At 33.6% G+C, this 72,089-nt stretch overlaps 3 protein-coding genes across 15 annotated transcripts; 1 reads left to right on the forward strand and 2 right to left on the reverse strand.

Moving 5' to 3' along the window:
* The first annotated feature begins 22,492 nt into the window (after positions 1–22,492).
* LOC114184153 (protein DOG1-like 4) lies at positions 22,493–23,667 on the forward strand. Its single transcript, XM_028071412.1, has 2 exons — positions 22,493–22,910; positions 23,238–23,667. The coding sequence occupies exons 1-2, from the start codon at positions 22,533–22,535 to the stop codon at positions 23,502–23,504; spliced, it is 645 nt and encodes a 214-aa protein (XP_027927213.1). The 5' UTR covers positions 22,493–22,532; the 3' UTR covers positions 23,505–23,667.
* A 4,520-nt stretch (positions 23,668–28,187) lies between these two features.
* LOC114184659 lies at positions 28,188–30,230 on the reverse strand. Its single transcript, XM_028071974.1, has 5 exons — positions 30,183–30,230; positions 29,997–30,101; positions 28,665–29,265; positions 28,462–28,602; positions 28,188–28,369 (listed from the first exon to the last, which is right to left on the reverse strand). The coding sequence occupies exons 1-5, from the start codon at positions 30,228–30,230 to the stop codon at positions 28,188–28,190; spliced, it is 1,077 nt and encodes a 358-aa protein (XP_027927775.1).
* An 11,008-nt stretch (positions 30,231–41,238) lies between these two features.
* On the reverse strand, positions 41,239–48,566 carry LOC114185213 (protein KTI12 homolog). Of its 13 annotated transcripts, XM_028072816.1 has the most exons (6): positions 48,057–48,565; positions 46,914–47,072; positions 45,068–45,117; positions 44,518–44,652; positions 42,960–43,067; positions 41,239–42,323 (listed from the first exon to the last, which is right to left on the reverse strand). In XM_028072816.1, the coding sequence occupies exon 6, from the start codon at positions 42,268–42,270 to the stop codon at positions 41,362–41,364; it is 909 nt and encodes a 302-aa protein (XP_027928617.1). In that variant the 5' UTR covers positions 42,271–42,323; positions 42,960–43,067; positions 44,518–44,652; positions 45,068–45,117; positions 46,914–47,072; positions 48,057–48,565; the 3' UTR covers positions 41,239–41,361. The 13 variants fall into 13 exon arrangements, with proteins under 13 accessions (XP_027928617.1, XP_027928619.1, XP_027928615.1 ...); XM_028072818.1 differs by lacking the exon at positions 44,518–44,652 and having other exon boundaries at positions 46,914–47,059; XM_028072814.1 differs by lacking the exon at positions 44,518–44,652.
* Positions 48,567–72,089: the final 23,523 nt, after the last annotated feature.

The following is a 72,089-nucleotide window of genomic DNA, read 5'->3' on the forward strand; positions in this document are numbered from 1 at the left end:
ATCTACCGTAAAGTTGTTTCAAAATGTCAATATAATTATTCTATATGGTGCTAAAATCATAAAATAAGATTGTTTAAATGTATAGACTAAGATTTTGATAGATATGGTAAAATGTGAGTATTATAGTAAATATTGCTAGTTGTTATCTTTAAAATAAATATTGCTCGATGATAATTAATTTTAGGCACCGATGCTCGAAGACAATTCCGAGACGCGACGCTCGATGATAATTAATTCCGGGCCCCGATGCTCGAAGACAATTGTGAGACACGGCACTCGATGATAATTAATTTTGGGCCCTGATGTTCGAAGGCAATTCTGAGACGCGACGCTCGATGATAATTAATTCCGAGCCCCAATGCTCGAAGGCAATTGTGATACGCGACGCTCGATGATAATTAATTCCGGGCCTCGATGCTCGAAAGCAATTGCGAGACGCGACACTCGATGATAACTAATTCCGAGCCCCGATGCTCAAAGGTAATTTCGAGACGCGACGCTCGATGATAATTAATTTCGGGCCCTAATGCTTGAAGGCAATTTCGAGACACGACGCTCGATGATAATTAATTTCGGGACCCGATGCTCGTAGGCAATTCCGAGACTCGTACTCGATGATAATTAATTATGGGCCCTAATGCTCAAAGGCAATTCTTATATGTGACGCTCGATGATAATTTATTCTGGGCCTCGATGCTCGAAGGCAATTCTGAGACGGGACGCTCGATGATAATTAATTTTGGACCCCGATGCTCGAAGGCAATTTCGAGACGCGACACTCGATGATAATTAATTTTGGGCCCTGGTGCCCGATTCGTAACAAAACATATTATGATTTATGCAAGTAAATGAGAAGATCAATTCTATACTAGAGAGTGCGCAAGTAAGTGAGAATATGCGAAACTGAGAACTCAGAGTTTTTTTGAGGATGTGTTGATTTGCAGGTGTTGAGAAATTATAGTTAACTGTAAAACACTAAGAGCTCGGTGTTTTAACGACAATGTGTTAATTGCAGATGTTGGAAAATTATAATATGCAACACTGAGAGCTCGGTGTTTTAACGATGATTTGTTAATTGTAGGTGTTGGAAAATTATAATATGTAACACTGAGAGCTCGGTTCATGAACGAGTAATTAATTACTTTGGAGTTTTATAATGTGTTTGTAGGATTAAGAGCTCGGGAGTTTTATAATGTGTTTGCAGGATTAAGAGCTCGGTTCATGACCGAGTGAAGATAAATAATCAACCAGTGGCAATAAAGATAAATAATCAGCAAAATGGTGGCAAGCAAAGAGTTAGATCGTGAGAGAAATATGGGAAACTATGGTCAAAAAGAAGATGGAGAGAGTGAGAAGTTGGTTGAAGGTTGACGTTGCATGTAGAACATGTCGCAAGGGTAGGTAGAATGCAATGATGGATCGTGGGAAGTGGTGAATGACGGTTGATTTGACAACTTTTGAGTTCCTCATTTCGAGAAGAGGAAACTCAAAAAGTTGGAGAGCTATGTACCCGTCCAGAAATAGCGTGTCGATATATTACCAATGATAGGGTCGATATATTACCGATGATAGGGTGATGATGAACAAACAACAAAGATATGAAGTGGCTTTGACATCAAGCCGACGCTTGATCAAGGATAAGCAGAGGTGTAGAGTTATGTCGCCAGAGAACAGACGTTTGAGCAACGATGAGCAGAGGTGTAGAGTTGTATTGCCACAGATCCGATGTCAGTAAGGATAACAAACCAACCTCCTTGTAGGAAGGTAAGATTAAGGAGATAATGCTAACGAATATTATGTAATTATTTTAGTTGAGAAGATATTTAAGGAAGATATTCTAGTTATTATTCAGGGAAATCTTTCTAGTTATTATTTAGGGAAATCTTATAGTTGGATCTTTTAGTTATTATTTGGGTTGGTTGATGAGATATTATGGTTAAGATTTAGGAAGATATTGGTGGTTATCTTTAAGATTATTATGTATTATGTATATCTACAATATTTGTAACTAATTTCTCTATTATAAATAAGAATGTTACTCCCCTGGTCAAGGGACAAATATTTTTGACCTAAGCAAGTCTTAAGCTAGGGTTAAAAGTATTTCTTTCTTTTTTTTTTGGTTAAGATGTATCTTGCACTTTTCTTGACCAAAACAAAATTAATAAGACATAGATGAAGATTGATAAAATCAAACCATTCTTACGAGAAAAATAAGAATATAAGATAAAATTGTAGATGAAGAAAGGATTAAAAAGATCCTGAATTAAGACACATATAGCGTTGTCCTTAGAGAGGACCCACCCCACTAGCGCTTAGTTGGTTGGAGCATCGTGCTACTAACGTGTTCTAAAATAAAACTAATGATAGAGAAAAGAATAAAAGAAAGAATAGAGAATAAGAGAATGATGGACAACCTTTTTGTGTGTCTTGTTATTAATAAAAGTTCTATTTATAGATACAAAATGTAACTGATAAAAGATACAGATTAAATAGAAATATATGAATAGATGATACAAATATTTAACCTCATAAAAAGTAATTAATTATATAAGTAATTGTACCATTATTTCATAATAACAGGAATATTATTAATAACTAGTGAACACAGCGTAGTGCATGTATGTTCACTTTTTTTAATTAAAAAATATATAAATAATTTTTTATTCATTTTGTAGATAATTTTTTTTATTAAAGACACTTATTTAAAAATGATTAATTTAAAGGAAATTTTGAATGGATGAAATAGCTAAATCTAATAAAGTGGTTACTCGTAAAACAATTATTTTAATTTTAAAAAGCGGTTATTTATTAAAGGGTAAAATTAGAAATAGAAATATGGACACCAAAATGAGATATCCCTCTATATAGGTATAGATATAGGTATAAATAATAAAGTGTCTTGAATTTTATGCTAGCTATTAACATGTTGTAAATGAAATTCTTAGATTCATCTAAAGAAGTGTTTATATTAACATTACTTAAGTATTATATGGTTAACACATTGGGCAGAAAAGACAAAGTTAAACCCTATATAAGAGTAAAGACCCATAACCCCATTGTCTTAAGGTTTTGGGTTAAAAGTGGTGTCAAATATCTTATTTGTGTAAGACCAATGTCATATATGCATAGAACCACAATCTCACAATGACTATGACCACCAATGTCATATATATATATATATATATATATATATATATATATATATATATAAAAGTGGTGTCAAATATCTTATTTGTGTAAGACCAATGTCATATATATATATATATATATATATATATATATATATATATATATATATATATATGACATTGGTGGTCATAGTCATTGTGAGATTGTGGTTCTATACATATATGACATTGGTCTTACACAAATAAGATATTTGACACCACTTTTAACCCAAAACCTTATATATATATATATATATATGACATTGGTGGTCATAGTCATTGTGAGATTGTGGTTCTATGCATATATGACATTGGTCTTATACAAATAAGATATTTGACACCACTTTTAACCCAAAACCTTAAGACAATGGGGTTATGGGTCTTTACTCTTATATAGGGTTTAACTTTGTCTTTTCTACCCAATGTGTTAACCATATAATACTTAAGTAATGTTAATATAAACACTTCTTTAGATGAATCTAAGAATTTCATTTACAACATGTTAACAACTAGCATAAAATTCAAGACACTTTATTATTTATACCTATATCTATACCTATATAGAGGGATATCTCATTTTGGTGTCCATATTTCTATTTCTAATTTTACCCTTTATATATATATATATATATATATATATATATATATATATATATATATATATATATATATATATAACCACAATCTCTCAATGATTATGACCATCCCATATGAAGAAATATATAAACCCAAAAAGAAATATCAACATGAAGTGAATATGGAACTTTCAATTCAATCTCTAATAAATTTTTGTGGTCTAACGTGTTAGAAGTGGCCTTTAAAGCCTAACTCAACCTTACAAAATCGGCTTGTAAGGTGAGGATTGCACCCACTTATATATATTATGAATTGACTTGATCTCTAGTCGATGTGAGACTTCCAACACACCCCCTCACGTCACTTATATATTATGAATTGACCTTATCTCTAGTCGATGTGTGACTTCCAACATAATGAGTCCAAGATATTTTAAATTTCTTTAATTGAGTCCCTACAGTTAAATGTTTCGGTATACTTTGTGGTGTACTAATTATCTTGCACTGCCACCATCCTTAAATGTGGGCACATAATATTTGTTACAAGATATCATGTTGACAAGATCATTTCCAAATATTTATTGCATTTAACGAAAATGGTTTTTAAATTTAAATAATATTAAAATTTTCAAAATTCAAAAAATAAATTATAAAAGTATTTAATATATAACTATAAAACTATATGAAATTATAAAATTACAAAAAATCAAAATTATAAAATTTTCAATTTTCAATTTGATAATTGTTTTTTTCATAATTTCACAATTGCATAATTTAATAATTATATAATTATATAATTTTATAGTTTTATAATTATATATTTTTATATTTTATAATTTCGTAATTATTAAATTATATATTTTTATAATTTTGTAATTTATTATTTTTTGTAATCAATATTTTTAGTTTTTTAACTTTTTTAACTTTTAATTTTATAATTTTTTATTTCATAATTTTATAACTATATTTTATATTTCGTGATTTTATTTTATTTTTATTTTTTATTCTATAATTTTAATTAATATTAAAATAATTTTCGTAAAATACAGTAGATACATATTTGGAGAAAGATTTATTAGGAACTTAAACTATAATTAAACCTACAAAAATTATTATCATTCAACTCTTAAAAGATATATAATAAAATAATATGTGTGATATGATGTTTCTTGAATACTTTATTTATCGTGATCGTGTCAATCTCTTTGTACCATTAAAATTAAAAACAAAGATTATAAAGTTTCTTGGCATTCAATGATTAAGACCTAACATTTGTTAAAACTAAATATAAGGTTCAAGAAAGAAATTTTATAATTAACTTTCTATATATAAAAAAGAATTACATGTTTAGTGACACGAAGACATATTTTATAATTAACTTTCTATATTTTAAAAAAATTAAATATGTTTTTGTCCCTTAATTTTTAGTGAATTTTGGAATTAGTCTATTTTAAAATTGTGGACCAATTTAGTCCTTCATCTTTAGAAATACGTGAATTTAGTCATTTTAATCAAATTTTGTTAGATTTATTTGATGTTTCGTACGTATTTTAGGATTGTATTTGAGTTGTTTATACTGTTTGACACATTTTTGCTTCAATGTTAAGTCACTATACTATTATGAAACGTGCTTGAAAAATCAAATAAACTTAACAAAATTTGATTAAAAGAATTAAATTCATGTATTTCAAAGAATGAAAGACTAAATTGGTCTAAAGTTTCGAAATTGACCAATTTCAAAATTTACTGAAAATTAAGAGATAAAAATACAAGTTTAGTGACACGAAGTATTGTTAAAATGAACTTATTATTTATTACCAATTTAAAAAAAAAATATCATTAAACTAGCATAACTTTAATTTTAAACTAGTTCAACAATGCAATTCAATAATAGTTTAAATTATTTTTTATTAATTTGAGTATATATTCAAAATTTATTGTTTTCTATATTAAATCATCTGAAAAAGAAATGAAGAAAAAAATGTTTGATCTAGCTTTTATTTTTTGTTGTTATACACTATAGTTTTGAATTTGAATTAGTTAATAGTGATATTATAATCATTCATTATAAAACTAGAGTCATAATTTAATAGTTGTAGAATAGATTAATTGTTCTCATTTTATCAAAGTAATAAATACTAATAGCCTATAAAAAACAAAAAATAATTTAATGAGATATAATTATTGACAATATATGTATGTATTCTATTTTCAACCACCTCTTAAAAAATATTGAATATTATCATGATTAATCTTTAATAAAAATACACCTAATATATTTAAAACATCTATTTCACTAAAATATCCGTATCAATTTTAAATAAAACATTTTTAATATATTTTTGTTAAATTACTCTTTTAGTCCTTCTATTTGTCAACAAATTTCAGTTTGGTCCTCAAGTTTTTTGTTGTCTCAATTTGATTCAATTTGGTCTTTACCGTTAGTTTGACTAGATGGTGTTAAAGTCAACGCCACGTGTCAATTTTTGGTTTTTTTTTAATTTTTTTAATCTTTTTAAGATAGGTTTTGGGTTTTCTTTAATTCCTTCTCTCACATGCACTTTCAAGATAGGTTTTGGGTTTTCTTTAATTCCCTTTCTCAAGTGCACTTTCAAGATAAGTTTTGAGTTTTCTTTAATTCCTTCTCTTAGTAGCCTTCTTTGATGACAAAAATGACTTTAGTTCTTACCAAACTACCCTTTTTGTACCAGAACCTAAAAAGTAAAGGCATAATGGTAATAGCCAAACTAAGACCACAATATGCTATGCTAATTGACTACACAAGCTCTAATCAATTATGAAATTTAATGTAGTTCTAGACCAATCATTCATCCTTTCAAGGCTGGCACATGTTTATTTTAGTTCTCTTAAGATTTTCCAAAAGGTGCCATGTCAATTGGAATTGAAAATGAAAAAGTTAACCCTGAATCAACTCTAGTTAACCATTTAGCGAAAAGTCAACTCTGCACCTTTTCATGCACTTTTTGTTGATTCAGCTTCACTAATGGCTTTCTCTGAACCTTTGAATGCTTGCCTTGATCTTTACCTCTGCATTAAACTTAAGAAATCTCACAATGGATGTTGGTCACACTAAACTCTTCCTAAAAGCTTTCTAAAACTAGACTACAACTAGACCAACTCTACTTCTAAGCCTTTGTACCTAACTAAGACTAACTAATAACCTATTTTTGAATCTATCAAATCTATTAAACTAGACCACATTAATCAATACTTCTAAGGATCAAACTAAAAATATGCTAGAAACACCTAATTAAGCTACTTTTATAAAACTATCCTAAAAAGCTAACTAAACTAATTCTTAGCTAATAACTCCTAATTAACACCTTAATCCTACCTAGAACAATGCAATTAGCTAAGAAAAACTCTAAAGATAAGGGACTTATCAAAGACAAAGGATGGATGAGAACAACTGCTTGTTACATGTTAGTTCGAGATGACTTGTTCAGAATAGGCTATAGTCAACCGTTGCTAAAATGTGTAACTTCAAAACAAGCTGAATACATAATAGGGAGTTATATAAAGGTATTTGCAGACACCACTCCCGAGCAAGAACCACATCAGTGCGAGTACTAAGGGTCAGGTATTTCTGGCCGACTATTGAAGCAGATTGTGCCACACACGTTAATAAGTGTATACCTTGGTAGAAGCACAACAACATCATTCACAATAGACAGGAGGAGCTACATCATATCTTCTCCTTGTAGCCCTTTACAAAGTAGAGGATGCATATTATTAAACCTTTTATTCTAGGCCAAGGCCAAGTCAAATTCTTGCTAGTCGACATCGACTACTTCACTAAGTTGATAGAGGTAGAGCCCTTAGCGACGATCACGACTTAGCAGGTACAAAGGTTTTTTGAAGAAACATAGTATGCCGATACAAAGTACCACATACTATTAAATATCAAAGTCTAGTCGAGTTCTATACCAACCTCGACAACAAGCACACCACAAGCTCAGTAGAACACCCTTGATCAAATAGGCAAGTTGAAGCCACTAACAAGGTTGTACTAGTAAAGTTGAAAAAGAGATTAGACTCGGCCAAAGGTAGGTGGCCGGAAGATCTACTAGAGATTTTGTAGGCAAACAGGTGCACTCCCTAGTCTTCAACCAAAGAAACACCTTTCAACCTAGTATATGTTACATGTTATTGAAAAGCAGGAGAGAGCTCAGATCTGTGAGGTGGCTACCATGTCGGTCTTGGTTGAACTTATCTATTTAGTTCCCTACTAGCTACTGTGTCAATATTGATTGAACTCATTGCAAAGTATCACCCGCCTACCTTGTCCACCTCAAATGAGCAGAAATATCTAAGAAATATTCAAGTGATAACTTAAAAAGACAAGTCTATAATTATGTTGAAATACAAAATATACTCTACCTCGTACATGTGAGCCTAGGCATTCACAACTTGGAAAAAATTACAACTTATAAAACGTAAGAGACGAGTACTAAACGAAGGCAACTTTCAATAGAAGAACCCATAATAGGAAACCATTATAAAAATATGCCTGCATATTTATCTCGGGTCCAAAAAAAAAATTTACACTAACAATTATCCTAAGTGTCATCATTAGGGTTAATCATCTCTTCCTCAACATGATCAAGGTTGGCAATAGAGAAGACGTCACTTTAGCAGTTTCCTTCGATCCATCATCGGCCTTGACTCCAACATTGATATCTTTAGTCATGGTCAAATTAACATCTGCCTTGGTGCTTTTATATCATCATCATCCATCATTCAACCTTCAAAGATATCCTTGTTGACGCCAACGTACATGTCCTTACGTAAAACTTGCTTATAAAGGAACTGGGCTTGCCTTAGTGCTTTGATGAATCCATTAGTGTGCTAAAAAAAGGATGAACTGTTGATACCAAAACAAATCAGCCTCTACTTCCTCATGGGCTTTCTTCTCGTTGGCCAATGCCTTCCCCATTCCTTCGTTCTTCTTTTTCAACTTCTTCTCCGAATCAAGGCACCTAGTCTTCTAGGTTTTTAGCCTTTCTAAGCTTTCATATATCTCTCCTTCTAGAGTCTTCTTCTCTTTAGCCCAAGAATTTTTGTCAGCCTCATACTTCTTCTTCAAATTGGCACTCTCATTGGCCATTTTTGCCTTGTGCTAATCGACGATCTCTTTCTTCAGTAGACTGGTGATTCCTTGACCATACAAAAGTGTAAAACTATGAAGCTCCAAAAAGGAATTCATAAGGGTGTCCATGTCATTCTTTTCCACCAGCTTCATCACATGCTCACTTAGAGATACCTGAACACTTTTGTGCATGTTAAGTTTCGCACTATCCAACCCATCAAGGTCACTGGTCTTACCTTTAGAATTACTAGCCTAGGTGTCGAACTCAACGCTCAAACTCTTACTGTCCTTCCATGTATCCTTCCCCTTAATATGTAGGATCTTCTTCGCAAAATTCTGATGTCGATGAGTGTCCACCATAGGGCCCACCAAGATGGGTATCGTGTTGGCCGCCTTTCTCTTCTTGGCATCAACCTCCATCTTGTTGTTCAGATTGAAGAACACATCATTCATCAATGTGTTGCGCCAACTTAACTTTGTGTTGTGCCATGTAACCTGTAAATACCAAAAAATCTTCAGATTAACCCAAAAATACCCAAGTTACACAAATTTTAAAACTTACTAAGTAGGTTTGTAATTGGTTGCGAAGACAAATAAACGCTATTCTTGGTAGGAAGTTTCGAAGGATATCTTCCAGGATACTTAAGATCCTTTTATCCAAATTGGATATAATGTCCTTTGGCCATTCCTTATATCTAAAGGGCTCATTAGTCCAATAGAAGGTGAACTTCGACCCGTTATTTTCATCATACAAATGTGACTGTCCAATAAGGTTTACTACCACCCTAAAAAAATCTATTCTTAAACTTCTTGAACTACTAAGAATATGCACCAAGTAAGTATGTACCCGAGTTACTCACCAAGGACAACCATGTGGTGGGAGTCCTAGGACGAGTGGGATAAAAATGAAGAAAACACTCAAGTGAAGGTGACAAGTATAGAGCTTGGCATATCAACCTAAATGCTTGGTGACAACCCCAACTATTTGGATAAAATTACCTCGGCTCAACATTAAGAATAAAAAGAATACCCATAGTGAACTCGTCAAAAGGAAGTTGGATGTGAAGTTGAATACAAAAACTTGTACATATAGAAGAAATCCTCCTCATACCCTCTCAATCATGACAAGGGATGATAAAACTACTCGTGTCTATGGGTATTTGTGGTGGATAGTTGGTACCCGTGGGTAGCGGGTAACTAGTATTTTAATACCCATTTATATAAGGTTTGAGTAGAGGTATCATACTACCTATACCCACGATTATCCATTACTTGCAAAAAATTAAAATGAAAATTTAATTTACATTTTATTGAGTTAAATTTGATTAAAGGTAAAATTTAATTTATATTTTATTATGTTAAATTTAATTAAAATTAAAATTTATATTATATATATATTGTAATTTTATTTTAAAAATTTATAAAATGTATTTTTTTTAAATATTTGGTAGGTAACATTGCGATTTTTTTTTGTGGGTCGAGTAATGGGCATGCACTATCCGTACCCAATCTGTTGTCATCCCTAGCCTTGACACACATTGTCTATAGCACATACCCTGCTAAAAGACATGGTATGCTCTACCTTTTCACTCTCAAATACATATATACTTTGAACCCCATAATTCAACAATTTCGACCACTTTAACTTTGAAAAATACTTCCTAACTAAATGGTCCACCCACTCATAGCCTTTCCTCAAAGGCAAGTTATCCTCGACAATCTCCTCTAAGTCCTCTAAGTTATCAATAATCACCTCCTGGATTACCCCTCGAGCCCTTGATGATGATGTGGTGGAAGATGACTAAGCCCGACTATTATCACTATTTGAACCTTAATAAGAACTCATATTCAAACCATTGTAAGACATACCTTGTTAATAGTCAAGTCTAAGATAACCTTCAACATGCTTAATTAAGGCAAATAACCTCCCACTTATAGTGAATTTTAGTAAATCTTCACCTTCTAACCTCCCCATCTTCAACCCTTAAATTGATATAGATCCAATGACCAAAGGTTACAACTTTCCACCTCCCTAGCATTGCTTCGTTTCTTGTGCAACCTGACAATTGTTCAACCATCACATCTAATCAGACCTAACACTCCATCATTCAAACCTCTTTGTCATTTTACTCCTCGAGACTAGGGGCCACTACACCTATAGGACAAGACCAAAGAAATACAAATTTTCTTTACAAATGATGGCACCATATACCTACACCATAACGACATCATAAAGACTTAGGTATATACATATCGAGCTTGGGGACTAGTGTACCCAACATGTTTGAGTACATCTCAACCACCCATGCCTAGATGTACTTGGCCCTTATGGTATGATCTTTCATGACAGCTTGGCCGACTACATATTGACCAACCAAGATCGAAATATGAAAAGTGTTGACAAAATTGACTTATTATAAGACCATGATTGAGGTATAATTAACAGATCAATTAACCAAATACTAATCAAGGTAATTAGCTACATGGATCAAGCTCATGCAGGTAAAAGCCCATGAACAATAATTTAAATAACACAGTAAATGAGGTACATTTATTACGTTCGTTAAGTAATATGATGCACTTGGCTGACTTAAGCATCACAACGTCTTCTGTTGGCTTAACCTCCATTAGACTAGGAGAGGCTGAGTAACCTTGAAAAGGATGAGTACTCATGCATAAGTGTGAATGATAAACTCTTAGTCGTATCAAGTTTGTACAAAAATTGATTCCCCTCACTAATGCAGTATAGTGTGAAAACCAAATATCAATCCAAAAGGGACATTTAAGTTGAGTGTTTATAAGTGAAAATGGAGGAAATCTTCTTACTTTTAAACTCACTAATATCTGACATTATGCAATGAAAATGATGCATGAAACCTATTCTAAGATAACAAATGATGCATGGAAATGAATTAAAAATGAATAAAACCTATCTACCAATGATGTATACTATGAAAGCCAAAATGCTTAAAACAATGCACAAATAGTCATGATGCAAACTGGTGTAAAATTGCCTCAAAGAAACTATATGAAAACAAGGTGTTTATGGAAATGCCTAAGTGACTACAAACATGAGTTATGCACTGCAATTAATTCACACACAATATAAACAATTAAAATGACTCTAAAGTGATCTGACTTGAATTATAGGAAACATAACTCATAAATCAAAACATAAAATAGTGAAACTAAGTTTACAAAGCTTCCTCTTTTTGAAAGTGCAAGGCAACATTTATTTTGCTCACTCATTCCATGAAATCATGAGTTCAACCTCTTTATCAACTCGTTTTAAAGTGAATTGAATAAAGGAACTGGAACGAAAACATTTCGTAAAGTGTGGAGTGAGAATCAAACAAAATAAAACCTAGAGGAATGTGTATGTGGATTGTATTAAAGGTAAACAAACAAAACACACTGATATATATGGTCTGTTTGATGTAAATTCTCTCAATAAAGAGAAGTACTTCATCACCTTTATTGATGTTTTTTTACGTTATGGATATGTTTATCTTCTGCATGAGAAATCTCAAGTAGTAAATGCCTTGGATGTTTATATAGATAAAGTGGAAAGACAATTAGAGAAAAAGGTGAAAATGATAAGGTTGTATAGAGGTGGTGAATATTATGGAAGATATGATGAAAGTAGACAATACCATGGTCTGTTTGCTAGGTTTCTTGAAAAATGTGGTATTTGTGCTTAATACACAATGCCAGACACACCACAACAGACTGGTGCGTGAGAAAGGTGTAACCAAACCTTAATAGATATGGTTAAGAGTATGTTAAGTAATTCATGTTTACCTATATTGTTATGTATGTATACTTTAAAAATTGTCATGTATTTGTTGAACAAGATTCCCAATAAAGTTGTCAAAAGACTTCTTTTTGAGTTATGGACAAATAGGAAACATAGTTTGAGACACCTGCATGTTTGGGGGTTATCAAGCAAAAGTAAGAATTTACAATCCGCTAGGAAAGAAACATGATGGAAAGAAACCAATGGATATTTCATTAATTATTCAGAAAATGAACAAAAGGGTATATTTTTACCATCGTACCCATAGTACAAGAATAGTTGAATTTGGAAATGGTTGGTTCATTGAAAATGGTGAAACCAGTGGGAGTGAAGATTCATGAAATGTGGAAATTAAGGAAGTTAGAGTGTAATTTATTGTAGTTAGTACCTCTTCTTTAAGAGTTATTGTTCCCTATGTTGTAGAACCACACAACAATTAAGAAGAACAACAAATTAATGATCCTAAGGTTAACAATGATTCAGTAATAGAATAACCACAAGAAATAGTATCAAGAAGATATCACAAAGAAAGAAAGTCTGCTATTTTGAATGATTATGTGGTTTATCTATAAGATTTAGAAAATGACTTAAATATTGATAATGACCTAGTTTCATTTTTAGAAGCCATTAATGGTGATAATTTTGCTAAGTGGTTAGATGCTATGAATGAGGAACTTAAATCAATGGCACAAAATGATGTATAGGACCTTGTGGAATTTCCAGAAGGATGTAAGAGAGTTGGGTGTAGATGGGTCTTTAAGACTAAGCGTGACTCTCATGGCAATATCGAACGTTACAAGGCCTAACTTGTTGCCAAATGTTTTACTCAAAAAGATGTTGTTGACTATAAAGAAACTTTTTTGCCTGTTTGTAAGAAAGATTCTTTTAAAATTATCATGGTATTAATAGCTCATTATGATTTTGAGTTACATGAAATGAATTTTTATATCGACCAAATGGTGGGGTTCATTGAAGAAGGAAACATGGTGTCTAAACTTAAGAAATCAATATAAGGACTTAAGTAAGTTTCTTGGTAATGGTATCTTAAGTTCAATGATACCATAATGTCCTTTGGATTTAAGGAAAATACTATTGATCCGTGTGTGTGTGTATGTATGTATGTATGTGTATGTATGTATGTATATATATATATATATATATATATATATATATATATATATATATATATATATATATATATATATATATATGAAAGTTAGTGGGAACAAATTTATACTTTTAATTTTGTATGTTGACGATATCTTACTTGTGACTAATGATCTTTGTCTATTAAGTGAGATTAAGAGGTTTCTCTAATAAGTTTGAAATGAAAGATATGAGTGAGGCATATACTATGTGATAGGAATGGAATATTACATGATAGATAACAAGGACTGGTAGGTTTGTCTCAGAAAGTGTTAGAGAGATTCAGAATGGATAAATGTTCAACATTTCACGTTCCAATACAGAAAGGAGACAAGTGTACTCACCTGCAATGTTCAAAGAATGATTTGGAACGGAAATAGATGAAAGATATCCCTCATACATTTGTTGTTGTGAGTTTGGTGTATGCTCAAACATGTACGATGTCAAATATTAGCTTTGCAATTGACATGTTTGGTAGATACCAGAGTAATCAAGAATTAGAGCATTGGAAAGCTGCAAAGAAAGTTTTAAGATACCTACAAGGAACAAAGAATCACATTTTTACTTATAAGAAATCTGATCACCTCTATAGGTTTAGACTTTGTCAACTACATGGATACAAAAATGTCTACATTTGGCTATGTGTATCTTTTAGCCGAAGGAGCGATTTCATGGAAAAGTGTGAAGTAATTTGTCATTGTTATATCAACCATAGAGGCTAAATTTCTGAAATGCTTTGAGGCCATGGTTTAGGCTAATGGGTTGCGAAACTTTATTTCAGGACTTAGAGTAGTCAACAATATTGTCACTGTTGGAAATTTTTTGTGATAATTTTGCAAATTCTTTTTCTAAGAACAACATGTATTCCAAAGGTGCTAAACATATCAAATTGAAATACTTTGCCATTAAAAAAAAAATTAAAAAATGTAGAGACATTTTAGCATATTAGCTATGATTTTTTGATTATTGACCCTTTAATAAAAAAGTTACAACCAAAATTATTTACTAGCCATGTAAAGTATATGAACATTATTTCATTATGTCTACTAATAAATATTAATGTTGATTGTTAATGTCTACTAATAAATATTAAATGTAAAATTTTATTGATGTTTATGTAATTAGACCTCATTCCCCTGACATTACTAAATATTTTCTAATCTACATTATAAATGACGAGAAACGAATAAGTTACTAATGTGCATGATCTTGTCTATATTTCAATAATGTATCACTACTATTTTTTTTTTTCCATTTAGGGAACACATCAATCATGAAAACAAGTAAAATCATTTTAATTGATGTAAACGATTGTCCCTATACTGTTACATTTTTAAAATCATTTACTCCTATTAACTAAAGTTTGTATGTTTTAAACATTTTAAAAGTTTTTCATCCTATAATTTACTAAAATTTCAAAAATATTCTTAATTTTCTTATCCTGTATAAATGTATCATTTTTCCTGTAACTTTTCTGAAACATTGTTTTATTTTTTTAATTTCTAAAAATTTTAAACAATATCCAAATTACAAAATTTAAAGACTGCTACAGGATTAAAATAATCAACTATCCCTTCCTCTTTGCTATTTTAAACATTTGCTTTTAGAGTCTAAACTACACAACAATATTTACCCGTGTCAACAAAATTATTTTAAATCATATAATTATAAAATAAAATTATATATTTACTTTTACAAAATTAAATTAATTTTAAAAAAATCATATTAACAGGAAAATATCAATATCAGTTCAAAAGAAATATCCCGACATATACATATCCATAATTGTGATCTCAACAAAAACCAACCACACTTTCAAATTTTAAATACTACGCTATAATGAAGATACAAAACATCAAATTTAAATTATGTAATCTACCAAACAAGCAAGGATATGATCTAATATCATCGAAGAGAAAATTCCATCATTTATAATAGGACACTCAAAATAGGACATGGAGATACAAATATAAAGTTACCTAAAGTATATATTCACACCATTAGTTTGTTCTTGCAGTACAAGTGCAACAAAACAACTAAACTAATTGAAATGACCATTTGTTTTAAGTATCTACAGATGATGCAAAAAAGTTATATTTATAAACTCACATTCTACCCAATATATTAAATATGACCTTTGTATGTTGAATATAAAATATGTTACATAATAAATTTTGACAAAAGTTATAAAAATACTATTGTGCTTCTTTTTTTAACTGAATATAATATAATCTTTTTATTTTGAACTTAAAAAATGGAACATAAGAAACATTGAACAAAATTATAGAAATACTATTGTGCATTTTTTTTACCGGAATATTCATCCAACCAACTTAAATCAATTAGATAACCAATAAATTCATATTATATAGAGAGAGAATTATTAGCATAAAAATATTTTTTGTAAAAATATGATTTTAAGTTTTGAAACTATTAGACCAATGGATAGTAAGTAACTTATTGCAATTCATATATTTCTATCGCATACCCTCAGGCCTACAGGTAATAAAAAAATGGTTTAATTAATCGCAAGGTACCCAGTTTGGTACTAGAGTGTCAAATTGGTACCCGCTTTTAAAAAAGTATCAATTGCGTACCCAAATACGTTTATGTGCATCAATTGGGTCCAATAATTTAGACGTCGTTACTGTGGTTAACGTTGACTGATTTAAGTTGGTCTGAGAAGCAAGAAAATAATACGTGGCCATCAGACAATTAGTGACGTGGATATTGTTGGTGGGAGAAGTAATTTAACGTTATGGTAAAAATTAAGTGTAGAAGGCAAATAATTAAAAACGAATTTTGGTAAAGTTACTGGTGTAGTTCGAAGAACAAAAGAGGGGAGAAGACGAGACCGGCGAATCGATTCACGCTTGCTTTCACTGGCAATCAGTACATGATCGGAAGCATCCTTGACAGCGACGTGGGTTTAGCGGTGGAAGAAAGGTATGTGTTCCTGCCATTCAGTAGACGAACCACTGGCGCAGGCATTCACTGCCATTTAGGGTTTTTAGTTTTGTCTGACATTGTGGTAATTTTTGGGGTTTTGTTCAATGTATTTATTGTTTTGTGTGCTTTTATTCTTGTGTTGTTGTTATTTGTATTGCGGTGCCGGTGTTGGTCCCCCACTTTCAGATTTCTTTATTCATTTGGTCCCCCATTACATGTGACGGTGACGGTGACGGTGTTGCGTTGACTGTGTGGTCCCCCTTTGTTCATTTTGTCTCTGTCTTTGTGTGTTGGATGGTATGGTTTGTAATTTCTTTTTGATTGTTTGGGCATTTTCATATGTGACAGGGATATATAGATAGGAATATAGTACTTCATATGGAAGAAAATTTTGAAGTTGTTTTTCACCATGGGGGAAGGTTTGTTAACAATGGGTCACTGAAATACGTTGGAGAGAGTAATATTTTGTCATGTGACCCAGACAGATGGAGTTACTTTGAGATTATGTCCATTTTGAGGGAAATGGGATACGTCAATGTGAAAGAATTGTGGTATTCAGTAGGTGGAGGTGTTGTATTGGATGGAAGGCTGGAATTACTGAGCGATGATAGAGGTGCATGTCACATGGTGAACATCGCCACACTAAATGGTCAAGTGCACCTATATGTGGTGCACTTCGTCTGTGAGCCTGTAGTAGTACATATGATAGAGGGTGGGACTGAGACAGAAGTTCGTGTGGATGGTGCAGTTGAGGGTGAGGTTGATGTGGAAACTCGGGGTGATGAAGAACCTGCTGTGGTGGGTGGGGTTGAGGTGGAAGCTGCAGGTGAAGGTGAGGGTGATATGGAGGCTGCAGTTGATGTAGAACATGTTGGGGTGGAAGTTGGTGAAGCTCCTGCAGATAAGGGTGAGGGTGAAGTGGAGGTTGAGCATGATGACCAACCTGCTGAAGTTGGTGGTGCAACTGAGAATGAGGGTGAAGTGGAGGTTGAGCATGATGAAGAACCTGCTGAAGTGGGTGGTGCAACTGAGAATGAGGGTGAAGTGGAGGTTGAGCATGATGAAGAACATGCTGTGGAGAGTGAGGAAACAGACTATGAGGGTGATGATGATTATGAAGTGAGGAGTTGGACTGATTCTGAAGAGGAAGTAATGGGTGAGGATGAGTTATTTGATGTTAGAATTGAAACCGAGGAATTGGAGGACGATTTGTTTGATGTTACTATTGAAGGAGGAAGTGACCCAAAGGGTGAAAATGTGTTTGACAGGGGGTTGTCTGATAAGGAATGGGAGTCCGAGACTTTAGATAGTTGTGGAAATAGTGATGCAAGTGATGATGATAGAGATAGGTATGGTAACTTTGGGATATTCTCCATGCCCAAAAGTATGGAAGACTATAATTGGGAAGTTGGGACGTACTTTATTGATAAGGAAGAATTCACTGACGCTATTAGAACTTATGGTGTCCAAAGTGGGAGAAAGTTAAAAATTTTTAGAAATGACAAAAGGAGAATTTGTGTGAAGTGTTTGGGTGCCAAGGGTAAATGCAAGTGGTATGCATATTGTGCTTATAAAGCACCACAAAGTACATGGCAGTTAAGGAGAATTATCAACAATCACACATGTAGTAGGGAATTCAATGTGCGTTTGATGACTTCAAAGTGGTTATGTGGAAGGCTGGAAAAATCACTCAAAAAGAACCCAAATATGAAGTTGACTGATTTGAAAAACAAAATTGGGAGAAAATGGAACATTGGTGTTTCAAGATCAATGGCCTTTAGGGCTAAGAGTATGGCATACAAGAACATTGATGGGTCATTCAAAGAACAATATAAACGTGTTTATGACTATGCACATGAGTTGTTAAGGTCAAATCCAGGTTCCACTGTCAAAGTCCATGTTGATGAGAATGAGGGCAACCCAATTTTCAAACGACTATATGTATGCCTCAAGGCTTGTAAAGATAGCTTCTTCTGTTGTAGGCCTATTATTGGTGTAGATGGCTGTTTTTTGAAGGGAAGATATGGGGGAGAACTGTTAACAGCTGTGGGCAGAGATGGAAATGACCAAATGCTTCCATTGGCATACGCTGTGGTAGAAGTAGAGAACAAGGAAACATGGACATGGTTTCTTGATTTGATGATAGAAGACCTAGGAGGAGCTGAAATTTGTTCTAAGATCACTTTCATGTCAGACCAACAAAAAGTAAGTAACTATATCCATGTGGTATTTGATGTTTAATTGTGATTCCTTAATATTTTACCAATCAATTGTTATGCTCTAAAAATTACAGGGACTGCTTCCAGCATTGCAAGAACTGTTGCCTGGTGTGGACCAAAGATTCTGTGTACGTCATATATATGCCAACTTCCGCAAAAAATTCCCTGGAAAAAATCTGAAGAGACTACTCTGGAAAGCAGCATATGCCACACACCCACAAGCATGGGAGGCTGTGATGAGGGAGATTAAAGAGTTGAATGTTGATGCTTTTAAGCATCTCATACAAATTCCCCCAAGGCATGTTTTTAAATATTTTTTTATAATTACTGTTTTGGATTTAAACTGATTTCAAATTAAAATGGTTTATTCCCTGCAATCAGATTCTGGTCCAGGTCCAGATTTACATCAAGACCTGCGTCTGACACTGTTGTGAACAACATGTCTAAGGGTTTCAATAGCACTATAGTAGATTCCAGGAGTAAACCCATCATAACCATGATGGAAGAAATTCGAATGTATCTGATGCAGAGATGGGCTTCTAATAGAAAGAAGGTAAATGCATTTCATGGTTCTATTTGCCCAAAAATTCAAGACAGATTGGACAACGAAGCACAAAAGACCAAATATTGGTTACCAAGGTAAATGTATTTGATGCACCTAATTGTAATAATGTTTCATTAAATATGAATGTCTTCTGGCTGTTTTTTAATTATATCTTGTATTCAATGCAGCTGGTTTGGACAACAACTATTTGAGGTAAGCCATACTGCTATGATTAGGGAGAAATATGTGGTGGATTTAGATAAACAGGAGTGTAGCTACAGGAAGTGGGCAATAACATCAATTCCCTGCTGTCACGCAATCACTGCCATCCGATTTCTCAATTTCAATGCAGAGGATTACCTCCCACACTGGTTTTTGAAGTCAACATACGAGGAGACCTATTTGTCCCTCATATATCCTGTTAATAGACCTCATCTGTGGGAGATGACATCTTATGCTGATGTGTTACCTCCTGCTAAAAGAGTGCTGCCTGAAAGACCAAAAAAGAAACGAAGGCTGGAGTCCTGGGAGCTGAGGAAGGATGACACCCAAGTCAGGCAAGGTGGAACCCGTAAAAGATGTGCCATTTGTAGAGCACTTGGACACAAAAGAAATACTTGTCCGCAGGCACCTCCACCACAGCAGGAACCAACTCCAACTGCTGAAGAAACACAAGCAAATCAGCCAACTCAGGCAACTGATATCAGTGGTGGTCAACAAATTCAGATTACTGCATCTGAACCAGTTATGCCAGCAGCAACAAATCAACCAACTCAAAATCCTTCATGCCAACAGAGTAAAGTGCCTCAAGCAACCCAAAATTCTGCATGCGAACAGACTCAAGTGCCTCAACCAACAACAACAACCACATTCAGAGAAAAACTATCATTTAGGAGGGGACCAATCACGGACCCATGAAGAAATTATGGAACACTTGTTTTATTTTGGAAAATCAATATGTAGTGGCTTTTTTTTGACAAATTCAGTGCTGTTATCTTAGAATGTAATAGTGTTATTTTGGAAACAGCTTGCTTTTGTGCTGTTATTTGCATATTCAGGTCTTTTGAAGAACAGTATTATGTACTGAAATGGCATTATGAACCACTTTAATATTATTTGCTTTCTCATCTCCAGATTATCTTCATTATCAAATGATGTTAAATGCAAATAAATAGAACACAGTCAGTTCACTCAAACTTGTAATTGGTTCATTAAGAATTCATTACAACATTACACCACTGATACTAACAACAGTTCAGCAACTCTTTTCAACTAACTTACAAACTAAAATTACATTAACGAAAAGCAAAAACATTATTATTACACTTAAAATTTTAACCCATCTATCAGAAATCGCAATTGCTTTTTCCAGAGTGTAAATCTTTCTCCTTTGTCTCCCAATGGTAGCATCTTTTTCATCTCTATTATCTTCATTCAGCCATTTGAAGTAATTGCACCCTTTAAATACCTCATTCCCACCACTCCGCTGTTTGCAAGAACAAAGAATCAAACATTAATCAAAAACAGAGAACATCAAAAACATTAATAAAGATTCAATCAAAATTAAATTAAAATCAAACATCTACTCCGACCTTATATTTAGGACACCCCCAAAATTATTTGCCGGCATTCCTGACTGTTTTAGCGACTCTCAACACAGCGTTCTCCCCACAAAAGCAAAGAGGACATTCACCCAACACCCTATACGAACCACCAGTGGAGGACACACTTTGCTTCTGCGAACCCCACGAAGAGCACGAACAGCCTTCACTGCGAGACATTGTAGATTCACCAAAAATTACGTCTTCCAATCAAGAACGAAGACCAAAATGATTGAAGAAAGAAGAGAAGAGGAAGAACTGCAGAGGAAGAACTGCAGACGAAGAACCCCACCACAATGATAGCGAAAACCCAATTCTACAATTAGGGCACAACACAATCTGATTTTTAAATATACCACCACGTCACTGTACAATTATTTTTTCAGCCACAACAGCTCTTTAAATTGACACGTATCTGTTCACAAATGCCACATCATCTCATTTTTAACGCCGTTTCTCACAATTTAATGGTATGGATCCAATTGATACACTTAAACGTATTTGGGTACGCAATTGATACTTTTTTAAAAGCGGGTACCAATTTGACATTCTGGTACCAAACTGGGTACCTTGCGATTAATTAAACCTAAAAAATTGTCCACAATTATACCACACCAGAGAAGAAAACATAAAATTTCAATAGTTAAAATGAAGTAAAGTAAAATAAATATAAATATATTATTATTTTTTTATATATATGGGGCTTATGTACACAATTTTTTTATTATTTAATTACAATTAATGACAATATAGTTTTAAGATAGTGATTATGAAAATTAATAAATTTATTCTATAATAATTTATAGTTAATTTTTTTGTATGTACATAATGAATTACTTTTTAGTCCATTCTTTTACAATTATCTTTTAATTTATAAAACGTGATATTTTATCTGAAAAAAATTCAAATCAGTTTTATTTGAATCAATTGAGTTGTCATGATTTCTCTTAAATAATATTTTTTTTTTTTTAAATAAGTTGTTAACAGTTATAGGCAAGTGTGATCACTTTCCTCCATTGCTATAGGATACACGTACTCGAGTATCTTAAAGATAGGGTACACTTACTCGTTTATTTTCAAAATATATATATATATATTTTCTACCAAAATTATAAAAAATTAAAAAATGGAAAGAATAAAATTACCTAGTCTTATTCTTAGTCGTATTCTACTTTATCTTTTTGCTTTTATCGAGCATATATTTTGGACGTATATTAATTCTTGGGAAATAAAAAGAAAAAGTATTGGGTGGTGAATTGCGTCAAGGAGAGTTGGACAAGTTGAGCTCGGGGAACGTAACACGTAAGACCTGCATGCATGCGAAGACACCTCAAACCCTATCTTCATTCAGATACCAACAACCACAACATCCATAAATTATTACCAAAGCCAAATTCACAAACCCAAACCCAAAAGAGTTTCGCCATGACTTCTTTCACCAGCTTCTACAAATTTTGGTTCCTGCAGTTGAAGATCATGGTGAAGGATCTGAAGGAGGAGCACAGTCATGAAGGCATGGAGAAGGTGCTGAGACACCACGGAGAATACTACAAAGAAAAATGGATTGCGATGAACAAGGATCCTCTCAGCATGTTCACCTCGCCGTGGAACACCAACCTTGAACGCTCCCTCCACTGGATCACAGGGTGGCGCCCCACCACCGCCTTCCACCTCATCTACACCGAGTCTTCTCTCCTCTTTGAGACTCACATCATCGATATCCTCCATGGCCTCCGCACCGGAGACCTCGGCGATCTCAACCCCTCCCAGTTTCGTTACATGAGCGATCTTCAGTGTGATACTGTATCTAACACTCTCTCTCTTATCACTTTTAAATTCTTAATCTTGCTCATAATTTTGTCTGGGTAAAGTAACATTTTCTATCGAAACAAAATAATAAATAATTGCATTGAAGAATCTGTATGATGATTGTTAACCATCTAGAGTAGATTTAAATCCTGTGATTAGAAGAAAGGTAACAGAAGATTTTGTCGTTTATTGAGATGAGACAGATGCAAAGACAAGAAGACAGACAGTGTCTAATGAAATTTGATGTTGTAGTGTTCACGTGAAGGTTTCTTGTTTTTTTTGTTTTGTTGAAGGTGGTTGTTTTTGAATTGTTTTTTGAAGGTGAGAGAGGAGAATGAGATTACTGAAGGGTTATCAGAGTGGCAGAACAGTGCGAGCGAGATGATGGGTTGTGAGATGGAGATGAAGGAGAAGATCAGAGAGCTGATACTTATCATAAAGAGAGCAGATGATCTACGGCTGAAAACGCTGCAGGGTGTGGTGAGGTTGCTTTCAAGGCAGCAGGCTATGGAATTCTTGATTGCCTCAGGAGAGTTACTCATTGGGATTCACAATTGGGGACTCATTCACGACTCAAGAAGAAATTGACTTCTTAGGTCACAATTTCCCTTTTGCTTTTCAAATTTCATCAGCTTTTATCACTCTATGGAACAAAATTTAAACTTATGTGCCATAAATTCACATGCAGTCAGACTATATAAGACTTAAATTCCATGTGTTGCTTAATAATATGGGGTGCTATTTTCTTATATATTATTATTTGTTAGGGATTGGTAATTATGTGTAGTATTTAATCTGGTTCACTTTTCATGACTTTGATTTAACTTTTATGGATATTTAAATATAATAAGTAATAGATTGTAGTATTTATTATTTTTAATGAATATTAGAATTTATTTTGTTGAGAAATATATAAATATATATATATATATATATATATATATATATTTGATTTGGCTCGTTTAATTTTTTTATTTATTTATTTAAAGGATGAGAAACATAGATATTAAAGAAAAAGTATACATAAATTATAATCTAAAATTATAATGTAAATTCTGAATACTACTCTGTTGTTAGTCAAATTTTCATATAGGTTATAGTATAGATTAGTACTTCATATGGATATAATTTGTATACATTAATTATAACATAAATAAATAATTGATTACTATTAGTTACATAAATCATTTATTTAATTTATTATAACAAATAATTGATATAGTGTATACAATTTTTTATAGCAAAGTATATTATATATTTTATAAATGAAATAGTTGGGATACTCTATCCCCTTACACTTAATTTTTACCATAATTATGATAATTCGTCACTTTAATTAGATTTTCTTGTCAATTTACATGTTTATATATTTTTTTCAATTTTATTTTTAAATATATATATATATATATATATTAAATTAAATGTAGTATTTTATCAATTTTATATTTTATGTCAATTTTACATTTGAGTGACTGTATTTTAAATATAACTTTTTTATATATTTCTTTAAACAAAATCCTTTTATTACAAAATAAATAAAAATTATTTTATAATAATAATAATAATAATAACAATTTTATTTTTTTATTATCATAAAAATATATAAATAAATATAAACATTTTTATTATTAATAATATAATATAAACTTTTTACTATTAATAATCTAATATAAATTAATTACAAAAAGTAAAATCTTTTTCACACACAATCTTAAAAGTGCAAATACAACATTTTATATTACATGTTTTTGTGTGATGTGAAGGTTGTACCATATCTCCATAACTGCACTAAATTTTAGAAAGAGTAACATGCGCTAATAAGAAACAAGAAACAACTAACTTGTCTCATACAAATTTTCCATAACTTTATTATTAAAGGCCTTTATATTACCCTTTTTATTCTTACTCTTCTTAATTTAGTGGGATATCTTATATTCATTTACACAATAAAACTTATGCAAATTAATAGGTAAAATACTCAATTCCAATACGAGAAGTTTGGACACTCGAGTTTAGTTTTACAAAAAAAGGTGACTCATTATTTTATTTGATTTGTCACACATAACACATATCTTGTTCCATTGAAATACCTTACTACTTAATTTGAGTTTAGTTGGCACTCCATTTAAAATTACCCTCTATATTACTTTCCAAACTAGACAAAAACAATTAAGAATCATCTTTTCAATGTTGTTGTTTTGTGACAGAAATTAATTTCAAATGTGTAAACAAAATAAAATACACCTCATCAAAAAAAATGATATGAGAATAAAGGAGAAAGAAAATTCAAAAAAATGATATGAGAACAAAGGAGAAAGAAAATAATTCTTGATCTTATCATACTACAAGAAAAACATCTTTTAACTTCAAAAAAAATGCACCCAAAATGAAAATATAGAAGCTAAAGCATTTTAGAATGGGTTGTTGTATCCGACTCAAATATCAAGGGATAGACCCACGCTATTTTTTTGCAGCATCCATACATGTCAAATCTTACTAGTATTTTTATACTTTTCAAAAAGTATTCATACTAGCGTGGGCTGAGCCCTCGCTAACTATTTAATATTAAGAAAATATCATTCATAAAGTCTATCTGACACTTACAAAATATTTAATTAATTAATTTTTAATATATATTGAAAATAACCGATGCTTTGCAATAACCAATGCTCATCGATAAAATCATTAAATGTATTTAATTTCTTTTTCATACTTTCACATGGATGACAGGAAAACTAAGAACTAGTATACTATTTTATGAAATCCGCTGGTGGGAAGCTATTAATATTATTACTTATTTAAATTTATAAAAATGTTTTACAGTTTTATTAATATCATGTAATTTTATTTATTTAATGTTTGTGACGGTTTAGAGTAGGCTCGACCCATTTTATAATTTATATTTTACTTTAAAACGGATTAGAAGAGTTGAATAAATTAACGTTATTTGAGTCATTTTTAAACCGACTCCTTTTTAAGGTGGATAATTAATTGTTTTCTTGTTGTGTTACAAAAAGTTCAAAGATTGAAAAGAATGATAGAATCAAAAAGTTTAAAGATTGGAAAGAGTGATAGAATCACAAAGGTTATGTAACAAACTAACCTATTTAACAAAATAGATTCTAATTAAACAAAAATCTATATACATTAACAATCTCTCTAAAACACAATGTTATTGAAAATAATTAATAATATTCAGTTTGTAACATAAGAAGAAAAATTGAGCATAAGAGAGAGGCTTGGTAACTGTATCAACAACTTGATCACTTGTGGGAATGTGAGTGACAATTAATGAGTGATGCAATGATAACAAAACCTTTGTATTCTGCTTTGATTGAGTAACCAAAGTTTGCATTTTAAACCACTAAAAAAAATCAAAGTATTCCCAAATAATAGTACCAAAAGTGGATTTTCTGTGGTCAAGGTTCAATTTGAATCACAGTAAACAATTAAGTTGTACCTGTCCAAAGTAGCTGTAGGTTGAAGATGTAAACCATAGATACACCTTTAGATAACATCATATGCATTTTAAATTTTTCTAGTGTTTTAACAAAGGCTGTGCCATGAATTGACAAATATTATTTATATTATAACCAATTTCAGAACTAGATATTTGTTATATGTTGTAAAGTACCAACAATTGATATATATAGTAGGTTCATCCATGTATTCAGAGTCATACCTAGAAAGTTTCAAGCTTCTATGGATAGGAGTGGAGATGTCCTTAGCTACTCACATTCCAACTTTTTTAAACAAATCAAGAATGTATTTTATTTAAGAAAGAATAAGAGAACCATCGTTGAGATGTTTTACCTCAACTCCTAATATACAAGATGACCAAATTGTTTGAGAGAAAAAAATAATGTAATTTAAAGATAACATAATGAAATAGAGAGAGGGAGTTGCACCTAACGGCAAAATTACATATTTGGGTCACTTTGAAAATTAATTTACAAATCTGAGTCAGCTGACTAATATATTACACGAGATGGGTTAAGTCTTCATGTAACAACACAAATAAAGTCGTTAGGAGTGGCACAGTCTTCTTTTAAAAAATTTAAAAAGCAAAAAACGTTATAAATGGTAACGACTTCAGCAGTAGAAGTCGTTAGGATTAAAACCGATTTCAAGTAAAACGTTTTGGATCCTGACGGTTTTGGTTTTTAAATTTTTTCAATTATATTTAAGTTTTTTTATTATATAGACAGTTTTGGTTTGTAGTTGTCACGTCTTCGCAGAACTATATATTATATTGTTAAAGTTTCTTTTAGGAAAAAACTAAAAATTGTAATACTTTTTTTTTATTTTGATAAAATATTTATGCAAATTTCTAATAAAAAAAATGTAATAATTTCTTTTAGCATGATCATTTATACGTAATAGCAAAATAAGTCGTTACCGATATAAAATAACGAGATTTGTTATATTAATTTTGTGTAATATTTCGTTTATTATTTTATTTTAATTCCTAAGTTGATTAAATTTTAATTATTCCTAAAGTATTCTATAAATAATAAAATGTGCAATATTTTTTATAAAATTAGAAATAGCAAGGTGATACATTTAATTAGATAATGAAAAATTACAATCAGGATGTGAAATTCATCCTATACGAAAATCTAAAATTAGAGTTAGCAAAAACTAATGACGATATGGACAATTTTCCCTGTGATGTCCTTCATTTATGCAATATGAACATTTAGTCCCTTTATTTGGATAGGCTTGGTCCATTTCATTATGGATACGGTTAGTTGTAGGTCTTCCTAGTGCAGTGTGGCGCGTGTGTGGGTCTGGAATGAAATTAGGTTCGGTGTATGTAGACCAATAATCTTTATTCTTAACCGGATGCAATTGAAGTTCATATATGCCTTGTTGATGGTGTTGAGGCTATAAACAAGATGAATGTATGTGGTTAGATCTAAATGGGAGAAAGAGCATACAACTATTACGTGTTGACAAGGTAGTCGGAGAGCTTGGAAATGACCACAGTCACACCATTATTCATTTAATTTAACTATCAAAGACATTGGTTGGCGGTGATCATGTGGAGAAAACATCTCTTGAACCTGAAATTCAAAATTGTCTTGAACATTTGCGCACCTTACACATGCGTGCTTGTTGTTGATTTTTTCTAATAATAGCAGTTATGTTTTCTAGGTATTGATGTCCTCCTTGTAACATCAAATATGCCTTCATGCCTCGCTCAACAAACCATGATGCAGTCCTTTCAAATGTTGTCTTAATTAGAGCACAAATTGGTAATGAACGAGCTCATTTTAGAATAGAATTCATGCATTCAGCCAAGTTTGTTGTCATGTGACCGAATCTACTACTACCATCGTATGCCTGAGTCCACTTTTGTAATGGTATCCTGTCCCAAGAAGCCACTTCAGATGAATGAGATCTCAATGCTGACAATTTTGCATTGAATATAGGTTGTTTGACCTCGTAAGCTGTGACAATGCAGGTGAATACCTTTGTTTAATTTGAAATATAGTTGTGAATGAACAAGTAAGAATTAAGAATGATAGTGTAAATTTATTACCCATGTTAAGTAATCGGTTCTTCAAATCTTGGTTTTTGAACCTCTTATTGAAATTCGAAGCGATATGACGTATGAAATATACAGATTGAAGCCCTTCTCCTTCCCATCGAACTTGTTCAGATCGTAGGGCTGCTAATATACCTTTTCCTCTATCTATTATCAAGCAAAGGTTTGATTAAGGGGTTACGTGCTCCCGTAATAGCTGAAAAACCATATTAGAGCCTCTCTTGTCTCACCTTCAACTATCGCGAAGGCCAAAGGAAAAATGTTACGAGTCTCATCTTGAGCTAGTGTTGTGAGCAATGTCCCTTGATATATCCTTGTGAGAAATGTGCCATTCCCTTGTACAATTGGCTTACAATAATTAAACCCTTGGATGCATGGTCCAAAAGCCCAAAATACGCGTTCCAAAATATAAGAAAAAGGGTCAAATTGACCTTTAACTACAATGGGAGAACTAATGTATTTAATTATTGTGCCTGGGTTGGTTTGTTGAACAGCTTCAAACCACCTTGGAAGTTCGTTGTACAAGTCTTCCCAATCTCCAAATGCTTTAGCCAACACCTTCTGTTTAGCATTCCAAGCTTTTTGATATGAAACTGAATACCCAAAACGATTAGAAATTTTGGAGATCACACTTTTGATTGGTATGGAAGGGTTTGTCTTCACACAATGAAACACAATGGAAGCAATTTGGTTGGAATCAAGATTCGTATGATCAGGAGATACATTTGTAGACAAGCACGTTTGAAGTGCATCGATTTTCCTTATTTCCCACTTTAAACTATGTTTGCTATAAGCAGCCTGTAGTCGCCATTGACAACCTTTGTTATAGTCGACACATCGACATATATAATAATCAGATTTGCTCTCAACAACTGTATATATGTACCTGTTATCAACATGGTACTGTTTGATAAATGAGACGCATCGGACAAATCCTAGTTCTATTCCAGTTAGTCAATTCTGTCGTACTTTTGATCAACTACGTACCAAACAGGTACTTGTTAAACTTTAGTATATTATTACAATGTTATTTTCATTAGCATTTTTAATGGGTTCCATTTTGTTTCAGTTCTTGTGGACACCTTATAGGCAACATCAAATAAGTCGGTTGATTGTCATTGATATCCCTTCAGTATCAAGAGCAACAGTACCTGTGATATGCTTTGCGACGGTTGAATTCCAACAGGCAGATTGGGTCATGAGACAATTTGGTTTAAGACAAAATATCCCATCTAACTCGGTTAACCTTGACCAAGTTCACAAGGACGATTTAAGAGGGAGAAATGATAGAGATTGACCGACAAATCATCAACACTGGATTGCAATATGGAATGATCAACATAATCGTGTCATTCAAGGTGTATTATTCACCGCAAACAGCCATTTGCATGATAGTTCAGCGTATATGTAGTGGTACATAAACCACACTATCCGCTACATATCTCCATCTGTACAATCTTCCGACGATGAGGTTAGTTTTCCTTCATTACAAGATTTATTTATCAGTAGTTCTTATTCATATCAATAACCATATTACTTTTGTTAACAGTATGATACTCCACAAGAACCTTCTCAACCTCCTTCACATCCCTATCAGCCTTTTTCACAACTCTACCCACCCCATCTAGGGTCTTCTGCAGATTTTGTACATCATTCGCATCAATTTTTTGGTCAGTCGTCTATGGGTCATGGTGAAATGTTCGGATATTCCCAACCTCAACATGGCAATCCATCAAACACCTACTTCCAACAAGTTCCTTCATCATACGGATTCTTTTTGTCTTACTCAATCTATGGTGTTGGACCATCACACATGTTTGGCACGTCAACTATGACACCACCGTCTGCATATAATCCAGGACCATCATCATCAATGCTTTTCTATCCTCCACCACCGACTTTTCAAAGATCCTTTTTTCCTCCACCGCAACAGGGTGAAGATGACAGTGAAGACGAGGATGAACAACACTAACACCAACCACCCAAACGACCGATCAGACCACGAACACGACCTCCATGTGGCACTGGAAGTCTTAGATGATGTATTTAAATATTATATTTCAACTTTAATATAAAACTATTTTATATTATTAATTTTCAGATTTTTTTTGTGTTTTTTTAATTAATTTTCTAACGTTTTTAGTAAAAAATGCGCCTGCAAATTAAAAAAGCTTAAACATTAAAAAATTAAAAAAATAGTATGAGTATTACATTTTTTAGTTTAAAACTCAAATAATATAATACTCCAAAACATATTATTTTAGTAAAACGTGCCAACTACATTATTTTTTGAATGCTAATAAACATAAAATATAAAACTGTATGTCGTATTATTTAATGAATTTACCCTGTAATAAAAAAAGTGAAAATATAAAAAAAAATTAAAAACCAAAACCGTTAGGATCCAAAATGGTTTCACGTGAAGTCGGTTCCTTTCTTAATGATTTCCATTCTTGATGTCGTTACCACTCCTAACATTTTTTGCTTTTTAAAAATTTTAAAAGAAAACAGTGTCACTCCTAACGATTTCACCTTATGTGTCGTTACCCACCATGACGACTTCACCCTTCTCGTGTAATATTTTAGTCAACTAACCCAGATTTGTAAATTAAACTTTAAAGTAACCCAAATTTGTAATTTTGCCCCTAAAGACAATATTCACAACAATTTGGCGGTGGTAAGTCTGTTACACCAAGCTCGTTGGACCTGTTTAAGCCATATATGGACTATTGAAGTTTACATATAAGAGTAAAATTTCAAATTCAAAGCCAAGGGATTGAGCCATGTAAACATCTCCTAGAATTCCATTTAAGAAACCATTATCGATATCAATTTGTTGAATATAATGTTGTTTGGAAAGGCTAAAGTGAGGAAATAACAAACATTTATTAATAAGCTTTGCAATTGAAGAAAAGGTCATAATAGTCACACTTAAAACTTTTAAGAAACTCTTTAGCCACAAAATGACCATTGTAACTGTTAAAGTACCATTTGGATATTCTTTAATGTGAAACACCCATTTTTAATCTATAATAGTTTGGCCAATAAGAAGAATAGTAAGAGAACATCTATTACTAGCTATTAAAACATCATATTTGTCTTTCATGACTTTGGGCCAAAGAGGAAAGGATGCTCGCTTGACAAGAAGTAAAGTAAAACAGTAACATGGTTTAACAATACTAAATTTGAACTATGTTTTCATGTGATGAATGGGTCTAAGAGATGAAGAAACAATAGGAACTAGAAGGTTAGGTTTAATTGAAGAATTACATATAGTGGGAGTATCAACAACATGTGATTCTTGAGTAGCATGCTAAGTGGGAGAGTCGACAATAAAGGGAATGATTCTAAAAGAAAGAATTTGGAAAGGTGAATAGGACAACATAGGAGTTTGTTTTTGACTGGCAAACGAAAAGGTGTTTTCATCAAATACAACATCCTTAAAAATAAAGATATCTTCTGATTTGAATTAAGACACTTCTAACCTTTGTGATAAAAGGAATAAGTTGTAGTATAATGATATTGCAATTTACTAGTATTATAGGGACAAGTATTATGGGGATAGCAAGTATAACAAAATATTTTGAAAAGAACTATAGTTTATATCTTTGTAAAAGAGAATGAAATGTGGGATAGAAGGAGGAACAACAAAAGAATGAAGTATGTTAATAATATAAATAGTAGTGTTAAAAGCATAATCCTAGAAAGACATGGGAAGATAAGTTAAGAAAGAAGATTAAGACTCATTTTAACATTATGACAATGTTTATATTCTACTACATTTTTATGATGAGTGTGATGACAAATTAGACGATAATAACATATTGTCAGGTTATCTATGTTGGTACTTTAATTTTTAACTACTTTCTTTATAATAATATTTGGAGAATTAGGTAAATATTGTAATTGTATTACTATAAATAAAATGAATCAAGTTAATCTACTTTTATTGCACTACAATAAAAATATAAAAAAATTACAAAAACTTAATATTCGTAAGTGAGTCCACCTATAACTCACCAATTTATGGCAGATCGAGGTAGACTACAAAATTTTTTACTCATCAAACAGAGAACCAGGTTTAAGTGACTCTCTTTTACTCAACTCGTGGTGAGCAAACACCCTTACACATGTATAGCATAGCCCTCTTCAATTGTGTATGCATCTAAAGAATCTATTGTCCATGTATTCTCCTATAACCTTAATTTTATCTTTCATTTTATATTCTCCTATAACCTTAATTTTATCTTTCATTTTATCTTCTGACTGAAACTATTTCTTTCCACCTAATTTCTACATACTCCTTTCAAATCTAAATTATAACATAAATGAATGTAAAAATGGATACAAGATAAGTTTATTTTGCAGAACCAATGTTATAACTAATTAGAAACGGTTCTCTTAACACAAAGTTATAGGTTTTCAATTTTATTCCTTAAGTATATACAATAAAATAACATTGCTATAAATGATTTCGTCCAAAACAATAAAATGTTGGTATATTATTAATCTATCAAAACTCATAATTATTTTTTAAAATCAAAACATTGGAAATGAATAAGTATTGTCAAAATAATACAAAATACTCATGATTTCCATAACTTAACTTAAAATATCAAAGTCCTATTTACAAGAAAGAAAAAACACTTGTGCATGCTCAACTAAATAAGTAAAACGTGAAAATGATACTTAAATGAAAAAAAAAATTGAGTTTTTAAGTAAAAAAAAAAACTCAAATAAATGTACTCTTACATATTTTTTATTTTAAACAAAAAATCAATCTAAAATAATAAAAAAATATACAAAAATTCATAAACTATATATGGCTGGAAAGTTTAATTAATATATTTTCATAATATTCAATCAAATTTTTAGTTGATATAATTAATTCATTAAAGTTAGGTAATGTTCCCGTAACTAAACTAGCTAGTCAATTGGGGGAGCTGAAAATATATTGTTATTTTAACAACAAAGTGGGACATTAGCCTAGGAAAAAGTTTGTCCTCCTCTTTGGGATGGACCTTCGTATTTATAAGCAGGAAAAATGTTGTTTACATCCTAGATTCCCATCTCTCCTTAAGACTCGGGAGTGGGTATTCCTGTTGCAATTGATAGTATGGCTAGTTAATGGGTAGAAAATTAACATTAGAAAGTACGATTTACACGTTCAAAGGTTTCTAGAACAAATGACTGAAATAATGTGATCTTATTTCCTTCTTCAAGATCGGCCCAGCGCCTATTACTCCCTTCAACTTCGTGCTTGGGGGGGGGGGGGCTAATTGATGTTGGCCACTTCCTACTTTGAGGTCGGCCTAGCGCCTATAACTCCATTCAACTTCATGCTTGTAGGGAGATCTTGGGCGTCAACCAATTTCCTACTCTGAGATCGGTGCAACGCCTACCTCGCCATTCAGTTTCGTGCTAGTGGGGGAGATTTTTGGCTGACTAATGCCGGTCCACTTCCTACTTTGAGGTTGGCCCACAATCCTGATGGTCGCACTTAAGAATAACTTGGTTATTACATATATAAGGTCGACCTTCTATCCACCTTAGGGTCGGCCCAAATCCTGGACGGTCACCTCGGCTCGTGATGGATCTTTAATGAAACTCGTTGTTTCATGACAAATCTTTATCGGGTCATCATCAAATGATCATGTTGAGGTCGGTCATTCCCTAAATGATACATAACCCTTCAACCTTAAGTCCTCAACTTGCTGGGATGAAAGGTTTTCATAAACCGTCCACCTTCTTCTAGTATTGGTTGGATCTTCACTTTTTCTCACATTATCTTTAGGTAAGTTTCGACCCTTTTGCTAAATTTGATGTTTGTCTCTAGCTGCCTAATAATTTATAGCTTGATTTACTTACCTATATAATAAACAATATTTTGGTTTTGTTTTAGTTGACCAATAACAACCCTTAGTTTGTTGAGTTAGTTGCTTTGAACGAGCGTCCCTGCCCTCAAACCGAGCTTGGAGTTACTGTTTTAATGGGTCTTCCCTACCTCCCCAAGCAGAGCTTGAAGTTGTAGCTTTAACAGGTCTTCCCCATGTTAAGTCGAGCTTGGTGTTGTAGCTTTAATGGGTCTTCTCGGTCCTCAAGCCAAGCTTGGAGTTGTTGCATCAACGAGAGTCTTCCCCACCCTCAAGTTGGGCTTGAGGTTGTTGGTTTAACGGGTATTCCCCACCCGAAGTTGAGCTTTAGGTTGTTGCTTTAACAGGTCTTCGTCGTCCCCAAGTCGAGATTAGAGTTATTGCTTCAACGGGTCTTCTCACCATCAAGTCGAGCTTGAGGTTGTTACTTTAGTGGGTCTTCCCCACCCCCAAGCCAAGCTTTAGGTTGTTGCTTTAACGGGTCTTCCTCATCCCGAAGTCGAGCTTAGAGTTATTGCTTCAACGGGTCTTCCCTCCCTCAAGCCAAGCTTAAGGTTGTTGCTTTAATGAGTCTTTCCCGTCCCCAAGCCGAGCTTGAGTTTCTTTTATTGTGTTGTAAAATTGATAATTCATAAGGCCATAATGATAAGAAAAATAATACAAATGACAAGTTTATAATTTGGGATCAACGAACTTTATGAGCCCTCAATATGAGAATATAAAAAACATAATTACAACAATATACGAAGCTTATACCTCAGTTGAAGATAAATAATGAGGAGCTCGGCTTATTATAACAATGTATAAACTCATATAGGACTTACCTTGGCTTTGATCCGATGAGACATTAAATAAACTAAGGAGCCCTCTTTATCATAAGCTCATTGCATGCAAATAACATTTTAATAAAAAACTAGTTCGACCATAGGTCGAGTGTGACAAATAGTAGAGATAATTGATTAGTCCTCAAAGCTCTAGACATAAGCCCTTCACATTCATATACTTAAAATACCATTATTTTAAAGCGGTTTCCTTGCCATATCTCCGATGTAGGTCTTTTTGCAGTGTTGAATACTGCTTGTTTGAAGTATACTTAACTCTATAGGACGCATCCTATATAAAGTACCGACTTGGTCAAGCATTTTTAGTTTAGCATGGTTGATTTGTGTCAGGAATTTTTGGTTTAGCAGAAGCTGACTTGCGTCAGGAATTTTTGGTTTAGCAAGGGTCAACCTGCAACAGGAATTTTTGGTTTAGCAGAGGCTGACTTGCGTAAGGTATTTTTGGTTTAGCTGGAGCCTACTTGTGTCGAGAATTTTTGGTTTAGCAAGGGCCGACCTGCGTCAAGAATTTTTGGTTTTAGTAGGGGCTTTTCAATTGAGTTGGAATGTCGCTTTAAGCTAACGTCTCTACCCCCCAAGTCGAGCTTGAAGTTAGTCAATTTAGATATAGGCCACACCATCTCCGATATTAATGCCAGAACTAAGATAACATCAAACAATTTCCTTCTCTGTTAGTTGATTCATTAAGATCATCATCGTTTCTAGAGTTTGGAGTCGAAACCTCACTAAAGGTCACAAAGAGCCCTCATTGTCGACAATCGAAATACCTTTTGTTGTCTCTTCTCCCTTCCCAACTCAGCCATTGACGCTTCCATCATCGGCTACTTTATTGTCGTGAATTTTTCATGTTGAGTGTTTTTGGGACCTCAGTTTACCGAGCCCCATGGTGGGCGCCAATCTATTCTTGTAACTAAATCAGCTAGTCAATTGGGGAACTAAAAAATAGATTGTGATTTTAATAACTAAGTGGGACATTAGCCCAAGAAAAATTTTGTCCTCCTCTTTAGGATGTACCTTCACATTTATAAGCAAGAAAAATGTTGTTTACATCCCTAATTCCCACCTCCCTTTAAAACTTGGGAGTGGGGGGATCCTGTTACAATTAACAGTACGACTAGCTAGTGGGTAGAAAATTAATGTTACAAAAGTACGATTTACATGCTTAAAGGTTTCTAGAACAAATGACCGAAACAATGTCATCTTATTTCCTTCTTCAAGATCGGCTCAGTGCCTACCTCTCCATTCAGCTTTGTGTTTGTCGGGAGGTCTTAGGTTGACTGACGCCAACCCACTTTTTACTTCAAGGTCGGCCCACAATTTTATTTGTAGCTCTTAGGAATGGGTTGCTTATTACATATATAAGGTCGGTCTTCTACCCAACTTGTGGTTGGCCTAAATCTTGGAAGGTCACCTCGATCCATGACAGATCTTTAATGAAACTCATCGCTTTTGTGATAAATCTTTATTGAATCGGAATCAAAATGATCTTGAAGTCGGTTATTCCTTGAATGGTACATGTAAGAACTTTGAAATTATCAACGATAAAAGTTAAAACTCATAACTCCTTTATTGTAAACTTTCTTTAGTGATAACAAAGTGTATTTTGAAGAAACAAAAATGTCTAATTTTTAACAAAAATTGATTTATGACAATTTTCTCAAGTAAAACTTTAAGTTATGACTCTCTCTTTTTTATTGTTAAGAATCCATAACATAAATTTATGGGTTTACTTTAATTTTTTTATAAAGTTTCTCTCTCATTGTGAAATTGTAATTAGATTAATTATAAATAGTTTTCAAACCATATTAGATAAAAAAGAAAATATCATACATTAAATATTAAATATAAAAAGATGATTTTTTTTTCTCATTCTATTATAAAATATTGTGTTTAGTCTTTAAACTAAATTATAAAGTATTTAGTTGCACTTTATTAAACTAATGTAAAATATTTTTTGCAACAAATATTTTAGGAGTATTTTTTACGTGGGAAACGAAGTTCTACGTTATTACTTCACGTCTTATTTGTTGACACAAATATTTTATATGACTTTCGTCAAGTACGAAATAATTATAATATATTTGAAACGAATATGAATATATATATATATATATATATATATATATATTTATATATTTATTTATTTATTTATTGTAGTATTAACTACACATAGTTTTAGAACAAGTAAAACAAGAAATTATCATATATTAAATATAAAATATAAAAAGATTAATTGATTATTCTTGTATGGAATCAAGCGATCTCAAGAGCCTCCAATCTTCCGCCTATTCTCTCTGGAATTCGCCTCCAATCGTCTGCCTATTCTCTCTGGAATTCACCTTTGGACTGCTTCTGGTGCTCACTGCGGAGGTGGGTACCTAGAGGCACTCTGACCCTCAATTTAATAATACTTCAATGTGGAGTGTATGTAGGAAAGTGATAATTCGCATACCATTCTTATTCTTTTAATCAATACTGATATGCCTCATGAATGCTATATAGTAAATGTCGAGGATCGTTATATTCCTTTCTACCTAAGATTAAGCGTCCTTGCCTACATACCAATACACTGACTTCCCCTGCTCTGTGATGACTTGGGCCCAAGCCCAATTGGCCTAATCACTAGAAGAATGCTTAAGAGAATTCAATAAGAGGGTGAATCTCAAATTATCTCTTGAAGTCCAAAGCCACCCAATTGTTTTCTTAAATTGGCCAAGGAAGACATTAAGATTTAGATTGCTAATTTTGATTAATTTGTAGTTTGGCCAATGTAATTGGACCATCTTTTAATAATGTGTATTAGCATGGAATGGATCAAAATTCACCAAGACTAAGTGCAAGTTGCCCTCAGTCTCATTGAGCTTAGCCTTGGGCGAATTCAAGCTTCTTACACTTAAACACATTTAGCACATGCTACAATGTGTAAAGTGTGACATGCCACATGTCCTTTGATCCACCAAAAAAGGAGATCTTGATATAGAATAATAGTGCAAATCCCCGACTACTATGTTAGATAATTATTACTTGATAAAAAGATAGAATTAATTTTTTTTTCTTTTGTACATTAAGATTTTCCTTGAGAGGACACTAACAATAACATAACTTCATATCCATATATATATATATATATATATATATATATATATATATATATATATATATATATATATATCAATAGTTTACATCTTTGTAATTGTTCATGAAATATTACAAAAATATGTACTTGTATAATATTAATAGTTCTAGATCAGTATAGAAGATTGTCTATATTGTTAATATCTACTAAAGATACTAATATAAATTATCCATAAGTCAATCTTTAGAAGATCCACCAATAATATTCTGAACAACTCTCACTAAGCATGTTCTTCTTCTACTCATGCAAGTACATATGAAAGGATGGGATCTTTATAAGCCTTAAATATCAATCTTAATAAACTCAACAAACAATACAGACACTAGGGGCCTAGAACTGGACCTACAACCATAAAAATTGATCTCGTTTTACCAGACATATGGATCCATATTCCACTTCTAATGATCTATTATGAACCTCAAAAGTTACTTTGGGAAGTGATTAGGTAGTTGAATATTTCTCATAAAAACATTGATACAATCATAATTATTTCTTTCTCAAGAATATTAGTCATTTATAGGCCCATAAAATAGATATATACTCACTATCTAACCTTGGCAATGTCGAGCAGGTATTAAATAGTCGCAAGTTTAGCCTATGAATATCCTAGTTCAGGGCATTATTCTGAACTATCCAAATACTCATCTACTTGGTAAAATTTCTTTATACCCCACCATGGTGGGCCTTTCATCTTGCAGTGTACCAAACTGTGACTTCCCAAATACAAACTTTCTGATATTGGTTTGATCTCAACAAACCAGACTTAAGATTAGTTCTTAATTGACGTACTCTTGAACATAAGATCATAAAATGTGATAATTATCAAGTTATGTCAATTTTTACCAATAATATACACCATGCACAAAGAACATAATAATAAAACATATAGGTAACTTTCTTTTATCCAAACTCACTAAATAAAATAATATTTGCTTTTAATTTATTTTTATATTTTCAAATTATAAAATAATGATAAAAAAAATAAGAATTAAAGCAAGAACTATAAATAATTAACTATATACAGATTAAAATGTTATAAAATAAAATAAATTATAAATTAATATAAAGATTCGTGCAAAACTGGAAATAAATGAAATGGAATGAAATAAATGAATATGACCAATACATAACGGGAGATAATTAAATAAAACAGATAAATAGCACCAATGCATAACTGGAGATAAATTAAATAAAATAGGTAAACATGATCCATGCATAACTGGAGATAAATAAAATAAAATAGATAAACAAGACCAGTGCATAACTGGAGATAAATAAAATAAAATAAATAAACAAGATCAGTGCATAATCGAAGATAAATTAAATAAAATAGGACCAGTGCGTAACTGAAGATAGATTAAATAAAATAAATAAATAGGATCAATCTGTAACTATAGATAAATTAAATGAAATAAATAAATCGGATCAGTACGTAATTGGAGATAAATTAAATGAAATAAATAAACAGGATCAGTACGTAACTGGAGATAAATTAAATTAAATGAAATAAATAAATAGGATTCGTACGTAACTGAAAATAAATTAAATTAAATAAATAAACAGGACCAGTGTACAACCAACGAAGATAAATTAGATGAAATAAATAAACAGGACTCTGGAGATAAGTTAATTAATATAATTATAAATAAATGAAGAGGATAATAAATAAAAAGGATAATAAATAAAAAGAAGTTAAGTGGAAGTAAATATATTTCAAAATATATTTGTAAAATAATCATTGCATTAAATGTAATACATGTGCATTATGTCATCTTATCTCATTTTTCCTTAATCATCCATTTCGTTCATCCATTTAATTACAATTTCACAATCAGAGAGAAACTTTATAAAAAAATTATAAAATGTATGTAATCACTTTTTACTTTTTAAAGAAGTTAAAAAGTAAACCCAGAAATTTATGTTATGGATTCTTAACAATAAAAAAAAAAGTCATAACTTAAAGTTCTACTTGAGAAAATTGTCACAAACCAATTTTCCTTCATCATCCATTTCATTCATCCATTTACAAGCCATGCTTGTGCGAAGTATCTCTTTCTCTATCTTTTCTTTCTTTCGTTTTTACATCATTTATTTTCATTATTACTTAGTTATAATATTTTTAAACCTACTTGACTTTTATTATTATTATTATTATTATTATTATTATTATTATTATTATAAATGTTCAAACTACATTGAGATCAAATATGAAACATTAAAAATAAAAGATTTTCTAAATCTGATTTTTAAAGTGAGGATAAAATAAATAATATAGTTATTTAAAAGTAGGGATGTTACCGTGCACATGGTGAATTAGTGTGGCTGGCCAAGAATCATAGGATATATAATCAAGCCTCTAGATTCTTTGTAGGTTACTCTTGAATTGTCATTGCAAATATATGTTGAAATCACTTCATGACTTGCATTTTTTAGAGTTCAAATTGCTAGAGCATTTTTCTCGATTTCTCATCTAGCCATTCTCCCTAAGTTGGCCTAACCTCTTAGGAACCTCCTCCAATCATTTATGTTGCCATTCCATCTCCTTTCTTCGGTGCATCTTCATCCATACTGCAAGAAAGCTTCATTCAACCATCAAAATCAGTCATGGAGCTTCATTATGTGGTATCTATAGCCAACTCAAGCCATCTCCATTGCAGTTTGAGTTAAGTGCTCGGTCTTTTCTTTAAATTTCGTGTTGTTCATCATTTGATTTGCTTGTCTTGTGTTTCCACCGTTTGTTTTTTATTTACGCACTTGGTTAGTGATTCAAATCCATCTTCTACTTGAATTAATCGGTGCATATCATAGGATTTGCATTGGTTGTCAAATCTACAACGTTTTTTCCGTTTATATGGAGTTGTTCTTCATTTTAATCAATGAAATTGTTTGATTGGTTTTAGTTTTCGTTTGAGCATCCATATGTGTTGTCTAAGTCATGTGTTTCCTTAATTGTCATATTTCTATGTGCTTTTACCATTTGAATTGATTGATACACTTTGAGTGGCAATACATGCTGAATTGCAAACAATTCATATACTGTCCTTTAGGATGTTCCTAGCTCTCTGTTCAAGTAGTCAATGAACATTCTCTTTGCACTGTCTGCATCAGAAGGGGGTGGTGGCCCACTTAAACTTGTTTGCCCTGTCAATTTTATGAAGGTGCGTCGCATTCTACGTAGCTCCGGCAACCCAACACACCTTGAAATGTTGATTACAGGCAAGTCTTTTCCCACAGAAACACCGTTAAGTGGTCCTCCAAGCGCTTGAGATTGTGCTTCTACTATAGCATTTGTGACTTCTTGTGTTGCTTTGTCCAATTCAAACAAAGAATTTGCATCAGAAAAACGTGCGGTTTGAGTGGCAATAGTTGGTTGCAGAATCTTAACATCCCTGGTTTTGGAGTCCACCTTTTTTATTAAGTAGGAGACAGCATCTATAATGGCAGAGGAAGATCTCTCTGTCCCTTCTATGTGTGGCCATAATTCAAACAAGGGAGAATCCCACCTGTTTCTTCTTTCTGGTTTCTCAAACCTTCTCACCAAATCTTCAAAAATTGAATCCGCATAATTGGCTTCTCCTTTCTCCCTACGCGCTTCATTCCATTTCCTACAAAAGGTTTCTTCAACGTCGCAGTACACCACACAGTATCTGATTCCAGAAGCTCGAGCCAAGCACCATAGCTCATATCTGTAACCCTTGATGTTATTCAAAGAATCTACTATGATGATGCTATCTTTGGACACAGACCTATCTACTTCTGACCTGAGCACCCCTCTTAAATTCTTCTCTGAAGGCATGTTTGCATAGCTTTGGTTACGATCAAGATGAAAGCAAGCTTCGTCTATGATTCTCACTTGATGATTTGATTCTGATTCTTTGAGAGCTTCAACTAGACAGAGTGCAGCTTTGGACTTCCCACTGCATGGCTGCCCACACATTACAACCAGTGCCATTTAAGAAAAAATGTTTTATAGTCTAATGATATTGGTCTCTCTTTAAAGACAACCTGCAATATATCAATGTAGGACAAGAAGTCAACAGCAGAAAAAACAACCCATCATGGACACAAATCTCCATTGTAAATAATATGTAAGCTGATTATCATCACCCAATTAATATGGACATAATTCAAAGGAAAAAACCCCAATGACAGTCAAAATGTTTAAAGAGTGACACACAACAATATGACCCAGTTTACATGAACTTCACGCAAGTACTAACAGAATAAGAAAATATGAAGAAATGAAATAAACTTCTCTTTACAGTAAGCTTTTAGAGAAGTTATCAAAACAAGTTTCTCCGTAAGTCCTTTCTACAAGAGAAAAATAAGAAAAGTTGAAATTAGCTTCTACAAAAGTTAAAATTAGCTTACGCAAGAGCTAATTTGTTCAATTTTGTAACAACCCATACAACTTTCCCCACAACATATACAATATTGTTTTTGAGATAACTTTAATTTGTAAAAAATGTATACACATTATTATTAAGATTAACTCCTTGTATAAAATGTATACACATTATTGCAAGATGAAATGGAAAAGATGTACTAATTCTCATATGAGTGAACAAGAAGCAAAACAGGGAAACCCAACAGAATGACAATATGTACTAATTCTCATTATGTACACAACTGAATTCTCACCAGAGCTAATAACTAAGTATTTTCATATACACTTTCAAGATCTTAGTTAGTATCAGGCCACCTTCTTCATTCACGGTGTTGGCATGTACGGCTAAGCAAAAAGTTCCACTGAAAATGAAGAACAAAAAGAGAGAACTCAATATTATACAAATAAGCAATCAACACAACAATGTGGCTAAGCTTTAAAAGACTAACATTGCCTCACACTGCTACAATATTGAAACTACCTATTAATTAACTCTATAAAAGGCAACGGGACTCACACATGCATGCCAATATTAAGTCTGGTTAGATATTGTTTGATATTATTAAGATATTGTTAGATATTGATAACCACAATATCAAACAATATCTTCTATTTAATCTTTTTATTTTCAGTTATTCTTTTTACTTGTACCTCTCTATTATAAATAGATTACCCTATGTGTGGTTTATACACAAGGAAGATTAATCTCAATCCTTATTTTCTTTATTCTCAACAAGTCCAATTTAATATATATGAATGTCATGCTATTTTCTTTTCCAATTAATATAGTAGTCATGGACTACACATATGTGCAACTTTCAGACACATACCACCCATAAAGCCAAGCATGTGCCCAAAATATTAAAAGAAAAGTGGGCCCTCTGCCACGTCCTATTCATTTTGCAAAAGTCACTAACCAATAAGCCTTAAATTAGAACACGTTATTGGACACTAGCATGTTCTACAATTTAGCCTCTGACGTTGATTCCAAATAAGCAATGTAAGTATGCACTATTAGTCCCTAACATAAATGCTATATACACTAATGCACTTAAACCTCAAAAAGTCATTGTGTCCAAAAATCAGACCAAGCAATAAAGTCCACTACAAATACCATAGTTATAGAAAACTTGGACCCACAAACTTGGACACAGGATTTAGGGTGGCATGCTTAAAACTTGAACCCACTCCAAATCCTCTTTATTCAGTATTTACTAGCAATATATTGTATTTATAGAATTTAGAATTTTCAGAAAGAGTGATATTCTTGTAACTTATAGCCTATTTTAGACTAGTCTAGCTTGTGGTTTAGGTCTAAGATAGTCAAAGTTATAGTTCTATGTAGATTTTAGAACTTGAGTTGATTCCTAGCTTTATTTTGCCATTTAAAACTTGCTTCGAGAGTTTCTTTACACTTTCTTATATGGATTTAGTGCAGTTTTAGATTTATAGATTTTTAGAGTAGTTCTAGAGTGGTGTCTTAACTTTGGATAGAGAATTTTTTTTAAGGTTTAGTTTAGGAATTAATAATTTTCAGTGTTAGTGTCTTTTAAGACTTGTCAAGCTAGTTACCTCACAATTTTATTCTCAGCTTTTGTAAAGTTTTAGTTTTAGCTTAGTTTAGGGTGCATTGGTGGTATTTTGCATTCTGCATACTTTTCAGTAGTTAGCTTTAATTGCAGTCTTATTTTACAGTTTCAAACTTGTAGGAAGTAGTCTAGATAGATTACGTTTGCCGTTTTAAAGGTTACCCTATTTTTGTACTCTATTTGGCTGTTAAGTTTACTTGCATATAAGTTAATTTTCACTTACGGAGAAGTGAAGTTCATTTTTTTCTTCTTGTTCTCTCTGGTGGTAGAAGAGCTTATAGAGAAGTTCATTCCAACAGGTGCAAGCTAATTCAAACAGAGCCAAGTTATGCATACCCACAATGCCACTCCTATCAATCTACATAAATTTCAAGAGAACCATGGACAGTTGAGTTTTTTTCTCAATTAACAAGAAAGAATTAATAATACCCAATTACTAACTACAATAATATACCTGCAAACACAATCAAGTAAACAAAAATTCTCATCACATACAAACTACAATCCTTTTGGTTTATCTTTTAGATCAACAATTTGGGGCCTTTTTTTCTCCTAAATAATATTCAACCAAAATAAAGGAATAAATAGCCACGTTGAGCTGAGAATGTTTCATAGAAGATGATACTTTCTACAACCTACTGCAATTATTATTATTTTGAAATGTGAAGATGAGAGCAAAGCTTATTCTCATTTCATATTACAACCAAGAGCTCCAAAAGAGAATGACAAATTGAGATCCTAACATATAATATAATCAGAAATAAAAGTGGTACCTTTAATGAGAGATTGAGAAGTACACCGTCAAACCCTCGCAACCTTCAACCTAGAGAGAGAATAATGATTTTGGAACGAAGAGAGAAGAAAGGAGAATGAAGGACATTGGGGATTTAGGGAGTGTTCGTATGGTAAGATAGATTTGGAAAAAGGAAAACGATACGTTAACTACTAAGTTTTTACAAGTTTTTATATTACCTGACGTGGTATTATACGTGGCAGTGTTATTTGATTTTATAATTTGGTTTTCCAAAATCCACGTTGGCGAAGGTGCAATAGGGGAGAGAAGACAAACGCCAGAGTTGGAATTGGGAGCTAGGTCCTAACATTTCTCCATTTCGCTTTCTCTCCGGATTGCACCATTGGGTCCTTGGTTTACTCCTCTTTTTTTTCTTCTCTTTTTTTTCTTCGTTCGCCATTGCATTGTGCCAAAGTCACATTTCTCCCATTCTCCACCTGGGTTTGTTCCTCTCTTTACTTTCCTTCTCCAACTTCTCGCGAAATTCCACCTCCTTAGGTTTTCTACTGCCATTCGCGTTGTGCTTTCCTGTGCCTCCAGCCCCTCAGGATCTAGGTCTCTGATTTCGTTCTAAAGAGTGACTAGCCTTGAACAATAGCAGCGCCAATCACAGAGGTCGTTTTGTCTCTCTTTTTTTGCAGCAAATGGAGTTGTGTAAAACTAGCGCAACTTCTGATAAGATTCCAGCGAGCACACGTCCTCCGCCTCGACCCAATAGTGATTACATCTTCGTCGCTGACCTAATTCTGCTCGCGTTTGTTGTTGTCGCAACATTCACCATTGACGCAGAAACCCTAAATCCCCACTCCTGAGAGGGGTGTAGAAGCGGCAGCCAATTTCCAACTCGCTCTCTCTCAGCGCGGGCTGGGAAAAGAAACAGAAACCCCTTTGGATATCTAGTAATTATCCTCTCCTTCTCTTTCTTTGTTGCAATTCCTGCTCTCTTTTTTTCACTTTAGATTCACCGCTTTGAAAGTGGAGTCTGATTTGGGGAGGGAAAACTGAATGGAGACAGTGATATTGTTTAATCCTGAGATGATTACAGTTTGGGGTTGTTATTTGATTCCAGGAGCTCATTCAACTCTATGTAATTACTCATCCAACAAACCATAAAACATGGTATTAAATTCTTTTCGTAGAAATGTGTTTATTGTTCAAACCTTGTTTTATACTTTGTTGATGTCTTATTGATTTTGTAGTTGGAAGTCACAGAGAGGAGGAAAAAGGGATAGCAGGCATTTCTGCCGTGTAATTTTGAGGCTACCCTATAAACAAGACAAAAACTGGAGGATGGCTGGCAACAGGGCTCATCTTAGGTTCATATTCATGATCTCAATCCATGGAAATTGGAGTCATGTTCTCAAGGTGAACCTTATTTGGCTCCAACAAAAACTATTTTTTTTATGCAGGTACTGAAATGGTAAAAAGAATGTGTTATGAAATTCTCAACCTGTTTGGCCATCTTGGTGACTTCCTTGCTTATGCCAAACTTGGCAGATACCTGAATGTTGCCCTATCTCCAATCATAGCTGTTGTGGTATGTTAAAAGATTTGTATATTTTGATACAATCAATCAATAGTTAATTCTGTCATTTTTTTCCTACATATACTCAACATATTTTTATGTTAATCAGTGATTAATGTCTACTGTAATGTCTCGGTCTCTTTCCTTAAGAACTATTGTCTACTTTCACAAGCCATATAAATAAGTCTTGATGATAACCAAATCAATAACTCCATAATAAGATTTGTTTGAACTTTCCTATGATAAATTTAAAATTCAAGCATAGAGGAATGAACTTTGTATAACCTTGAATTCTATTTACCTATAAATCTGCAATTGGATCAAACCAGAGGTAGAATTGGTGCTCTCGGTTACCCTTGCCTTGGCTAAACACGTTGGTGTGGAGGATGTATGGGTCACCCCTCAAATTTCCCAAGAACTCAAAGTCAATCTCATCCCACCTTGCTCCTTTTGAAGAAAGCTAAAATTAAGCACCACGAGTATTTCCCATTACCATTTCTAAAAAGATAAAACTTATAAACAATATGAATGATAAATTGTAGGCTTGCATAGTAGGCAATTATGGTGCCAGCAGAGTTGCCAGGGACTAGTTTGAGTTGCATGTCAATTTTGCCAAAAAGGTATTCAATCTTGTACTAAAAGCTCGACCCAAGTCAGAGGCTTTGCCAAGAGACAAAGTGAGAAGCTCGCCATTGTTTAGTATCTTAGCACGACTATCTTGATAGAAATTGGATGCATAGGCAATCACAAAATACCCAACAAAGCATGTTAACAGTAAAAGTCTTGGAATAAGTTAGGAGTCTAGAATGCATTTGAAGCCTTGAATTATTGAATAGAACAGGGTCAGTGAGAACTGGAGAAACATGAGAGGACTTCAAATCCATTGAAACAAGCTATTATGTTTTAGGGGCACCAGCGTATCAAAGAAAATTCTATTCTTACGTTAAAGTTAAAGTAAAGTGAGATTCAGTTGTAACAAATCAAACACAATAAGATATTAACATTAAAACCACACGGACATCATGTCTCCAAAGCAGCCATACACATCAATTATCATACGCAGACGAAAAGCTTAGAAACGAAAGATAAAGGAAAGCAAACCCAATAGCTTCGTAGGCTCAAACAAATATAAACGCAATTTGAGTACAAACACAACACTAGAAAATCCCTGCACAGCTTGAACAAAAAAAAACATAGCAAACCAGACTATAATCAAATGTAGCAACATCAAATTAATTACACAATTTCATTAACAATTTAAACAAAAATCAGGAATCAAATAACAACCCCAAACTATAATCACATCATGGATTAAGAAAAATTACTATCTCCATTCAGTTTTCCCTCCCCAAATGACAATCAAACCGAACCACTATTAAGGTTGTGAATCCAAATCAAAAAACGCACGAATCGAAACAAAGAAAGAGAAGGAGAGCATAGTTACTATTAATCGAGTTTCTATTTCTTTTCCCCGACAATGAGCGAGCGAGTGAGAAATTGGCCGCCGCTTCTGCACTGATCTAGGGTTTCAACCTTAGTGGTGAACGCCGCTACAACAGCAACGCGAGCAGGAACTATGTAAGGGACGGAGGACGTGCACGCTCGCCAGAATCTCGTCAAAAGCAGCGGCAGTTTTTGCACAACTCCGTTGACGGGAGAAAACAGGAGCGGTGCGGTGGAGATGAACCAGGAAAGGCACAAACGGCCACTTCAAGAAGAGAAAAGGGCACAAATAGCGGTAGAAAAAATGGCGGGACGCCTTTCTACCCTTTCGCCAGTAATTCGAGCAACAACAAAGGATGAAAACAATATTTACGAACGTTTCTATTTCAAACCAGAGGTGCGCCAATGAATAGAGTGCAAAACCAAGGATGAACAACTCTGCGGGAACAAACGAGTGAAAGGAGAAGCAAATGAAAACCTAGGCTACAAGGAAACCCGGAACGTGCCTTTCAGCCAACATGAAAAAAAAAATTAATTCAAAATATGAGTCATCATGTCCACTTTGGATGCCATGTCAGGGAGTAAAAAAAGTTGTAAAATATAGTAGTTAACGGGTATTTTTCTGAGATAGATTTATATAGATTTAAGAATATGAATATATATGTTTTTTTTTAATAAATTTAAAAGATAAAATAAATGAATTTGAAGATAAATGTGATGAAAGTTAATGATATATTTAATTGATATGATAGAAAAAAAGATTATTGTAAATAAAATTTAAAATTTATTAAAATATCCTTCATAATAAAAATTTAATAAAATTACAATTAAATGAATTAAACAAATTAAAATTTAAGAATATTTTAATTATATTTTAATATTAATTATTATATATATATATATAAAAATTAATAATAATAACTACCCATATTATTAATTTTTACAATATGATAGACCAGATTTTAAATTGAAATTTAGGGTTTGTGTGTTCTTGAATTGTGGTTGTCTTCCATCCAACTTCTGTTGTAAAGGAATGTCTCGTGGGGCATCTTCATCTTCTTGCAATAGTTGGGTTCACCGGAGTTGCAATTCTTGCCATGGTGGTTCTAGGGTTTCAGGCTCACCCCCAATTTGCGATTGCGAAGACATTGCAGTGGTGCGCACAGCTAGAACTACAAAGAACTTGGGTAAACAATTTTGGACCTGTGCGAACTTTAAGGTTTGTTTCCCAGTGTTCGACTTTCAGTGTTTCTTTCACTTTCAGTGTTTCACTTTCATCTTCATGGTTTTTCTGTGTTGCAGAGATGTGGTGAAGATGTGTTGGGTTGCAACTTTTTCAAATGGTGTTACGAAGAGGGTGCTGATGAGCGAGATGCCATTATCGCTAGGCAAAGGCAGAAGATCGCTTATATGGAAAATTCATTGAGTGTTTGGAAGAAACGGATGCAACTGTCATTAGTTCTGATAATGTGTTCTGATTGTAATGAATGTAGTGGTTTTTATGGGTTGTAATTGCCATTGGCTATCTTGAATAATTACATGAATGAATGAATGATATTCCTTTATCTATAATTACATGTTCTCAATTGTTTGAAAATGAAATGAAGAACGAACTATTTGAAAATGAAGAAGGCAGATAAAATTCTTTAAATTGCAAAGTTGATGTATTACTAATTAAGGCTTTTAAGCCTTCCATCAAAATATCAGTGTTCAAAATCTAGCAATTCTTAAAATACATCATGATTTCCCAATTAGCACATTCATAATACAAAACAAAATATTCCCCTCCCCCAAAATACATTAAGTAATCTCATGATGGACGTGGTGGCCTTCTTATTTGCATTTTTGGCCTCATCTTTCTAATTCCATAAGTTGGTTGGTTGGGCTGTTGTATTGCAGTGTTTGGTGGTGGTCCTGTTGCTGTTGGTGGGGTTGATGCTGCAGGTGGAGTGTGTGCTACAGGTGGTTGACTTGGTGGTGATTCACTTGGTGTGGGTTGAGTTGGTTGTGGTGTTGCAGCTTCAGTGGGACGTTCTTCTTAGCCATGGACAGGAAGTGTTGGACAATTGTTCCTTTTGTGCCCAAGTGTGCGACAAACTGAACATCTCTTTCTATGACCACCTGGCCTCATTTAGGTGTTATCTTTTCTAAGTTCCCAAGCTTTCAGCCTTCTCTTCTTCTTTGGTCTCCCTAGCAACCTTCTTTTAAGTGGTGGTAGAACATCAGGGAAGGCAGTTGTTTCCCAGAAAAGGTGACATGGCAGGAAGAACTATGGAGTTGTATATCTCTTCATATGTTGTACGTCTGAACCAATGTGGAATGTAATCTTTTGCCTTTAAGTTGAGGAAGTTCATTGCAGCAATTGCATGGCAGCATAGGATCCCACTAATAAGTCATTTCCTACAGCTGCATTCCTGGCTTTCTATGTTGACAGTGAACTTGTCTCCAATTAGTGAGACATGTCTAACTTCAAACAACTTCTGACCTGACCAACTGCACCAGGACCAAATTGAAAAGTTATAAACCTAAACTAGGACCAAATTGAAAAGTTTTAAACCTAAACTAGGACCAGAATGAAAAAACTTAACTAAAAGTAGGACCACATGTGTGTACCTTGGTATCCAATACTTAGTTTTTTTAGATTCCTTTGACAATCTGGTTCGTATCTTAGGGCAAATATCACCCTCGTACTTCTACACCTTGGATCTATTTTTGGACCACCTCTTCATAATATATAAATGGATCTCTTCCAGCATTGAGATGATTGGCTTGGACCTTGCATCCACAATAACGCTGTTGAAGGCTTCACTCATGTTGTTTACCAACATGTCAGATTTGGCTTGCATGGTAAACCTAGACCTAGACCAATATCTGGAGAAACAAATTTGTTAATTCATAACATAAAATGTGATTTTATGTAACAGTGATATGGATGACTAACCTTGGTGGAATTGCTATTAGGTATTTAAAGGCCTCCTCGTTCACTTCTTTAATATTATGCATTTCTCTTTCCCATGCTCTTGGGTGCGTGTTGGTTGCAGCCTTCCACATCAAGGTTTTTAGTTGCTTGCTTCCAAACTTTTTTCTGAAATTGCTGTATAGATGGCGCATACAAAATCTTTGCTCAGCGTTAGGCAATAGCTCTTGAATGGCAAAAAGCAATCCCTATGGATGTACAAGTGAGTTAGTATTCATATTACAAAATTATAAGTAGAATTAACATAAAAAAATATGGAAACAAATTACCTTTTGTTGGTCGGACATAAATGTGCAGAACCTACATATGCCAGCACCTCCCAGGTCTTCAACCAACAACTCCAAAAACCAACTCCATGTGTCTTTGTTCTCAACTAAAACTATTGCATAGGCTATAGGAAGCATCTGGTCATTTGCGTCACGACCTACTGCAGTTAGTAGCTCACCCCCATATTGTCCTTTCAGAAAACAACAATCAAGGCCTATGATGGGTCGATAACTTACAAAATTGTCCTTGCATGCCTTTAGACACGTGTAAATGGGCATGAAAATCTTCTCATCATTAACATCTTCCACTTTAACTTTAATTGTGGATCTGGGGTTTGATCTAATTATCTCATGAGCATAATCATAAATCCTTCTATACTGATCTTTAAAAGATCCTTCAACCACCTTTGCTGCCAGTTGCTTTGCCCTATGAGCCATTGAAACTGACACCTTTGTATTCCATTTCCTTGCAGCTTTATTACGTATATCAACTAACTTCAAATTAGGATTTTCTATTAATGTGTTGTCTAAGGTTTTACTCAACCATTTTGAATTCATCAAATTTATACTAAATTCTCTGCTGCCCCTATGACAGTCTTGAGCTTTTCTCAGCTGCCATGTTTGACATGAAACCAGAAATCCACAATAAAGGGACCAATCACACTTGCCTTGAGCCCCTAAACATCTAACCCACACTTTTTCCTTATATTTTTTCTCAAACTTCAAGTTTCTCCCAGCATGAAAGCATACGTTCTTACACCATCAACAAATTGTTCCTTATCCACGAAGGTTGTCCCCACCTCCCATTTGTAATCAGTCATTGACTTGAGTTTCTTAAATGTACCAAAATAACCATAGGTGGTAATCCCATCATGCTTTGTTTCACTCGCACTGCCCGCAATGCTAAGCAACTCTTCTGACTCCCAATTATTATCAGACAATCCTCTATCTCTACTATCATTAACCATTTCGTCACTCTCATCACTGTCTTCATTATCATGGTCTTGTGAACTTGGACCAACTTCAACTGACACCAAACATTCATTAGATTTTCCTTGACCATAATCAACATCTATTTCTACATCAACTACACCTTCAGTCCCGCCATTACCACAACCCTAGTCCTCTTCATCACTATCTCCTAAACAGTCTGGATCAAAATCAATCCAACTTTCAACCTCAACCCTTTCATCATCACAATCCCTTTCGTCATCACCTTCAGCAATATCATCCAGCCCTTTATCAGCTTCTGGATTACCCTCATCCTCAACTCCCACTTCTTTTTCACCTGTACCCACGTTCTCAACTCCCACTTCTTCTTCCAAATGCCCAATACCTTCACCCATAACATCATCAGCTACAATTTCAAGAGCAGAAAAAGCAGACCTTCTTAAACTATCAACCACTTCATCTTCATACTACAATCTCAGTTTCTAGTACCTTAAATTCACTAACAGCATTGCTATTGTCACCCCTCTTTAAAGGTCTCCCAGCATCTCCTTCAGGTTCCACTATATTATCCTTTACTTGGGCTTCATCAACTCCATGCACAACAAACATGTGCACTTCACCATAATGCCTTGCGATATGAAGCATATTAAGTGCACCCCTGTCATCATCCAAGGGGTGCAACAACATCTCAACACATTAACACAACTCCTTTATACTATGATAGCCCATTTCCTTAAGAGACCCCAATATTTCGAAATAACTCTATCAGTTAAGATCGCATGACCAATAAGTAGTTTCTCCACCGACATACTTACACCACTCATTTTCGGCAAAGTGACCACGGTGGTGGACCACAACCGCAAACCTTTCATCAGACATTGGAAAGACAAAAAAAACAGAAAAAAGCCTGCAAATTGTAAACAATGTTTAAATGGGGAACAAATACTCCATCTACAACCGACAAACCGACAACCTGTAACATCCCGGTCGGATATTACTAATTTAAGTAATAAAAATTAAGAAATATGATAAAAACCTCATTTATTATACTTCGCTTCCAAAAAACGCGGGAAATCTTAAAACATTTATTAATCAGATGTTATCCAAAAATCCATAATTTATGAAACTCCAATACAGTATCCAAATTCACAAATCAGTAAAACACTATTTATAAATTTCATAAAAACAATAATGATAAAACTCCAGTAAAAGCTTTTCCCAGATAACCCTCTCTCCGATGCTAGGCCTCATCAGTACCACTTGCAACATCATCTGCTCCCGTGTAACGCATTACACGATCATCGCCAAACACAAGCAAATAGGGTGAGTTCATAAACAATTAACATATAAGTTAATAAAAAAGTCAATATACACCCATCTATTTTATTCTAGTTAATTCTTGGCCCAGACCTTAATCCCCAAGGCTTTTAAACCCTTACAACACACAAATAGTTAGCCTCGGATTCAGGGTTTATGATGCTCACACGAACTTGCCCGCTCGTGGTCCTGCCTCTATGAACCTCCCCGCTCGTAGTCCTGCTCTACGAACCTCCCCGCTCGTAGTCCTAATCTACGGACCTACCCGCCCGTAGTCCAACACACGTGATCCACTAGCTACATACCTCCCCGCACGCAGCATCTCTCAAGTGTGAGCATGGAACATACGAACCTACCTCGCTCGTATCCCCACACGAGAGTAACATGATATGAACCTCCCCGCTCATATCATCACGTGTCACCACCATCATTGAACCTACCCGCTCATGGCACAACATCCCCTGATCCAAGTTTCACATCACAACATGATAACGAAAACAAGCAAAGCACACTACCCTATACAAGGTACATACTCAAGCTAGTCTTAGGGATTCCAATGCTTCCACGAACCTGTCCGCTCGTGGTCCAACTCTACGAACCTCCCCGCTCATAGTCTAACTCACGTGATCCACCAGCTACATACCTCCCCGCACGTAGCATCTCTCAAGTGTGAGCACAGAACATACAAACCTACCTCGCTCGTATCCCCACACGAGAGTAATAGGATATGAACCTCCCCGCTCATATCATCACGTGTTCATCACCAGTCATGAACATACCCGTTCATGCCAACATCAAGCATATCTCAGACCAGGACCCACACAATAAACCATGCAAAACATATCACAATGCACCCTGCCACTACACCATCGCCTAGCGTAGCCGAAGCGCCGCTAAACGAAATGGCAGTACAGACCGCCTGGCAGTTCCACATCACCATCGGGCGCCACAACTTATAAGACATTCTTGTTTCATACTATCGCTTGGCGGTTCAGTCTACACCGCCAGGCGCTACACCAGTAATGTGACACTACTGGTTTTAGGTACTCTAATTCATTTCCTAGAATTCAACCATTTAATTCTCAAACACCCAGAAATCAACATAAACATTCATATATTCCAAATTACAACATCACAACACATGCATCTTTCAAGTATAAGCACACATTCCTCTCTTTATAATTCATATATACTTACCTCTTAAGTCAATTCCAACACATACTTTATTTCCCCTTCTCATTTTTCCAACCCTTTGCATGCTTACAATTCACATACCCTACATAAGACACAATCAAAGCTATATACTTATTCTGCATGCCCTCGCAATTCTATTTCACAACTTATAAGACATTCTTGTTTCATACTATCGCTTGGCGGTTCAGTCTACACCGCCAGGCGCTACACCAATAATGTGACACTACTGGTTTTAGGTACTCTAATTCATTTCCTAGAATTCAACCATTTAATTCTCAAACACCCAGAAATCAACATAAACATTCATATATTCCAAATTACAACATCACAACACATGCATCTTTCAAGTATAAGCACACATTCCTCTCTTTATAATTCATATATACTTACCTCTTAAGTCAATTCCAACACATACTTTATTTCCCCTTCTCATTTTTCCAACCCTTTGCATGCTTACAATTCACATACTCTACATAAGACACAATCAAAGCTATATACTTATTCTGCATGCCCTTGCAATTCTATTACATTTAAAGTATGATTATCATGTTCCCATACTTTCCCAAAACCCGTCATGATCATGCAACACTCGGTCATAGTGGTATCATCAATAGTGACCTTATTCACACACTTATAACATCATACATTTGAGCTAACATATATAGGTTCATATATTCAACATGCCTCAACAAGCACTACCAAAAACATACCCATCAATCACACATTTATATATTTATATATATACATTCACCAATCAAGGCCATACCAGCACTTGAGAACACTTAATCATCCATTAGTAATCATACTATTGGGGAATTCAAACAACCAATCATGCGTGACGTATATCTCTAGCTACTGTACTCCAAATCAAATCTCCACCGTTCACAGTGAAGAACTACATGTTATGGACTACCTGTCAAAATTTCACCTAAATCGGACGGTTAACAAAGCGGAAAATGCAGTTTTACGAAAACTGCGCAGACTAGAAAAATTGATGGCGCCTGGCGGCATGAAACTAGCGCCGAGCGGTTCCTGTTCCACGAAAAGTACGAAAAATAGCGTTTTTCGTCAATCAGAGCACCACGCCTCACTGGTATGGCGCCTGGCGGTAACCAACGTGCCGCCAGGCGGTTTCTGCTATTCCAGGAACCTCAATATTTTTCTTTGCACCTGCGACCTCAACCCTTTCGCAACAACTCTGAGTTCAACCAATTTATGACTCTATAGGATACGATTCCATCTTTTAGGATTATAATTCATTCTCTAACACTTCCCATACCGGAATTCATTCACCCTTTCCATTTAGATTAGTGTCGTTTTTGAAATCCCCAATTCATCAACCCTAAGATAACCTTCATGCAATCTTCTTCTCAATTAAACCCCAATTCCACGAATTTCCAATGAAATACGATGTTTAATCATTCATAAATATTAGAACGCGATTTCTCCTTAATTAGAAACCTCCCAGAACCTGTGAAACATCAAAATCGAGCCAAAAGTGGCTTGCGTCGCCTAGCGGGTATTCGTCACCGCTAAGCCCTTCATAAAACCCAGAAAACTGGGTACTCTAACATGCACCGCTTGGCAGTTAAGCCCGTGCCACCAGGCGGTTCCGTCTCTAGAACCCCCAATTACCCAGAAACAAGATAAGTCGCCTGGCGGTGATTCATCACCCGTCAGGCGATTTCTGAAAAAATTGCAGAAAATACGAAAATACATGAAATAGCATAGTACATGCATTCAAATTCTCATACATTTCATACAAATAAAAACAAGAATTCGTGTTCCTTACAACACTCCAATTTTCCAGTCTCAAATGCCTTTTTATTATGGTCCTTAATTGTGGTTAATGGCCAAAAATGAAAATGGCATTAAAATGAATGTAATTGCCATTCAAATTCCATTATGTGTTGTTTTTCAGTCACTTTTGAGGTTTGAAACCATGACCATGCCAATGCCAACTCAATACACAACCATTTAACCAATTCATGTTTAATGATGATTAAATATAATTCTATGATTATATTATCACTCGACATGATCAAGCACATATTTAAAATAATAATAAATTAAATAGCACATAAATGACATACATAGGACTCGAACCCAAGTCCTTTCACATAATCCAAGTACTCTTAACCACTTGAGTTAGTACTTTTCCACGTCATAGCAATTCGCATTAAATGCCTTAAAGACTCCTACTACCCGCATATATTAAATAATTATTTAATTAATTATTTAATTTCTCGGGTCTTACACAACCAACCATGAAACCCACCCTAGATAGCGACAACACAAGGAATTAAAAATGGTGGGTCACCAGCGAAGACAATAAACAATGCACCACCGAAAAAAACAACTACAAATTAAAATATTCCATGGAATGCATAAACAAAAGCGTCAATAAACCCTAATTATTAACACTAAACCCAATCAATAGTGAGCACAAATCAAACCCTAAAGCAAGACATACCTTCGCGATGAACACGTTAAACCCTCCGCAACGATTCTACAAAGATCAGCGTAAACCTTGGATGCCAGAAATTGATCTCAAATGGGCAATTCAAGGATATCACAGAGCGGCGAAAAATTCCCCAATTCGACCCCCAAATTCCCAATTCGACAATAACAACCCTAAACCCAATTTAATTCAAGTTAAAACCTAAATGATTTTGCAATTAAAATTAAATTGTCAGCACAGTAACATAACAGACACCTCACTGAACAGTGTCCACGTCACACAAAATCACCACGCTGGCCACTATTCCGTTAACGATTTAGACAGAGTTAACGAAAAGGAGTTGATTGAAAAAATATAATGAAAGGTAGGACCAAATTAAAAACAATTTCAAAAGTAGGATCAAAGTAAAAAAAGTCGACCAAAACTAGGACTAAATAACTATTTAAGCCAAAGATTTAACTTTTTATTTAATTATATCTCAATTTTCTTTCAAGTTAAATAATGTTGTTGTTTCCGTTACATTAACTTTAACCAAATTTAAATTGTTATGACCAGACACACTATAAAAATACGGATGACACAAGTATAATTAGAATTTCTTTTTTATTATTGTTATTTTCTGTACATCACGGTACGAATATATGAATAGAGAAGGGATTTAAATATTTTTGTTTCTGTTTTAAAATCAAATTTATAATTATCTATTGTAAGATGAAATTGTATTTGTTTTCATTATGTATACATTAAAATATTTGTCAAATGATTATTTCACAAAATAAAGAAAGTTAACTTTATGTTTCATTTAATTTCACACTATCGAATTAGGAAAATAAGATTTAAATTTTATAATTTAAACATATTTGAGTTAATATAATTTTTAATAAAAATACTAAATAAATAAAAAATATTTATTATTTAAGATAAGAATGAGTGTAAGAACAAAAAAGAAATAACAAATATGTATATCTTATAAAAAGTCATACATTATTCGTACTGATGCTAATATTTAATCAAATAAACTATTATTTATTACTATCGAGACAGAAAAAAAATAAATCTCTATATATTCCTAATTTTATTATAAAATAATTACTTTTATACGAGAAAAAAAATATGGAGAAAAAAGTCGGATGAAACATTACTTCATTGTTAATCACGATGACAATCTAACTAAATGCGAAAGTCATCTAAAAAAATTACTATAATTTGCACTTAATAAAGAAAACAAGTTAATATTACTTTTTTATGTGTAAATTTCCTCTATTCAAATAATTTTATTTTATCATCCAACCAAAATTAATTACATATTACTTTTAAACTATCATTCTTGTGACGTGGATCAATAGACAAAAAGGTATTGATGAGAAGGAGAAATAATATTCTTTTAAACTAAGTTTATTTTTAAACCAATATTCTCAATGTTAATTATTGAAAAATAAAGTCTAACAAAATCTAAAATAACATTATTTTGGTCTCATAATCGAATACATTACATAATCATAGTCTTTTCTTTTTGTTCTATTACATAATTATAATTGAGTACGTAATAGAACAAAAGTAAAAGACTTTTTTATCCCAGCATAGTCTTTACCCACCAGGACCAACACATTACACTACAAGCCAAACCCAACCCCATCCCCATAGAAGCAAGCTATCACTAATTCTGTCAATTCCTTTTCACACTTGAAGTGACCTCCCTCTACTTATTATCCATGGAACATCAACCTAACCCCACTCTCCCATTAGAGATCAACCTCCAAACACCATCGTCACCACTTTATGACTTACCCTTCCCTATCAAATCCCTTCTCCTATGCCACCAAACCATTTTTCAAGCTCCCTAAGGCCTTTCGCCCTCAAGGCCCCATGAACACCAAATTCTCCTCATTCTCAGTACCAGCCCTATAAATGTTAGACCACACCACTACCCCCACTTCCAAAAGGACACGATTTCTAAACTCATCTTAGACACGCTGGTAGAAGGGTTTATAAAACCCACCACTAGCCCATTTTCCTCACATGTCTTACTCATACAAAAAAATGCCACCTGGAGATTTTGTGTAGACTATCGAGCATTAAATACAACCACAGTTTGAGACTGTTTCCCAATAGTTGAGCCTAATTTTCCTCACTTGTCTTACTCATAAAAAAATGCCACTTGGAGATTTTGTGTAGACTATCGAGCATTAAATACAACCACAATTTGAGATTGTTTCCCAATACCCACAATTGATGAGCTACTTGATGAATTAGGCTCAGCTATAGTTTTCATTAAGCTTGATCTATACTCAGGGTATCACTAAATTAGGCTTGTCCCCAAAGACACTCACAAAACAGCCTTTAGAACCTCATATGAGGAGTACGAATTCTTAGTAATGCCTTCTGGATTAACTAACACCCCCTCTACTTTTCAAGCAGCTATGAATGATCTACTTCGACCACATCTAAGGCGGTTTATTCTTGTTTTCTTTAATGATATTTTATTTTATATTTCCACCTTGGAGGACCAAGTTACAAATTTGTAGCTTGTTTTAGAGTTATTAAAAACAAATAAATTTTTTTGTCAAGTTGTCAAAATGCAGCTTTGCAACCCACTAAGTTCAATATTTGGGCTATCTCATTTCCCCCAAAGGAGTAGCCCCTAACCCCAAGAAAGTTAAAGTAATCATATAATGGCCTAAACCACGCTCATTCACGGACTTAAGGGGATTTCTCAGCCACACCAAGTTCTACATGTGTTTTTTTCGACACTACGCCACACTCGTCGCTCCCCTCATCGATTTATTACAACAACTAAAGTTCACATGGCCACCAGTAGCACAATTGGCTTTTACAAATCTAAACGTGCAAAGTTCACATGCCATACAACGCCTGGCCAAGGGCGTCACCTTTATTTAAATGTCTAAAGCTGATGTGGTTTTCAAAATGTTAATTTCCCCAAAAATTATAAGACGAAAAAAACAAAGAGGAAACAAAAATATTTTTTCAATTTTTGAGCTGACAAGGATTGACCTTGGTCCTACGTATTCTCATTTAAAATAAGAAATCAGGGTTACGTAGTTCTTTAAGAGAAACGATTTGGAAAACTATTTGGAAAATGATTTAATTTTTTGGCAGTGAACCTAACAAGGATTACCCTTCGCGACACTCTAAATGCCTACTCTTTCTTCTCACGCGGGCCACATCTGGCTGGAATCCACACCACCGTGTTCCACTATTGCGCTCCCAACTGCAACCAAAAGTCATTGCCGTTATACTCGCTCAAACTCCGACTCGCTGGCGACGATGCCGTCGGCAGTTCTTCCTTCCTCTCTATTTTTTCTTTATTTATTGTGGATTGTGAGATATGCAGTGTGGTGTTTTTAAATGATAGTATAAAGATGGATGATGGAATCTGAATAGAAGGGAAAAAGGGACGTGCTAGCCAAAGAGAGAAGATAGTCTCGGGTTGGGTGATTTCAATGATGGAGAGGACGTGAATATGCTGTTATGTGTGTGCGTTTTGCTTATTTGCAGGTTGAAGTGGTACCGTGATGTTGAGGGGAGGTGATGATGAAAAAATGGGTTTTGAAAAGGGCCACTGCTTTGGGTGCGTGGGTGTCTATGTGTGAACAAAGGGAGATGAATGCAAGGCAGTTCTTCCTTCCTCTCTATTTTTTCTTTATTTATTATGGGTTGTGAGATATGTAGTGTTGTGTTTTTAAATGATAGTATAAAGATGGATGATGGAATTTGAATAGGAGGGAAAAAGGGACATGCTAGCCAAAGGGAGAAGATAGTCTTGGGTTGGGTGATTTCAATGATAGAGAGGACGTGAATATGTTGTTATGTGTGTGCGTTTTGCTTATTTGCAGGTTGAAGTGGTACCATGATGTTGAGGGGAGGTGATGATGAAAAAGTGGGTTTTGAAAAGGGCCACTACTTTGGGTGCGTGGGTGTCTATGTATGAACAAAGGGAGATGAATGCAAGGCAGGTGATGAAGGTTGTCGAGGGAGGAGGTGAGGGCATGAAGTTGAGGTTGAGAGTGAGATTGAGAGCGAGGTAGTTGAATGGAACATGCTGAGTCCTGTCATGTTTCTTTGTGTTTTTTTAATTTCAGGTGTTGGCTGTTTCATTGGGGAAGAAGAATGGAGAATAAGGAAATGTATTGGTCGAATATGGTTGGCGAAAATTGGCGAAAATGTTGGTGTGAGCAATGGAATGTGATGTGCATAAAATGATCATTGTGGGTTATGCTCTCAAACACTCAAGCAACAACAACTCGAGCACAACATCATTATCATGAATCAATAACAAATCAAGCATGGCAAGCATTACACAACACAACATCATTCATTCAAAGACCATACAGTTTCACATTCATCCATGTATTTCAAGAATTTAGTTGTGCTTAACTCTAGTAGCCTCGTTCTTGTGTTGCTTGTTGTTGGATTTTTGTTGCTCTTTCCCCATATTTCCTTCTCTCTCTTTTTTTTCAGAGATGCGTCCTCCTTTTTTTTTCTTTTGTTCTCCTCCCAGAGATATGTATATTATTGTTATCCAAATCTCTTCCTTTCTGTTAAAGATCTTGGGAAGGATTCAAAAACTAAAGCACTCTATATTGTACCTCGCTCCTACGTATTTCCATTTGGAAAATCAGGGATAACACAGTTCTTTATACAAATATTTGTTGTTTGATATTATTATTATTATTTTTATTTATTTTAGATATATATATGTATATATATACATATATGTATATATGTGTATATATACATATATGTATATATGTGTATATATACATATATGTATATATACACATATATACATATATGTATATATATATATATATATATATTATTAATATCAATAGAATCTAAGATTCTACATGATAAAAGATTTAGTTATCAAGCAAATCCCAGACTTGATATGATATTAAAAATAATTTTATAATTTTTATTTTTTATTGTTATTAATTTTTTTTAAGAAAAAAGAATTAAAAGCCTACGAAGGAGTGTTTTGATTACCAAGCAAGTCCGAGACTTGACACGGTATGCAATACTTATATCAAAGAAATAATATAATTTTTTATTTATTTTTATTTAAGAAAACAAATGCATTCTCTTGGACGAAATTAGGTGTTGACAGCTGCCCCTCTTTACTTAGATTTTACTAGATAAGATGAAAGTGAAATTTTCATATTATCGTAGTAAAAGATAAGTAAAGATAAAAACACTAATTTCATTCGGGTTTCAAAAAGAAATATAGACGAAAAATAAAATAAGTGAAAAAGAGTCAAACATATTTAAATATAGACATGACAACATCCAAGGAGAGGGTCTCCATCCGAAAGAGAGGAACTCAGTGACCATTACCATGTAGAGGGTCCCGATGTAACATAAGAAAGCAATGACCATTATCTTGTAGAGGGCCTTGATTTAAAGAGACCGATGACCATTGCCGCATAGAGGGCCTCGATGTACCAAAAGAAAACCTGAACTCGACCATTGCCTCGCAGAGGGTTGATATACGAAAAGAAAACCTAAACTTGACCATTGCCTTACAGACGACCGATATACCAAAAGAAAACCTAAACTTGACCATTGCCTCACAGAGGGCCGATATACCAAAAGAAAACCTAAACTCGACCATTGCCTCGTAGATGGTCGATATTGAAATGAAAGTTTGTAACCATTCGATAAAGAAGGTCCTAATATGAAATTTACATGTGATAGTCAAATTGAATTCTGTGAATGCATGAAAGAAAGAGACTCATATTTGTTCTTGACAAATAATGTGATAAGTGTATAATATGAAACTAAAAAAGTTGCCCCAAGTTATATACATGAAGCAAAATAGATGACTCAGATGAATTGGTATGGGAACCTTGTTTAACGTAAAATATAATGTGTAAAAAATGATGGCAATGTGTGAAAACTTTGACTAGCACAAAAACAAAGTGTGGAAACCTTGGCAACACAGAAAGGTGTAGAAACCTTGACTAATACCAAAAACAAGGTAAGGCTAGGCTTGAGGGCTAGACAAAACTAGGCTTGAGAGTTATACAAAACTAAGCTTGGTGGCTAGATAAACTAGGCTTGGGCCAGACAAATCTGGGCTTGAGGGCTATACAAAATTGAGCTTGGTGGCCATATAAACTGGACTTGGGCCAGACAAAGCTAGGTTTGAGGGTTAGACAAAGTTAGGCTTGGGGTGGCCGGATGAAACTGGGCTTTAGGGGCTAGTGCGAAATTGGGCTTGGGCCAGACTAAACTAGGCACTAGAGGCCAGATAAAACTGGGCTTGAGGGGCCAATGCAAAACTAGGCTTGGGATATACAAAACTAAGCTTGGTGGCAAGATAAACTGGGCTTGGGCCGGACAAAGTTAGCTTGAGGGCTAGATAAAGCTAGGCTTGGGGTGGCCGGATGAAACTAGACTTGAGGGACCAGTGCAAAACTGGGCTTGGGCCAGACTAAACTGGGCTTAGGCCAGACTAAACTAGGCTTGAGGGGCCAGATAAAACTGGGCTTAAGGGGCCAGTGCGAAACTGGGCTTAGGCCAAACTAAATTGGGCTTAAGGTGGCCAAATGAAACTAGGCTTAAGGGGTCAGTGTGAAACTGGGCTTAGAGGCTAGATAAAACTGGGCTTCGGGTGGCCAGATAAACTAGGCTTGGAGGCTAGAAAAAGCTAGGCTTGAGGGCTAGACAAAGCTAGGCTAAGGACACTCACTATGTGTATACAAACAATATTAACCTACAAATGCATTAGACAACATTAATTCAATAATTATGCTATGTGTATGAAACTATGTACATCAGATTATGAATGAAAATTGAATGCTTAATGCAAATGATATATGTGCCCCACAGGGTACTTATTCACAACACGAAATGCTAATGAAAATTGTGATGCATTTATAAAAAACATGCATGATATGCAAATAACTTATGCAGTGTATGTTCGTGCCTTAAGAGGCGTTCATCCACATGAAATGCTGGTAAAATAATCATGCTCTCAATAAAACATGAATTATATGCAATATAAATGACATGCCTAAGTCTAATGTGAGATGCAATGCATGCTTGGTTCTTATTCATATAATATATTGATGCAAAGATGATAAATTTGAAAATTAATTACATAGTATCATCAATAACAATAGAACTGAGGGATATGGAGGTATAAAACATGCTCTCACTTTGTGTCCTATTAGGTGTGGAGAAAACCTATTTTGGATCTATGGACTTTCATATGATTCTTCCAAGGAGAACTCTAAATTATCTCGCAGGCCTCTAGAGCTAAAGTCAACCTCAGGACATAATGCACAACGATAGGCGACCTAATAGATGTGGCATGTCAAGAGGAAGCAAACTCTATATGAAGTCTTCCTAACAATCAATTAGATCTGAGATCTAGCATAACAATTGCTGGACCTCCACTCCTTACGGCTAACTCAGGTCCGGGTATAGGACCCCAATATTAAAATGAATGCACTAGCCTACCATGTGTAATGTGTGAAGGGAGTAACCTAAGACTACCCAAATCCACACATGCAAAATAACCCGAAAATTCCCAGACAGATATAGCAATTGTCTTCTACCCTAGGGTTTAATAATTTCAACAAAATTATTTTTTACTTTTTTGGCCCGCAAGGATTGTACCTCGCTCCTACGTATTTCCATTTGGAAAATCAGGAATAACGTAGTTCTTTATACAAATATTTGTTGTTTGGTTTATTATTATTTTTTTATTTTAGATATATATATATATATATATATATATATATATATATATATTTTATTGATATCAATAGAACCCGAGATTCTACATGATAAAAGATTTAGTTATCAAACAAATCCCATACTTGACATTACTAAATATAATTTTATAATTTTTATTTTTATTATTATTAATTTTTTTTAAGAAAAAAGAATTAAAAGCCTACGAAAGAGTGTTTTGATTAGCAAGCAAGTCAGAGAAATAATACTTATATCAAAGAAATAATATAATTTTTTATTTATTTTTATATATTATTTTTTTAGAGAGAATTAAAGCCTACGAAAAAAACCTTTTTAATTATCAAGATAATGACATTCCAAATAGAAGGAAAGAGAAGGGTTGAGCATATCAATGACAAACCCAAACCCAAGATCATCTAACATCTGGACCCCAGACCCCCAAACACATTTAGTCATACAACATGTCAATCGGTCATACATGTGATATTATAAGAGAATCTAAGCAGTACATGAATAACATTAGCAGCAAAGAGAATTTATCTTAAGGTGATCCCTTTTGCGTGTGTGCTCTGGTAATAAAAAAAGATAGGGGTTTTCAAATTTTTGTCTCTGTGTCTTGCATTTGAGAAGTTTTGTGCTTATATAGACACCTTGGGTACCACTGAAATCCTAGTCTTTAATTATAATAAAATATATGAGGATGAAATTGGTCATGATGCAACATATTATAGAAATTAAATGGTCGCATAGTATCCAAGATATTGATTATAATTATTAACGAAATATTGCTTGTAATTATTAGAATCATATTTTTTGTCACATAAAGATCTTGATCAAATAATAACATATTATTCATATAATTGATTCTAATTATTACCAGGAATATTTTCTTCCAATTATTAAAATCTTATCATTCCCTAAAAGCATTATTATCGGGAATATTTGCTTCTAATTTTTAAAATAATATATTCTCTGACCGACAAATCAATGAGACACATCACATAAGCGTAAAGGCAAGATATTTATTCAAATTATTATAAAAAATATTGCTCCTAATATTATACCCTTATCTAAAAACAGAAATTATAAAACGTCCTTTTTTGACATGTCATGTCAAGAGTGTAAATAGCAAACAATGGGGGTGAAAATATGTATAAAACATTTCTCATGAAAAGGGTGTGATAATTAAAAACAAATTATATTCTCCCTTCTTTTTCTTTTTTTTTCCTTTTTCTTTTTTTTTCTTTTTTTTCGTGGTAGAATTAAAGTTAAAAACCTAACATATTTTTAATTTTTTTTAATTTAACAAAACAAATACGTTCACCCGGACAAAATTAGGTGTTGAATATATTTATGTCAGCAAGCTTAACAGATTTGAGATTTCGTAATTATATTTTTGTTGTATTACACACAGATGGTCAGCCGAGAAATTGTTTGAAGTGAGGCATGCTTCAAATCTAGGGGAACAATTTGTGGTGAATATTGACATGGAGTGCACATGCAAGAAATGGAGCATAAGTGGACTTCCTTGTTGCCACGCACTTTCTGCCATGAAATTTTTGAATATGAAAGGATAGGATTTCATAGCCCATTGGTTCAGGAAGTCAACCTACGAGGAGACGTATAACTCAGTAGTTTACCCTATTAATGGTCAACAGGTGTGGGAAGTTACAGCATATCATGATGTCCTACCCCCAACCAAAAGAATTATGCCTGGAAGACCTAAAAAGAAAAGAAGATTGGAACCTTAGGAGCTGAAAAAGGATGACACCGCATTACGAAAAGGAGGAATTCGCAAAAGGTGTGTTATGTGCAGGGAAATTGGTCACAAAAGAACTGCTTGTCCTAAAAAACCAGTGTGACCACCAAGTCAATCATTTGTGCCAACAGCAGCATCAGGCCCATCACAACAAACTGGCCCAACAACAACATCAGGCCCATCACAGCAACAACACCCATCACAGCAAATTGGCCCAACAACAACATCAGACCCATCAACAACAACATTCATCACAGGAAACTGGCCCATCACAACAACAACACCCATCACAGTAAACTAGCCTAGCAGCATCAGCCCCATCACAGCAAACTGGCCCACCAACAGCGACCACACAAACTGGCCCACCAACAACAACCATACAAACTGGCCCTGCAGCCAATAAGTCCCAACCATCTCAAGGTCAATCTCAATGTGCATCAAGCAACCAATTTGTCCAACCAATGAGGAACAAACTCCAGGCTAGAAGGGGACGTGTTTGGAAGCCCCAATCATTTCTAATAAATAGATTTCAATATGCTTTGTAGTTGTTGTTGAAACTTTTGTTAATTTAAGACTCGTAGCTATGTAGTCTTTTTGGGTGTTTGATAGGAATAACCATGTAGTCTTTTTTGGCAGTCCACTTTAATGTATTTTGAACAATTTCTGCTCTGGCCGTGATCAACTTTTATTGTGATAAACTTTGACAGTGGATATAAATTATCATTTCTTACTTTGACTCAATATATTGTGTGCAATGATTCTACTGTATGTTGAAGCTTTATAATTTCTTTCAACTATGTTCTTCTTCCCTGCCATGTTAATGGTGTTTAAGTCATCAATGGATGGATCTGTGTGATAATCCATGTTCTGTACCATTTAATTGATGACCCCAAATTAATGTTTTATATCACATTTGGTGTGATTTCCTATTCAATTAGGTTCACTTCATATCATGAGTCAACACAATATATTCCAATATATTCATTCCATATTTCACTACCAAAATCAAAATGCTTCACAAAACTCATTACATTCCAAACACAATGCTGAAACTTTCACATTTATTTCGAATCATTACATCAACAAGTTTAATACATTGTGAATAGGAATATGTTTAATACATACAACAAACAAACCATTACAAACAACACTTTGACCCATTTTTCCAAACTCATAATAGATTTCTCGATATTTATTAATTTGCTTTCCCCATCCCTTTCTACCATCTTCGTCGCAGTGTCATCACTATCATCATCATTCTTCATACTAGGACCACATCTTTCTTTAATTACATTTTCACTGCACCATGAAAAAAAGTTGTAGCTAACAACTTCTTCACTTCCATCCTGTCCAACGAGAAAACAACACCACCAATTGCAAAATTAGGTTTTCCAAAACCAAAATACAAAAACAACATCCACCAAAAATTCCCCCCTGTTCTTAGCAGTTCTAGCAATTCTCATGATTGCCTTCTCACCGCAATAGCAAAAAGGTGTTAAATAGAACCTCCTCCCCACACCCCCCATGAGAAGAAACGCTAGAATTTTTCATTCTCCAACCATTGCAAGTGCAGGACGAGCAAGAATGAGAGGGAGACATTACCCGTGCAAACAAAGCAAAATGGAGGAGACAACTTCAGTACCCTTTTTCAAACCCTTACCTCTATATGTTAGGGGAACATAATCTCTTCTTAAAAGAGAAAGCAAGAACGGTTGTTTCCAGTGCCAAACCACAACTCAATGACACGTAAGAATACACATTACAGCCACATCATCACATATAAACGTCATTTGCCAACTGATAACGGAAAGGGATGATTTAATACACATTTAAAAAAATGAGGACGAAATTGAGATTAATAAAAATACGAAGACCAATTTAAAATTTCTGAACCAAAACAAGGACCATATTTTAACTTAAACTTTTTGCTCCTAAATAAATAAAAAAGTAAGCAGCAGTTCTACCCTCACCAGTTTCCTCTCTTCACTCTTTTTCTTCTCACATTTCTCGGAGACCCAACACTCTCTCTCCTTCGCCACAACCTTCTCCCTATCACACTTCCCTAAAGCCCCTTTCCTCGTCGACTCTGCCACTGCGGTCGTCGAACCGGAAATCAAAGACCTCAAGAAGTTCATCAAATTGAGGGTTCTTGGTAGATTTGCCGCGCAGATAATCATAGGAACTGGTCGCCATAAACGTGTCATCGCTCACGTTGTTCTCCAGGAAGGAACTGGCAAATTCATCATCAATTACTGCGATGCCAAGGTCTCACCCCTCCCTCCCTACTTTCTTTCTCTCTTTCTTTCAAACTCTTGCCCTACTTTATTACTTTCGTTGATTTTGTCATTAATCGAAATTTTGAGTTGTTTTTTTTTAATTTGCCAAAATGTAAATGGCATATACTAAGTGTTTACTATTTATGTTAGTTGAATTGAGATGTTCAACTTGCAGTAACTCACCATTTTAGTTTCTAGAAGTGCATAAACTAGTCACTTTAGCCCGGAAGCTCAAGAAATTCTGAACAAGTTTGGGAAAGTGCAATTTGTCAATCATATTAGTTCAAAATATAAATTAAAAGTGTGACTTAAATGAGATATTAACATATATTTAGGAATTAAAATGACCGTTTGATAAGTTTAGAGAATTAGATACAATGATTCCCGGAAATTTTAGGACTTCTTTGCCATATTAAGTTTATTTTTGTTTACTTAGTAATTTTTTTATCCAGAAAGTTATGATAGTAGCTCAATCATTATAGTCTAATGAGTTGATATATTGCAGTTGCTGATATATGTAGGTATTGTGCTACATTGTGAAATGCAGTCGATTCATAATCTTCTGATTCATAAACTAAGCCATTTTCAAAAAGTTTTAGGGATTTTAAATTTATGAATGGTTTATTTATCTAAGAATTTGTATAGCCTCCAGATTATTCCCTCATTTATGCTGAACTTATATCTGGTTTTCTTGTTCTAACTTTGTGTATTGATGTTAGATAAGGACACTAGGAATGCTTAGATCTCGTTTTGATTCATTGCTTGGTGCCTTCAATGCGTGTTTAATCCCAGAGGAAAAGAATGAGCCGAAGAAAAAAGGATTAAAAGACACTTTCTCTCGCAGATTTGATCAGGTTAAATATTTTTCACCTTTTTAGATGATTAAAGAATTTAAACATCATTTAATTAAATTTGCATTGGCTTATTGATACAGATCCCTAATAATAAAGGTAAAGAAGCTTCGAGATTTGCACAACTATGGAATCAAATAATCACTAGTTTTAGAGAGGAAGGTCTTATCAGTAATAGGTTATCTGGAGGATATATTTGCAATTTTGGTTCTTAATCTTTTTTCTCTTGCAGAGTAATGTGTTCTTCTAACAATATTAAACTGAGGTGGTTATACTTCTACCACTCAGGGAAATGGATCTTTTGCTTGCGCCATACTATGCTATTAAGGAGTGTTATTGATACAGTCTCTTTTTTTAGGTAGTTGCATAAATTAACAGGTTTTATTGAATAATTAACAAGTTAACTAGAGTTAACAAGTTTAAGCTAATTATAAGTCTCACCAAGTTGCTCCAATCATGCAAGTTCAAGCTAATTATAAGCTAATTATATATTACTTATGTTCAGTGACACTCTTAATTTGTATTTCATTTGCTAGGAACTAAAGGTGGAGAAACTCGTGTGCATTCATTTTTTGAATATAAAAAGAATACTAGTATTTAATTAATTTTAAAAGTAACATTTTATTATTTTAATTAGTATCTTGAAATGTGATGCTTACAATTAAATTTCAATAGTTTATCTATCAATTTCTTTATACTTTTATAATAGATAAATCTAATGGGTTTACTTATAAATAAACCAGATGAATGATTAATAAATAAAGAGAATGAATTTAATTTGATTTATAAAATTGAATTACTATTGTTATTATTATTATTACTAAATTATTGTAGTTTTCTTACACCATGCATGGACTGTGTTGGAACAGGTTATGTTGATGATCCAGAAACAACTTTAGCAGCTTTGGTTACTAGTGGGGGAATGCTACTCATACAAGGACTGAACATCATTTCTTTTGATTTTGATTATTTATCGTAAAAGATCATGTTAGGATTATCAACATTTTAAATTTAACAACTCTATATGTAGTATAAATAGTCATATCTTGAATTACATTATTAAGACTTAATATGCTATAGAATTTTTAAGCACACAATCAACACACCTGAACAAACAAATAATTATTACACCTCAATGTCTGCATCCTGATGCACATGTTAGTAGAATTTTTGTGGTTTTTGCTACCACGACTTTATTAGAGTTGCATCCCATATCATTTGAAATAGTGTTACTAGAATCATGGACTTGAGGAAATGTTTGAAACTGAGCACGAGATGCTTTATTAGGAGTGAAAACGCCAGCAAGAGCAGCTTCAGTTGATTTTAGTACAAAATTCCCATCGTTCAGTTGATTTCTAACAAAAACCTCAGAAATTGATCATATTAAGCCATTTAACAATTCTCCTTATTTAAAGGGAGAATTTGTAATATCCACATCAATGAAACCAACAAAGATACACGCAGATAAACCAAATGTAACAGAATCATCACACCAACGTAAGAATTATTACAAGTAGCTACCAACCACAACATAGTAATTATACTACCCGCCAACATAAATAACCCATTTTTGGCAAATACTAGATTGCTTTTTATCATCAAGTTTTGTAATTATTCTCCATAGCTGGTACCATAGTGTTAAAGCAAAATTATTTATCAATTATTGGGAAGAAAAATGTCTGAAAAGAAAAGGACAGCATCAAAACTTGAATATGTTAAGATTGCTGCAGCATAACTAAGATGGGAAAAGCAAAGGAAAAGAAAAGTGTTACGTAAGTAAAAACCTATTTCCTTTATAAAACAAGTCCAAGTCCAAACACATGCACTACTTCCATATGCGTCAAATTTTTTTAAGATGATAAAAAACAAAAAAAAATTATTATCATAATTATTAAAATAAAAAAATATCATTAATTATAAAAGTTTAATAAAAAGTAATTATGAAAATCAATATGAATAACTTTTATAAGGTTTAAATACTTATTTGGTCTCTATTTTCATTAGGTTTATTCAATTCGGTCCTCTTTTTGTGTTTGCAGTCAATTAAATCCTAATTTTTGTCAATTTTGTTTAATTAGGTCCCTCATACTAACAACGTTAAATACTTAACAAAATAGTAGATAACATGACATTGTTCGAATGACTTGGATAGTTTTTCTTGACATGGCGCATTATTTTTTTATCTATAGGCGGTTGAATTAATTTTGAAATCAAAATTGGGTGCAAATAGCATAGGCGCTGGGCACTACTTTCTGGCACT

This window comes from Vigna unguiculata, chromosome 5 (assembly GCF_004118075.2).
Source record: "Vigna unguiculata cultivar IT97K-499-35 chromosome 5, ASM411807v1, whole genome shotgun sequence".
NCBI lineage: Eukaryota > Viridiplantae > Streptophyta > Magnoliopsida > Fabales > Fabaceae > Vigna > Vigna unguiculata.

What these genes read in the sequence shown, in the direction of transcription:
- LOC114184153 (XM_028071412.1), top strand. Translation starts at nt 22,533, where the DNA reads ATGACTTCTTTCACCAGCTTCTACAAATTTTGGTTCCTGCAGTTGAAG. An exon ending in GCGATCTTCAGTGTGATACT is followed by an intron (nt 22,911 to 23,237) that starts GTATCTAACACT and finishes TGTTTTTTGAAG; the next exon opens with GTGAGAGAGGAGAATGAGAT.
- LOC114184659 (XM_028071974.1), bottom strand. Translation starts at nt 30,230, where the DNA reads ATGAAGGAACTTGTTGGAAGTAGGTGTTTGATGGATTGCCATGTTGAG. An exon ending in CTGTTAACAAAAGTAATATG is followed by an intron (nt 29,266 to 29,996) that starts GTTATTGATATG and finishes TGGCGACTACAG; the next exon opens with GCTGCTTATAGCAAACATAG. An exon ending in GAACCGATTACTTAACATGG is followed by an intron (nt 28,370 to 28,461) that starts GTAATAAATTTA and finishes GCATTGTCACAG; the next exon opens with CTTACGAGGTCAAACAACCT.
- LOC114185213 (XM_028072824.1), bottom strand. Translation starts at nt 42,270, where the DNA reads ATGGCACTGGTTGTAATGTGTGGGCAGCCATGCAGTGGGAAGTCCAAA.